Here is a 70,933-nt window from a genome sequence, read left to right as displayed (position 1 = left end):
CGATACGCGGGCCTCTCACTGTCGTGGCCTCTCCCATTGCGGAGCACAGGCTCCGGACGCGCGCGCAGGCTCAGCGGCCATGGCTCATGGGCCCAGCTGCTCCGTGGCATGTGGGATCTTACCGGACCTGGGCACAAACCCGTGTCCCCTGCATCAGCAGGCAGACTCTCAACCACTGCGCCACCAGGGAAGCCCCAGACGCCTTCTTTCATGTTTTAAAAGTCAGGTCAATGTTTGCATACTTAACATCATTCTCCTTCTCCATGATTTTTCATAGATTTCAGCAGTTTGGTCTTTTATTTCTTCTATTTCTCATGTATTGCAAAATGATGCTGTTTTTACCTCTTCGTCCATGTTGGGCCTCATTTTTTAAATATTAGTATTTATTCTGCCTAGTCCAGACCAACAATTATTCTCCTTAAATAGAAGATGAAGGGTAAATTTTACTGAATGTAAATTATACCTAACAAAGGTGACTTTTAAAAAAGGAGCAAGAAGACAAAAACATAATGGTCACTGAGCTGACAATATATATAAGGTGTTTGTTGCTCTGTGTGTGATACTGGTACTATATAATAATCTGATTTCGCTTATCAATTCCAATTAGCAGACCCATCTTCCTTATTCTGTGCATTTTTGTTAACATCTTTGCTTAATCTTTAGTGTTCTTGATACTTTTCTTCGTGTCTTTTCTATTCTTGAATGTTAGAATTACAGTATGTGGCTTTATTTGGTAGAAGAAATATGCAATTTGTTTCTTTAAAACAGAAGAAACAGATGGTTTGGAAGTGTTATTTATTATCTAATCACATTTAGCTAATTTGTTTATTTTTCTCAGACTCCGCTTGAAGTCTAATCCTTGGGGATTTCAAATGATATTCAGTTGAAATAGCTCTACAACATGTTTATAAAGTATTGTTGGACCAGAAAGTAATAGTGTGTTTTTATTCTCTCATTTATTCTTCAAAAATAATTGTTCAGACTTTGCAGAAGTAATTTCTGGGGCTAGACCAGCTTTGGCTTTAGCCTGTTTATTTGTTAAAGAGGTATACCAGCAACTGGCTATAACACATAAATCATCATGAAATCTTTTATGCATAGTTCTTGCCCCACCCTATCCTCAGCCTTAGCTGTCAGCAGTGCCACCACATGTTTCTGTCCTGTGGGAAAAGATCGGTAACAAAAGGTATCACGGCCCTCTGTGTTCAGCTCTGCCAGTGTCCCGCAGAGCCGGCCATCTGACTTGTTAACCACTCTTAATTCTGCTCTCAGGAAGCCGCCAGTTCCTCCCAGGTGATGTGCAAGGTTAGGTATTCAACAGAGAGAGAGCTGCTGGTTAGTCTGTGTCAGTTCTGAAATTCATAAACGTTAAACTGATCTCTAACTATCTTTGAAATTCTTAGCTTTCTAACACATAACGTTTAAAATGACATGTTTAATTTTTTCCTAGCCAGTCATTTTAAGGCTGACTCTTTCAGTAGAAAATACTATGCTATGCTATTAAAAGAAGCTGAGATAAGCATTAATTCTGTTCACAGGCATAAGGAGCATAAACTCTGGAAAATATTTGAAATACCTGCCTAGAAAATGGCTGCTTTTGTTTGTCTTTTCCTTTTGCTAGTCACCTGGTTTAGTATAGTGGGTTTTTTCTTTGAATTTTAATTAATTTTATTTTTATACAGCACGTTCTTGTTAGTTATCTGTTTTATACACATCAGTGCATATATATCAATCCCAATCTCCCAATTCATCCCACCCCCCGAACCCCCGCTTTCCCCCCTTGGTGTCCATACTAGTATAGTGTTTTATAGCAAAAAGATAAGATCTTAAGAGAAACTAAAAAATAAATTGGGGGCCCATTTACTCTATTTACCTTATCTCTAAATACATTTTTTTACCATCCTTAGAAAAGAGTAATAGTTTTCTCACCACCACCTGAAGGGTTTGTTTGAGGTAATGCTTGAAATTAACCTCCAAGTCACATGAAAATTAAGATGAGAAAGCAGTGTTAGTACATCTAGACATAGTTGCACACTGCTGAGCAAAGTAGGCTTTAAACTACTGCGTGGTTGTGGTGTAGTTGTTCTTTCAACTTTATGGATTTGGATAGATCCTCTTAGTATGCCTTATTTATTGAGAAGGGAAAATGCTTTTACATGGTTACGTTTCTGAATGTATATAGTACACAGCACTGTTTAACTGAATGAGCAAAGGATAGGGGATAGTAAGCTCTCTGAAAATGAAATACTGCTACTGAGAGCATTTTCGGGCAGAACTGGCAATAGCCCCAGTATTTTCTGGTGAATTAGAAGACTAATTTTTACAAGAAAGTTGAGCATGATCCCGTCTGCCCTTAGGGCCAGACAAAGCCAGGTTTAGGGGAAAATAATTTCTCTGGTGTGCAAGGGTACCTTTAACTATTCTATTTACTTTTGATTCCAGGCTAACCTAGATGAAAGCCAGATGAGTTCACCTACATTCCTTAGAGCTTTAATGACAGCTGTTTGTAAAGCAGCTATTATAGGTAAGTAATATTTCTGAAGGCAGCTCTTAACACCTGAAATCCCCCGTGTGTCAACTACTGAGGAGATGATATGGGTCAGAGTTTATATTGCCCTCCAAACTTGCCCTGTAAAGCTCAGTTTCTGTGCCAAATGGATACCATGTCTCTCTGTAATGCCTGGCTGTCTCGGGCAGGGGGATGAATAGCTGCTCTGCCTGCTGAGAGCCCAGATGTGAGCAGCTGCTGCGTGCTTGTGTCCCTCAGTTCAGCAGGAAGTTGGTGCATGGTCCTTGGGTTGTGTTATGCTCTCCTACATGTGACTTTTCCTTTACTTTTCACCTCCAACGTTCAAAGCCTCCTGTCTTGCATTGAAGAGTTCTAAAGAACAGTTTGAATATTCTTATTTAATATCAATGAAGGGCTAATCTCAACAGAAAAGCCATTATATGTAAATACATATATGAGGAAAGAAAATAGCAATTATTTCTCCTGCTTTATGTTGACTTTATATGATAAGACATAGGTGGATAGGATTCAGATTGGTAGAAAACCTAAATGTTCCAAGCTGCATATAGTTTTTAACAGTACTTGATGAGATCATCCACTTAGTCTCAGATAGAAATCCACATTTCTGTGACTGAAGTAGAAAAAAAAAAGAAATCTGTCAGCTCAAAAGTTGTTCAGAATTTCAGGTCTGTCTTTATCATTATAGAGATAGCTTCAGAGTTTAAGATTTTCTCTCAGATGAATGTTTTTTCAGATGAATGTTTTTTCAATGTTAGTTCTTTACCAAGGAAAATAACAAGCTAAGTGGGAAGTCTTCATTAAAATTTTTAAAATAATTTTCAGTGTCTCTAGAACCATAAGACTTTGGTGTTTTAATATCAGAGTTGTAAAGTATAGAAGCTGCTTTTAAAAACAAGATTGTGTCCCGGTGCTAACTTACAGAGGAAATAAAACTGCATGCTTAAGCTTGCACAAGCCTCTTAGATAGTCTCATCCACTAGAGGGCAGACAGCAGAAGCAAGAAGAACTACAGTTCTGCAGCCTGTGGAACGAAAACCACATTCACAGAAAGACAGACAAAATGAAAAGGCAGAGAACTATGTACCAGATGAAAGAACAAGATAAAACCCCAGAAAAACAACTAAATGAAGTGGAGATAGGCAACCTTCCAGGAAAAGAATTCAGAATAATGATAGTGAAGATGATCCAGAACCTCAGAAAAAGAATGGAGGCAAAGATCGAGAAGATGCAAGAAATGTTTAACAAAGGCCTAGAATAAGTAAAGAACAAAAGCCTAGAAGAATTAAAGACAAACAAACAGAGATGAACAATACAATAACTGAAATGAAAAATACACTAGAAGGAATCAATAGCACAATAACTGAGACAGAAGAACGGATAAGAGACCTGGAAGACAGAATGGTGGAATTCACTGCCACGGAACAGAATAAAGAAAAAAGAATGAAAAGAAATGAAGACAGCCTAAGAGACCTCTGGGATAGCATTAAACGCAGCAACATTCACATTATAGGGGTCCCAGAAGGAGAAGAGAGAAAGGACCCGAGAAAATATTTGAAGAGATTATAGTCGAAAACTTCCCTAACATGGGAAAGGAAATAGCCACCCAAGTCCAGGAAGCGCAGAGAGTCCCAGGCAGGCTAAACCCAAGGAGAAACACACCGAGACACATAGTAATCAAATTGACAAAAATTAAAGACAAACAAAAATTATTGAAAGCAACAAGGGAAAAATGACAAATAACATACAAGTGAACTCCCACAAGGTTAACAACTGATTTCTCAACAGAAACTCTACAAGCCAGAAGGGAGTGGCATGATATATTTAAAGTGATGAAAGGGAAGAACCTACAAACAAGATTACTCTACCCGGCAAGGATCTCATTCAGATTCGATGGAGAAATCAAAAACTTTACAGACAAGCAAAAGCTAAGAGAATTCAGCACCACCAAACCAGTTCTACAACAAATGCTAAAGGAACTTCTCTAAGTGGGAAACACAAGAGAAGAAAAGGGCCTACAAAAACAAACCCGAAACAATTGAGAAGATGGTAATAGGAACATACACATCGATAATTACCTTAAATGTGAATGGATTAAATGTTCCTACTAAATGACACAGGCTCATTGAATGGATATGAAAACAAGACACATATATATGCTGTCTACAAGAGACCCAATTCAGACCTAGGGACACATACAGACTGAAAGTGAGGGGCTGGAAAAAGATATTCCATGCAAATGGACATCAAAAGAAAGCTGGAGTAGCAATGCTCATATCAGATAAAATAGACTTTAAAATAAAGAATGTTACAAGAGACAAGGACACCACATAATGTTCAAGGGCTCAATACATAAGGCAACTGCTAACAGCTGTAAAAGAGGAAATCAACAGTAACACAATAATAGCGGGGGACTTTAACACCTCACCTAAACCAATGGACAGATCATCCAGACAGAAAATTAATAAGGAAACACAGGCTTTAAATGACACAATAGACCAGATAGATTTAATTGATATTTATAGGAGATTCCATCCGAAAACAGCAGATTACACTTTCTTCTCAAGTGCACACGGTACATTCTCCAGGATAGATCACATCTTGGGTCACAAATCAAGCCTCGGTAAATTTAAGAAAATTGAAATCTTATCGAGCAACTTTTCCAACCACAATGCTATGAGATTAGAAGTCAATTACAGGGAAAAAAACATAAAAAACACAAATACATAGAGGTTAAACAATACGTTACTAAATAACCAAAGATCATTGAAGAAATCAAAGAGGAAATCAAAAAAATGCCTAGAGACAAATGACAACGAAAACACGACGATCCCAAAACCTATGGGATGCAGCAAAAGCAGTTTTAAGAGGGAAGTTTATAGCAGTACAATCCTACCTCAGGAAACAAGAAAAATCTCAAATAAACCATCTAATCTTACACCGAAAGGAACTAGAGAAAGAAGAACAAACAAAACCCAAAGTTAGTAGAAGGAAAGAAATCATCAAGATCAGAGCAGAAATAAATGAAATAGAAACAAAGAAAACAATAGCAAAGATCAATAAAGCTAAAAAACAAAAACAAAAAGCCACTCATGCTTCTAGGCCCTGAACATGCTTTTCTTAGCCCTTTTTTTACTGTGCCTTTCCCTCAGAAGGCTCAGATTAATGTGTTGTTTGCCACTGTCACAGTTAGTCCTCATCCTGATAGGAATAACAAAATGGTTCTAATTCTTTTACCCTTGTGAAAAGATTTTATATGAGCTATCACTTTAATTTCCTTTCTGATTCCTTTTGTAGTTTGAAATGTTATGAAACCACCGTCCGTGTTTCATTACGATTAAAGATAAAGGACTGAGTATGCTGCTCTTGAGGGAACCCAGCACTCTAAATATATCCGCCCCCCCCCCCATATTTTTGTTTGTTTGTTTCAGGGGGAACATCCCATTAAGAATTTCAGAAAATTTTGGGTTTCAAAATCTTTGCCTTGGACCCCCTTGCTTCCTCTTTCCTTGCAGAGTCATGTGTGTCTTATCAACTCAGAAAATTGAAAATGGCTCTGTGTGTTAATGCTCGGTTCTTCTGTCACCTCCAGCCGACTGTTCTACCTTCCGAGTAGACACTGCTGTTATCAAGCAGAGAGTGCCGATCTTAATCAAGTACCTAGACTCAGATACGGAGAAGGAACTGCAAGCGCTTTATGCACTACAAGCATCAATAGTAAAACTTGACCAACCTGCCAGTAAGTTTACCTCTTGCTCCAATGAACCCAACCAGAGGGTGAGATTTATCCAGGCCAAGACATGAGAGATGGTTGGATGGGCTGGGCTTGAACAGTGGATAATAGAAGAATCACTAATTACAAAAACTCAGATAACCAATAACTTTAATAGACCTGAACGTGTTTAAGTGTTAGACTTTTAGGAGAAAATGATAACAAGAACGCTAGTTTATATTAGAGATTTAATCCTCATTCTAGGGCAGGTCTGTCTAATAGACTCTCTGCAATGATGGAAATGTGTCTCTGTCATGCAGTATGGTAACCATGAGCCACACATGTCCGTTGAGCACTTGAATGTGGCTGCTGTGACTGAGGAAATAAATTTCATGTAATTTAAATGTAAATAGCCACATGTGGTTAGTGGCTACCCTATTGGACAGCACAGGTCTAGGGCATCTTGGCATTAGCATATGTGCAGAACAGTTTTTCACCTTCTTTGACACAGGTCTTAATAATGAAAGAGGATGATACTCTTCAGAATCCTCAGATACCCAACAAAGACATTAAGGCAGTTTAGACTAATTTTCAGTTAAGAGTTATGATTAATACTGGCTAACCAGACAAATAAGGTAACCTGAACACCAGAGTCTTAGTGATGCTGGTAAATTAACTGAATTGTATTAAATCTTGAAAATTCAGTTGACACTTGTGAAAGTGGATAGTAAACACTTGGCTGTTTTAGAGATAGCACTGAAGTAGTTCTTTGGCACTTCCTTAGGTTGTAGCTTTTTCAGAGTTTTCCTTCTTGGCTAGTGCTGTTAAATCCCTCTGGGAAATAAAGGAAAAGATTGAAACGATCCTCAGGGTGTAACCGAAGAGACATTCTATCTATAAATCTCTCTTTTTTGAACAATAATATAAGCTAAGTTTCCACTGTGAGAGCAAAACAGAGGATTAAAATTGCCCAGATCATCTGGGCATTGAAAACAATAACCAACGACTATCGTTTCACTGGATAAAATCCAGATGAGATAGTTTTTACCCATTTTTTTCATATGAATTATTACTCTTTTCATTTTGAAAACAACATTAGAGGGGTGGGAAGTACATTCTGCCTTTTCCTCCCAAAATTTGTAAAAATAATATATTTTTATTGTAAAATTTCAAACAAAATGTATAAAGAAGAAAGTAAAAAAGAAAAGTATTCTTGTATTTAATTTTTAAGTGTTTAGGGTGAGAACTACATGATATCAAACAACTCAGCAATATCAGAAAATAGTTCAAATTGAACAAAATAATAGGAATAGGAGATAGGTTAGACTGCTTAAATTTTTCCCATTCTTTAGACAAATGGTTTTGCTCTTATGCTATCAAGAGGGAGTGTGATGAAGTGTCATGGATGCTCTTATCCTGGGGAGTTCATGTGCATCCATTCACTGCTTGGAAATACGGTGTTCTCGCAGCTACAGTGCCCCCAGAATTGATGGTTTATTTTCACCTCCTTGCAGATTTGCTACGGATGTTTTTTGATTGCCTGTATGACGAGGAGGTGATCTCTGAGGATGCCTTCTACAAATGGGAAAGCAGCAAGGACCCCGCAGAGCAGAATGGGAAGGGTGTGGCCCTGAAATCTGTCACAGCATTCTTCACATGGCTGCGGGAAGCAGAAGAGGAGTCTGAGGATAACTAAAACTTCAAATACACAAAATGAAACAAAAGAAACAATTTAAGTATTTTTATAAAAAGTGTCACGTCTTCGCCAATCACAGTGCAGCAAGGCCAATTCTCGCAGAAACCCCCACGTGTGCACGAGTGGGAGAGGGGAAAGAGAAAGAAAGGTGATCATGGAGGAAAAAGGTACTGGAAAAAAGTAAACTTCAAACCTGAGGGCGGGAGCACTAAAACCAAAATACATGTATTATTTATAGAAAGTATTTTCTGTTTTAATCTTTTCTTTTTAAACGAGGACTCATACTATAAAAAAAACATCTGTTTAGCAAAAAAAAAAAAAGTTGAGAACTTTTAATTTATTTTAAGGACTGCAAATGCCAGTGTAATTTTTTAATTTGCAGTTTCTGTAAACAACTTGTATAATAGAAAAGCAGAGAAATAAATTTCCCTCCCCTTCAGATGCACCTCACGTTTGTTTTAAAGCATAGTATTTAGTCCAGATTTAAGAAGGTTTGGGGTGAACAAGGTAAGAAAGATTTTTTTTTTTTTTTTTTGGCATCAAATCTTTCTGCCTGCCTCTCAGCTTGCTTCAGAAAATAAAAAAATCAAAATAGTAATCAAAACATACATAACCTTGGAACAGAAGGAAATGCTGTGGACCAGAGAACTCCAAGAATTGTTTAAAAAAGAAGTGCTACCCTGGGAAAAGTACTCTTAATACTTTTGAAATCTTTAGAGCAACTTTAAGGCTTGTAAATACATAGAACAAATATTTAAAAAAACAAAAAGAAATTGACTCAATACTATTTCTTTTCACTTTCAAAATATAAAGAACAAAATAAAGACAAACATTGCAAGTTTAAAAGAAAGTAAAGTGACTTCTCCTTTTGACAGCTGCTGCATGTGCGCCCATCTCTGGGAGGTGCTGTCTGGCTTCTCGCTGTCTAATCAAAATCACTTCTGAAGTAGGAGAGAGTGAGAGAGAGAGAGAGAGAGTGTGTGTGTGTGTGTGTGTGTCTGTCTGTCTGTCTGTCTGCCTGCCTGCCTGCCTGCCTGCCTGCCTACCTGCCTGTGTGTCTGCAGTTGGAAAAGGCAAGCTACTTTGTGGGTAAAGGAGGACACTTGTGCTTGGGTGGGAGAGCTTCTGTGAAGTCCAGGGGATGCTTCTTTCCAACACCAACTAGAAATGCATTCATGGTAGGAACAAACCTAACAGCAATATTTTAAATAACCACGTGTTCCACTCTATGTATTTGGATTAGGGGCGCTAATTCAATGTGATACCACCACTACCACTGATTTTTAAAATCATCATTGCTTCCAGTGCTTAAGAAACCCAAAGATGTCTTCTAAAAAATGAAAGAAACCAAAGCTAAATTACACTTTTTAAAAAGTGGGTGTAGGGTCTAAAACCAAACCAATGCCATGTGTGAAAATCACATTTTTCCCAACTTCAACTTCACTCAAGCCATTCTGGTGAGTATAAAACGAGCTGTGGTTTGGGCCTCTGTTTCTCCGACAGATACTGGAGTGCTGTACTGTGCTTTGTTTTTTTTCTTCTTTGATGAAATTGTAGTCTCTACAGGTGGCTTTCCATTTCAATTGTTTGTAGGCCAACACCCTACAAAATGTATTATGAAGAAAGCCATGCTGCTCCCAAATAAGCAGTCTTGTATTTTGTATCTGGCTAACCAAAGAGTTCTTCTAGCTTCCATCTCTGAAGAAGTATTCACATTAAGAGACTTGGCAAGACTTGTGATGCACAAGAACAAAATTGTCCATAGCAATAAAAAGCTCTTCTTCAGAATGTAGTTGAACACAATTCAGGATCCCACTACGTGAGCCCACTGCACAGGGGTGGAAAGCTGTTCTCGAAGAACAAAATCCTGAAAGTCTTGTGACAGGCGTATGACAGCAGCTGTCATCAGAGATGCAGCCTGAAAAGTGTCAGGGTCTGGCTGCAGGCTCTGCCTGGGAACCCTCAGTTGGAAGAAGCAGCTTGATTCTGTGTTATATTGAGTTTTTAACAGCTGCCAGAATCAAAAGTGCAGAGGATTCTGATCCGGGAATCTCCTGACTGATGCAGTTTTAGGTGTCTGATGTAGCACTCACTCACAGGGGTGAAGGGTGGTGGGTGGAGATGGAGAAGCAAGGTGGTGACTGCCTCTTGGAAATCCGTGGCGCTCCTTTGCAGGGGTCTAGCCAGGACGGAACTTCAGGTACTAGTGATGGCCTATTCATGGGTATTTTAGATGTGGACAAGTGTAAGGATTGGAGGAAAGAGAATAATATTGGGGGGGAAATAATTCAAGGGTTGAAAAAAGCTTCAGCTATAAACGTCTATAGTACAGTAACAGAAATAGTGTTTGAAATCTCACCTATAAGTGTGAAGTGTGATGAGGAGACTACAAAGTAATTTATGGGTAACTTGTTGCTTTGTGCACAGAATGTTAGATGGGATTAGCAAGATTACCTAATGGCAAAATAAGAGCAAAGTGGGAGAATTGATCCACACTTACACCCGCTGAAATGCAAAACACGGTCATGAATCTTACCCTGTTCACAGTTTTCTTTTTTGTTCTTGTGTTTTATTTTTTATTTTTTTAATTAATTTTGATTGGCGTATAGTTGCTTTACAATGTTGTGTTAGCTTCTACTTCACAGCAAAATGGATCAGCCATACATACACATCTATCCCCTCCCTTTTGGATTTCCCTCACAGTTTTCTTACTGGAAAGCAAGGTTTGGTTGTTTTTGGTTTAAAGCAATAGGTGACATGGCCAGCACTGACATGGCTGCAACTCCTTCAAGCTGTCACGAAAGCTCTTTCACCCATTTGAACTCTGGGAAGAGGTTCATTAATTAAGGTTTAGTTCACTGCTTAAGGCGCTTTATGCCTGTATTCAAACCAGCTAACTTATAGCTTCTCAGTAAGTTTAAATGAGAGTTTTTCCCTTTCTAGAAAAAGAACATGATGCCAATTTTCAAAATAAACCCATCTTAGATTCTTACAAAGACCAGCAAGCCTGTTCATGGCTGCATCGTGAACTTGGTTCATTCAACAAACATTTACTGAGCATTTACTGCGTTCTAAGTGCAGGGAATAAAACAGTGAACAGAACAATCTTTGCTCACATGGAGGTCACATTTTTCATGGACAAAAAAAGAAAGCTAGAAGTTTACACTGCTACGTCAGCGCACTGTCCCCCCGAGACCGGTCTGCCGCTTGTTACGGTGGCAGGTCTTTGATTTGGTTTTTGTCTTTTTTAATATATTTCAAAATACAATCTAGATTATTTACAACAATTAACCCAAAGACAGTTTTATCTGGTCTAGGACCACTCTTCAAACAAGTTATCATGCTGGGGTTTTTGACATCTTTTTGTTTCAAATGGCTCCATTCAAGAATTTCCTTTTATCACTCTGTGAACTTGATCCAGTCAAAAGGAAAATTGATCCAGTCAAAAGGATTCTAAGCTAGAAAAAGTAGTCTTGGGCTATTGGATGTAATTCTGTGTTATCATTACTTAAGTTTTACTTTTTTTTTTTTTTCTTTTTTTGGCCGTGCCATGCAGCTTGCAGGATCCCAGTTCCCAGACCGGGGATTGAACCCAAGCCACAGCAGCGAAAGTGCTGAATCCTAACCACTAGACTACCAAAACTCCCTTAAGTTTTATTACTTTAAAAAAAAAAAAAAAAATGTAGGGACCCAGTTTTTCAGTTTTGACCATTCCATTGGCCCTTATGCACTCCTACATTCCCCATTTTGGAGAGAAGAACATTTTGCATTCCTTTCTTTATTTTTGTGTTGCTTTTTTTCTTACTGAGATATATTTCACATACTATAAAATTCACCCAAAATTTACTATATTCACAGTTGTGCAACCATCACCACTATATAATGTCAGAGCATTTTCATCATGCCTAAAAGAAGCACATATCCTTTAGTAGTCCCTCCTCATTCTCTATACTCTCTTCAGCCTCTGAGAGCCACTGAATTCTCTTTTTTGTTTCTGTAGATTCATTTAGATGAAATCACACATTGCATTGCTCCAGTACAACATTTAGCAAATGATCAAACCTCACAGGTGTTTGCAACATCAGGGACCTGACAGCAAGGTTTAAGACCCTGATTTTCCCGTTTTTGACTTGTTGTTCTCTGTCACTTCTTTAAGTATAACTTGGAAATATGTTTACAACCATCAGCTAATTTTGAACAAGTTCCTGAGAATTTCCTTTTGTCACTCTATTAACTTGATATATATGACCTGGGATATCTGACATCCTAGCACTGGCAACTAGGGTCTGGTCATTTTTTATCTCATTTATTGCTACTTGAATAACTTTTCCATGGGGTTGAAATTCCTGCATGAATTAGAGGCTACTACAGTGTACCCTAGAAAAGTTAAGATGTAGCTTGACTTGGAGTCTGAGGTTTTATTTGTCCCCTCCCTTGAGGCACATTTGGACATAGTGACTATTGAGGCTGCTTATTTGTCATGAAAGTAAAATTACTCATTAAGGGATAAAAATGCCTTGAAACTCATTAAGGGATAAAAATGCCTTGAAATACTACTCGTTAGTCCCAGTTTATTAGTCTTATAGAAGGTTACTTTTCCTATTCAATAAACTTGAGCTCTAAGTCTCCACATCCTCCAGTAGTTTAGGGAGAGATACACTATATGCTTACTAGCTTCAAATATCACATGTATCCCTCAGAGGGAAAAATGGTTATATGTTAATGGGACTACCAACCATCCCCCTCACCCAAAACAAAAGGAAGACATCATTTTATATTACCAAATCATGAAATGACTTAGCATATCAAAGAAAAAAAGCTACAGAGACCCATGTGCCAAACTTTTAAAAAATGTTTTATTTTGAAATAATTTTACTCTATGGGGAAGTTTCAAATTTAGTAGAGAGAGTTCCATATACACTTCACTCAATTCCATATTAATGTCTTACACTACCAGAGGACATTTATCAAAACTAAGAAACCAGCATTGGTGCATTGCTGTTAACTCCAGACTTTATCACAACTGTTCCTTTTGTCCTTTTTGTAGTCCTGTATGCAATCCAGGATACCACATTGCGTTTAGTCATCATGTATTCTTAGTGTCCTCTGGCCTTTGACAGTTTAATTTTAATCTTTCCTTGTTTGTCATGACCTTGACAGCACTGGTCAGGTACTTTGTAGAATGTCCCTCAATTCGGGTGTTTTTCAGATGATTAGAGTTTGGGGTAAAAATACCTTTTTTTTTTTTTTTTTTTTTTGTGGTACGCGGGCCTCTCACTGTTGTGGCCTCTCCCGTTGGGGAGCGCAGGCTCAGCGGCCATGGCCCACGGGGCCAGCCGCTCCGCGGCATGTGGGATCTTCCCGGACCGGGGCACGAACCCGTGTCCCCTGCATCGACAGGCGGACTCTCAACCACTGCGCCACCAGGGAAGCCCGTAAAAATACCGTTTAAGTGAAGTGCCCTCCTTATATCAGAGGGTATGTGATGCCCCCATGACGTCATTGGTGATGTTTAACCTTGACTACATGGTTAAGGTGGTGTTTGTTAGGTCTCCACTCTAAAGTTGTTTTTCTTTTCCCCCTTTCTTACTCTGGTCTATTTGGAAGCTAGTCACTAAGTCTAGCCCACATTGGGGGAGGGAGGGTGGAATAGGAGAGAATTAAGCTCCACTTCCTTCCTGGAGTTGGAGATACCTGCTGCTTATTTCGAATTCTCCTGCAAGAAAGATTTGTCTCTTCTATTTGTTTCTTTATTAAGTCGTGTGTAAATACACACACACACACACACACACACATATATAACTATATTATATATATACATATATATCAGTACAGATTCATATATATTTATCTTACACTTTGAGTTATAATCCAATACCACATTATTTTGTCACCCAGATTGTTCCAGCTTTGGCCTTGGGAGCTCTTTTCAAGTTGATTTACGTGTCTCTTCGACGTTTCTTCATCTGTTTGTTTTTAGAGCACTTGCTTTGTGACAGTACAAGATGCCACTGGAGTATCTTGTATTTTTGTATTTTTCCTGCCCTAGTCATAGAGTCCGTCATTTCCTCAAGGAGCCTTGGCTTCTTTTAGGAGAATAGTATTTAGAAACCAAGATCTGGGCACTGGGTGAGCTCATTACTACTGGGGTTTCTCTGCTTCTAGTTCTGCCAGCACTGTAAACTCTTTTTTTTTTTTTTTTTTTTTTAATACTGAATGTGAGATCTTGCCAGGTTCACAGGAACACTGACTTTTTACAAACACTGCTTCATTTTTTATATAACTCTGGTACCCAAAAGACTTCACCCTATAGACATTACAGTTATGCTTTTGCTCACCCTACCTAACAAGAAAAAAGGATTAGAACTATTCCCTCTCTTTCCCTATTATGATAATTTGTTTTAACTTTCCCTTAGCTAGCAATATTCAGACAATCTACTGAAGTACCATACATTACAGTGTTAAAATCTTACCTGAGAGACTAACTCAATTAAATAATAATAATGAAAGTTGCTAAATAACCAGAAGTTAACTGACAATGGAAACCATTGTACTGCATATCAAAACTTGATGAGATGCAACTAAAGTAGTACTTCGAGGTAAATGTAGTGTCTTAGATTTATTCAGGAAACATGAAAGAGTTAAACAGATTAGGCCATCGGAGGAACCAGCTGAGTAAAAAACACGCTACCTGAGTGGATAGCAAGAGTTCATATAGGAAGAAGCTGTATGCAGTAGTGGAAGAGAGATCTTGACTAGCGTTAGGAGACTTGTGTTCTCGTGCTAATGCTGTTTACTGCTCACGTGGTCACTCTCACGTGTATGGGCCCCCACCGTCCTCTCTAAAAAGGGTTCACTCGTGCCAACCATATGCGCACATCCAGAATCACTTTAAATACTGTTTACCAAGCTTAACAGTGAATTAAGTTTTGGTGAAATAGGATATTAAACTTTTCAAAGAAGTAAGAATATAAAGATTTTCTGAAATTTTCAAAACAAATGACCATCTAGCAGTTGAACTTGTTCTACCGGTGATTTTCTTTCTGACTCTTCTGAAATATTTACCTCTTGTTAATCAAAATACGTCTTCTGACCTGAAGTCCTAGGAAACTATCTTTGCCAAAGCTCTAATGGTTGTCCTATCTTAATTGCTTCCTAGAACATAGAATAACGGGGCCCAGCATTGTTGTGTGTTAGAATCACCTGGGAGTTTTCAAAACCACAAATCCTGAGACTCCACCCCAGACCAGTTATTTCAGACTCTCTGAGGATGAAACCTTGGCATCATTTTTTTTAAAAAGTTGCCTAGGTGATACTAATATGAGCCAGGGTTGAGACCACTGTGGAATGGTGAAAATAACCTGATTTACCAAACAGTTTAGAGAACAATTTATATTTTCAGATTTTTTTTTTTTTTAAGTTTCAGTCACGTTACAACCCTTTTTCACATCTTCATTGTTTTTTTTGGCCACACCACATGGCATTCGGAACTTCCCTGAACAGGGATCAAACCCACGCCCCCTGCAGTGGAAATGCGAAGTCTTAACCACTGGACCACCAGGGAAGCCCTCTGATATTTTAAAAATATTTTTAAACTGCAAGGTGTTGGTTGGACACACAAATGTGGCATTACAAATGGCACATGCTTTGAAAATACAGTGCTATGAGAGCATATAATCGGTGCCCTGTGTAAACTGGGGGGTTAGGGGATGCTTCCCTCAGGAAGAGAATTTTAAACTGAGAAATCTAAAGAATTAAATAGTTAAGGGGGTGGGTTCAAGCAGAAGGGATCATGAGTGCAAAGGCTCTGTGGTAGGGGGGATGCAGGGTGTTTCTGAAAAATGAAGAAAGAGTGGCAGGTATGGTGAGAGTCCATTTCATATGCAAAAGTAGAATTTAAACATGTCCTGTGACAAATTAATTCGGACAACCTTCTCTGGGCAAATGGGTGAAAGAACTTTTTGAAAGTTGCCATATTCTCTCAATTTAGTAGAATTCGCTAGAGACCAACCTTAGTTGGTTTTTTTATGTTTTGGTTTTTTTTTTTAGTAAGTTGTCACTCAGTAAAAGGAATGGCGGTACTTTTAATCATTTCCAGTCCCAAAATTTAGACACACAGTTAGTGGATGGGAATAACTTCTGGCTCTTTAGAATGAGCAGTTAAGTTTATATCTAAGATTAAGGTTATCTATAAACACCATGCACCTCATAAGGTTGTTGTGAGGATTAATTAAAGGAGATCAGATAAAGCCCCCAGCATCCTGCCTGGAATACCTGGGGCATGTCCTCCCTGTGTCCAATGTTCTTTTTCTATCCCATTCTACAACCTTAGTCATATTCAGCTACATACAAAATTAAACTACACTACCTTCCAACCCATACCCCCTGCAGTGGAGCATGGAGTCTTAACCACTGGACCGCCAGGGAGGCCCTTCCATCACCATTCTTTTTGGAACTTTAGGTTTGTGTTTTTTAAAACAAATGGATCCAATTTCATAATTCTGACTATAAAAATCTGTCTTCTTTTCAGTCATAGATTTTGATTCATGTTTTCCTTTAAATTACTGGGTTTTATTGGGAAAAATATCTTCCCCTTTCAGCATAAAGAAACTTTCTCAAGCTTCCCCATAACCACGAAAGAAAGATGTGTTATGGTGACCAACTCATTTTGCTGGGATTTTCCTTTTTTAAAACCTGAACGTCCTGCCTCCCACTAACCCTCAACCTCCCCATCAGTAAACCCTGACAGTCACCACCCTAGGTGTCATTGATCTGACTCTCACTTATCTCTGGCCACCATCACAGGCTTGGTTCCCCTTCAGGCATCTTCCTGCAAATATGATTTGCCTTTTAAGACACAAAGTAGGAGTGGAGAGAGAAGAATAGTACTGTTGGCAAATTTACTTCCTATTACACTGTCAAAACTGGATATATTTTGATTTTTAGTAAATCTGATAAATGACTGTCTTTATTATGTCTAAAATGCGGTTGTCTTGCCTCTGGTGTTTAAAAGGGTAAAAGATGGTTCAACACATACAATTCCCAGAACCTGACATGAATCAGGCTTGAAAGCAAATCCTTTTGCTTTCCCTAGAGACGGCAGGACTAAGTACCTTAGGGACCTTAATTCTAGGTTCTAGTTCCCACTGAAAGACACCTATAATAACATTCCCAAATGTTTTTGTTCCTTTGAAGGCTGAATTGTAACTTCAATATGTCAGATGCTTCAAACTTAAAGGGTAGCTTTTAAAACCCTTATCCTCAAAATGACAGTAAACTCTTGGCACTAACACTTTTCAGACCCCCTCAAGGAGCTAGAAACGTTGACTCCAATTGAACACCAAAGGGCTAATGACATCTAGGACAGAGGTTCTCAAACTGTGAATGACAAAATTAATGGATTACAACTAGCATTATATATATATAGAGAGAGAGAGAGAGAGAGAGAAGGGAGGGACATATGACAGAAAATGTTATTTTGTAAAATGTATTTGGTTTTTATATTCTGATCTATGTATGATCCTTTATCCAAAACGATTGGGATCAGACATATTTTAGACTCAGAATTTCTCAGTTTAGAAAAAAGTTTTTCAGTTCGATGACTGCTATGCTGAATAGAGTTAAAATTATTGCCACCAGTGAGTAGAAGAAAGTGCAGATCGTCAGAGGAGGATCCAGGGGTGTTGCTTATCTCTAAACCAGGGTCTTGGCCTCAGATAATAACAAACAATAAAAGAGAAAACCATTAAGGGGGTGGCAGTAGTGAAGTAATATTAAATCTCTTCATCAGTCTCCACTTTCTGCCTAATCGTATAAATTAATTCTCTTACCATCCCTTTCCAAGCTGCAGCCAAATTGAGGGCCATTTCCAGTCTTTCTGGCTAGAAACCAGAAAAGTCAGGTGACCCCCAACCCTACCAGGACCATACCTTCTTAAGGGATCAAAGCTCCAGCCTGGCTTTTGGTTACTGCTGTGTGAAATTGCAAGCTTAGCCTTGATTTGTGGGGAAAATAAAGATCAGGCTTGCTAGGAACAGAAACTTCTCTCCCCACCAGGCAATCAAGAATTATTCTTCAAACATCTGTGTTAACACGAGGTGGAATGTGAGTAAAATAGGTTGATGTATCTTTCATGCTCAACTTTGTGAGGCAGTGTCATAGCTGTGGTCTGGAATATTCTTGGAATCTGCAATTGCTTCAACTTCCTCTATCCTTATGCCTAAATCTCCAAAGTCACACATTTTGCTTTTCTATACAAAACAAGACCTTTTAGCCTAACAGACTTAAGTATCACTTAGCTTTAAATTTGAGGAATAGCAAAAAACCTATTACACTGACAACAGGCCATGAAGTCTGCAAAGCTTGCTGTATGCTAAAGTTGCAACAGTGACTTGGCTTCTGAAGAAAATGGATGTTTTTGTTGAAAACTAGAAATGATGCAGTTGCATTTTGGGGACTTTTTTTTTTTTTTTTTTTTTTTTTTTGCGGTACGCGGACCTCTCACTGTTGTGGCCTCTCCCGTTGCGGAGCACAGGCTCCGGACGTGCAGGCTCAGCGACCATGGCTCACGGGCCTAACCGCTCTGCGGCATGTGGGATCTTCCCGGACCGGGGCACAAACCCGTGTCCCCTGCATCGGCAGGCAGACTCTCAACCACTGCGCCACCAGGGAAGCCCGAGTTATTTTTTTTTAATTTTTTTTTTTATACAGCAGGTTCTTATTAGTTATCCATTTTGGGGACTTCTTAACACTTGCTTTTCTAGTTCACAAAACCCTACGTTTCCTCATGTTTCTGGGACTCCAGAGTCACTCCTGTAAGCTGGTTGGCCCTGGGCAGAAGTGTGAAATCATCACAGACGACAGCACGTTTACTCCTTTCTCTCTCCTAGAAGCTCTTCCTCTAGTCAGACACCCGGAGTTCTTACTCTTCTGATCCCTGACTGTCCAATGGAAAGCTTTAGATTCTCAAGTTCAGAGGTTAAAACAATGAATTCTGAATTACCAGTTTGAGACCTGTATGTTAGCTCTCCTTGATAGCAGCACTTTAAAATTGCTATAGAAGATGGGCTTCCCTGGTGGCGCAGTGGTTGAAAGTCCGCCTGTCGATGCAAGGGACGCGGGTTCGTGCCCCCATCTGGGAGGATCCCACATGCCGCGGAGCGGCTGGGCCCGTGAGCCGTGGCCGCTGGGCCTGCGCGGCGGGAGAGGCCACAACAGTGAGGCCCGCATACCGCCAAATAAATAAATAAAATTGCTATAGAAGAGATTAAAAGGAGTGAATGGTGGAACTTCAGGGACTTTGATATCAGTCTCTGATCTCTGTGCAAGAGGTCTCTGTGCAAGAGGGTCTTACTGGTGCTCTGACCATAAACTCCACACATTCCATAAGAACTGAGCTGCTCTTAAACTTGCCAAGATGTGTGTTCCCTCGGTGCAGAACATCAAACAGCCTAACAGCTTAAGTAAAGGGTGCAAAATTCACCATGTAAATCTGTTTTTAACAAACACAACTGAATGATGTTTTTACTAGTATAGCTCAAAGAAAGCCAAGTGAGATAAACTATAAAACCATACTCCATGGAGTCTTAACTCGGATATGACTAAGTATAAAAGGCAAAACTGACCAGATGTTACATTGAGCAGAGGTAAAATGCCTCAAGCAATATACATGTCCAATAAAAACTTCAAATCCCTTTGGAAGTGAAAAACAGCTTCAGACTTCAGTGAGTGGTAGCTTTAGTGCATGACTGGGGGGCGGTTGTGTGCAAAGCGCCTCCATGCGCACACTCTGGAGAAAGAATTTTTTCAGGGTTTTCCCTCCTTGGGTGTACATGTTGTAAACAACAGATAAGTTGTGTGTGTTTTTTTGAAGCAAAAATCTGTGGAGTGGAGAAATCTAATTTGCCCTTATCTGTGTCAGCTTCTTGCATGAGATGGGGCTAAAGACATTTCCGGGAAAAAGAAGAAAGGTAGGACGTTTTAAGCATATGAACACATAAAAATGGAAGTGTCTTTTAAAAAGGAGACAAAAGATAGAAATGTTGATAAGAAAGGAAGTGAGCAGGATGAAGTTTGGGCACAAAATGACCAAAACACCTTGTGAACATGTTTAATGGGACCCCAGAGTGCCAGGGCTTTGGTAATACCATCGGGACATTAATAGTAACACTCACCTTGTAAGGAATTTTTGGTGGTGGTGGTTAAATTTTTATATACCTCCCTTTGGAACTGATGGAGTGTATGGCTATGCCTGGGAAAGCTGGTGAGACAGTTAAAGTGCTAATGGCAATGCCAGAGCCTGAGGACTGGACTAGCAAGTGCTTAAATGGTTTCATAATAAATCTTTGGGATGACAGGCACATGCATTTGAGTGCCAGTCACACTGCTCTGAGCCTCACGGCAATTGTAGTGTTTATTATTTCCCTATATCATTACCCGAACCCCCTCTATCCGCGACAAGACACCTACTACTTTAGGTACATCGAATTTTCCCAAACCGACTTTGAAAAGTTACATTTTTAAACAGTATGTACAAGCCGAAGTACGCTGATACCAACGTAAAATGGCAATCCAGAGGGAATTCCCTGTTTTCTAATCCCACGGTTTCCTTGTTGAGAACCGTCCCTGCATATGCAGATTAGGGAGCCAGGGAAAACCGTTTCATTGATTAGAAAATCAACTTTTACAGTTCTTTTCCTGAGTTATTACGCTACCCTGTACTGTATGGATACTTAATGGGAAAGAACGTGAGGTACTGAATTTTCCGCTCTCTGGGTTTCTAATTATTCCAACCACCTTCAAAGAAGTGTAGTTCTTGTGCTGTGGCTAAATTCAGAAGCGGGAAATGCCAACCCCTCTAAAGGCAGACGGATCGCCAAAACCAGGGACTGAACCAGAGTAGAGAAGGGTTAAGTGAAAAGAGTGCCTTTCCGAGAGACCGAAACCGCATCGCCCAAGCTAACGGGCGCCACCCGGGAAGCGCCGGGTGGAAGGTACGAGGATACACAGACCCCGCCCGGGCGTCCCCACATCCCGGAGCACCCTCTCGCGCCCCCGCGCGCCCGACCGGGGAGGCAAGCCTCGCGCGCTCCCTCCGCTCCCGCGGGCTGGGGGTGCGGCCGCCGGCGCGCGCGGGGGCGGGGCCGGCTTGGGGGGCGCGCGCGCGGGGCCGCGGGCAGGGGGGCGGGGCGGCAGAGCTCGGCGGCTGGGCCTGGAGGACAGCGGCGGCGGAGGCGACGAGCGGCAGCGGGAGCGGCGCCGAGAATCCTTGCGGGACGCGGGCGACAGGAAGCGGGGAGCGCAGAGGTAACTCAGGACGGAAAAGGCGGGTGGGGAGTGGGTGCAGGCCCGCTGGACCCCGAGGGCGAGTGGTGGAGGCCGCTCGCCCGGGGCGCCGACGCCGCTACCCGAGAGGAGGGGGCGGGGCGGTCGCGTCCCCGGAGGTGGTGCCTTTTGTCTGCCTTCCCCGACCGCTCCGCCCCCTTCCCCTCCCCCCACGGCGACCTAGCCCCCTGCCCCTCTCCTGGAAGCCTCCTCCGGGACCCTCTCGCGCGCGCGCTCCCGCCCTTGTTTTGTTTGGACTGGGGAGGTTGGGGAGCTCTTCCCTGATCTAGGGCCCTGCGTCCCAGAGCGCCTGCGCCAGCGTCCTCCCGCCCGCTCCGATTGGCTGAGGTCTTGCGCATGCTCCCGAGGCCCGCGGTGGGCCTCGCTGTCCGCTCCCGCCCTCCCCCTCACCCTACTCTCAGCGGTTTTCGGAGCCGGTTCGAAAGATGCCGGCGGCGGTGACTGGCTGTGGCGAACCCGCCCCCCGGGTTCTCCGCCCCCGCCGCCGCCATTACGGAGCTCCCAGCGGTGAGTTCGCCGAGCGCTGGGACTCGCGGTCCGCCGCCTCCTCCGTCGCGCGCCGCTCGGGTCGCGGCGTCGGCCTCCCCGCGCGCATCCCGGAGCGGGAGCCCGAGCTGTCAGCTGCAATGAGCGCGCACCTCGGTGTCCGCCGCCGCTGAGCTCGCCGCCCTTTGCCTCGCCGCCTTCATCCTGGCTCCGCTCTCCCCCCCGCCTTGTGCTCGGCGCCGCACCGGCCGCTCCCTGCCTTTGTCTCTGCTGGTCTTTCTAACCGGTTCTCTCGGCGGTCTGGGCTCGGTGTCAGCTGTTGGCGCCCCTGAAAAGCCTTTGCTGCTGCTGCCGCTGCCGCCGCGACGCGGGCCTAAGCTTTCGTTTTCCCGTATGGCTTTCCTAGAGCTTGTTAGTCACTGCTCCTTAGGTGATGTGATTTTAGCTAATAAAGTCAAACGTGTGAATAGGGGCGTTTGTAAAGAGTTGGAGGCAGGAGTGGTGAAGTGAGAGGCCCAGATTTGAGATTTTGATACCGAATTGACCAATGTCTGTGACCGAGGACGAGTCACTTAACCACTTTGAGGGAGTGTTCACCCCTGCACAAGAGGACGGCCAAGGTGAACTTTACCGCCCTTTCCGCGTATACATTTTCTTTCTGTTGTTTATCATGCTTCCCGACTTTATGTTACATTGAAAAGTGAGAATTTAGTTAAAAGTACAGCTAGGAATTCACCTGGGACTTTATGGACAAAGCTGGCCTGTCTTAGAGTGAAGTTACACGTGTCTAGTTTTATTTTGGAAGATGGTTTAGTTTTGTTTAATCTGGCATAGGCATAAAACTGTTAAGAGCTTTTAAAATTCTTATTGCTCTTTTTAAAAGTTTAGTGTAATGTGTTTCAAAGTAGAAGTAACATTTTAAGAGGTTATTTTTGGCCTTGTTTTTAAGCTTAATTGGAAGATTGAGGGCGAGAACTTGGAGAAAGTGTCCTGAACTCTTCGTGTATAGATGAAAATCCTAACTCTTCAGCCAGTTAGATTGTGCGTGCCTTAGGAATAGATCCCTGTAGTGTCCATAGCATCTGTGCCCAATATAGACACTGATATATTGAAATACAAAAGTGAAAAAGAAGTTGCTAGCTAATTATATGCATGCTTTTTGTGACATTACCTGTTAAGTCTGAATATAGTTAAAGATTTTAGATTGAGAGCAACTTGATGTAATCAGTGCATAGCTAATGATATTATAATGTATAATGTCTTGTGTACATTTTATGGTAAAATATGAAATAATACTTTCCCTAAAATGCATACTTTCAAGGATATCAGTAAGCTGAAATACATTGTTGAACTACTTATTTTTCTAGTGCTTTCTCAATGTAGAGAAAGTAAATTAAAACTCTGAAATTACGGACTTTCTACTTTTACAACCTTTTCTTTATTGCCTGCATTTAAACAACTTAGCACTTCCCTTGGCGAAAGCAACTCTTTGTTATGTTAATCTCCCATTAAATTTTAAAAACAGGTTGATGACCACAGAAAGACCACATAAACCACAGGTAAACTCAGATGGCACATATAAGAACCCAGATGAAAAACTTATTCAAGTTTCGTCTGTTCGTTCTTTCACTTAATAAATATTTATTAAGCACCTATTCTGTGCCTGGCATGTTTCTTAGGCACCAAGTATGCAGCAGTGAACCAGCCAGATAAGATTCCTGCGAGGAAACAAGTGTGGCGGCCTAAAAGTCTGATCATTCAGAAATGTAGCAACAAAAGTTAAATTAATGAGTACCTGTGATGTTAAGGTAGTATGAATTAACCATTCATATAGTTTTGTTAGCTTTGTGATGAACAGTGAACTTATGGAATAACTCATTAACCAACCTATTATAAAGAAAGTGTTATAGGGCTTCCCTGGTGGCGCAGTGGTTGAGAGTCCGCCTGCCGATGCAGGGGACATGGGTTCGTGCCCCGGTCCGGGAAGATCCCGCATGCCGCGGAGCGGCTGGGCCCATGAGCCATGGCCGCTGAGCCTGCGCGTGCAACGGGAGAGGCCAAAAGAAAAGAAAGTGCTATAGACTGAAGCCTTAATTTTCATGACCTTTATTAAGGAAATACAGAGCTGAGGCAAATGTTTCTTAATATTTATATTAAATTTTAAATTTTAGTTTTATTTTTTAAGTGTTCTTCACACTTGCTGAATATAGTAATAAGTACTGTCAGGTGTCATTGTTCATTCAACTTTTTTCCCCAGTATTTATCCAGCACCCAATATGTGCTGGGCATCCTTCTAGGTGCTGGGAATACAGTGATGAATTAGTCCTAGCCCTTGTAATGCTTACATTTCACTGGAAGAGACACATAATAAAAAAGTAAATAGACGTATGTTGAATTACAGGTGGTGTTAAATGCTATTACAAATGCCATATAAAGAAACCTGAAAAAGAATAAGAAGGATGGGAAGGCTTTCTGAGGGGGTGACACTGAGCACAAATCTAATTGAAGTGTCTAGGAAAAGAATGTTGCGGTGTAAAAGAAGAGCATGTGCAAAGCACACACTGAGGACCAAAAGAAGATCTGTGTGTTTGGAGTCAAGAGAGTAGAGTGATGGGTGGAGTAGTAAGGGGTGAGATGACTGAAATAAGGGGGTGTGGTGATGGGGAGGTTTTAAACAGGAAGGTGTCAGGCTCTGTTTTTTTTGGTGGATGCAGCCAGGAAGATTGGCAAACCAACTTATTTCTCAGTTATTCCACCCTAGGCATACTTCTTACCTGACCTAATTTAAACTAACATTCTTGTCCTCAGGTTAATGATGTCTAATGTCTTTATGGACCATGTACTTGTTGCCCTGACTTCAGGCAATTTTGTCATCTTGGTGTTGAGAGTAGTTTCCTTTGCACCCCCACTCCTTTTCTAAAACCTGTTTGTTTCAATTTTGAGCAATTAGTAAATATAGAGTTGACTGGAAGGGTTTTGACTTTTTTTTTTTAGTATTTTACTTACAGGGAAAATATTTTTTAAAGATCCTCTATGAACAGACTGCTGAAGGTTTTGCTGACTTCACAGTATCATTTTCAACCTAGCTCATATTATCAGGGGTCAAGGAAGATGAATTCATTAGCAGTGTCACTTCACCAAGAATAACCTGATCGTGAAGTTTTACTTCTATATGGTATTTACATGTAAAAGTATCATCAGATTTGCTTTTTTTTTAATCAAGGAAAATGTATTACTATGTAAGTTCTAGTTGGGTGAGGGAGCAAGTTTATGTATTGAAATTATTCCAAGATAGACTTTTAGCTTTCGCAAACCTAAGTAATGCCCTTAAACCCAACTTTTCACAAATGAGAAAACTTTTTATTTTTGTGTTTTATAGTTGTTGAAGTGAACTGCTATATGAGCATTTTAAGTAGTTTTTGTAACAGTTAATAATTTTTAAATATTCGTGGATATTCCTAATTTACTCTTGAATAATAAGTTTTTAGCATATTATATGATCTTGAATTCTTTCAGCTGCCTTTCATTGCAGTTGACGGATAGTTCACAAGTCTGGCGTTGCTCTTGGTGTTCCCATAAAATGGTTTTCCCTGTAAACGTGAAAGCATTCTGTATGTTTGGAGCTTCAAACTATTACCTGACAAATTGAAAGCTCTTAAATTCCTAGACAGGGTTAGAGCTTAAAGTAGAAGCTGAGTGACTAGTCTGCTCTTTCCCAAGTCTTCGTTAATGTTCAGTAGCACAAAGATCTAAACGCCTAACTGATTATTTTCTTAAATTTTGGAAGAGTTTTTATATAAAATGTTATCGAGTCCCAGATGAGGATGGGCAGGGCAGAGGGTATTAATGATCAGGTAAATTTGAGTGATTTACATGCATTTTATTTTTAAATCTTTAATTTTGTTCTTTTGTGCTGATTTTACTTAACATTAGAAATATGACAGATAAGGGCTTAGAGGCATACTTATTCTCCTAGGTGATGGTCTGAATTTGCTTTTCTGAGTCTGGAGGCTCTTAGACTGTCATGTTCTTCAGCAGTATTTTTGCACTTGTATTACTTCTCTGATGGAGATGGAGTTAAGGTTACAGTTAAGTTTCCTGACCCCTTTGAGAACAGTAACAACAATAGCCTCTCTCTTTAGTAAACTGATCTTTGAGTAAACATCGAGTAAACTATTTCTAGGTCTCCTTATTCTGTCCTTTCTGAGTTCCTGATACTAGCAGAGGGGATGGGGTTAGGTTCCTCATGAGCTTTCTTGTCCTTGTTGCCTTTGTTCATGTGGAAGGTGCAACAGCTGCTGTGGCTTGTGCATTTGTCTTAGTCGCTGCTTTTACATAGTCTATATTTTGATAGTGATTTTATCTTTCTGAATGATAACTGACCAAGTCATCTGTCGCTTAACTATAAGTTTTATAGTGAATTTTTTTTCCCTTTGGATGTATATTAAATTTAGACGTTTTAGTTTAGTTTTGTTTCTGTTAATCTTCACACCAGGTCTTTTCTGTGCTTTAGGTTGATTCTTCACCACACTGAAACCATTAGGAAAAATCCTTGTGGTTAACAGCAGAGGCTTCAGAGTGTAACCTGTACTCGGGCCTAGAAATTATTTTAAATGGCGACTGATACGTCTCAAGGTGAACTCGTCCATCCTAAGGCACTCCCACTTATAGTAGGAGCTCAGCTGATCCACGCGGACAAGTTAGGTGAGGTAGGGGCTGACACAGTCTTGAAGCTTCACTCTTGGATCAGTCCCTGACTTCAGGCCCTGCTGGGTCCTTCTTGGTACCTGTTCCTTCCTCTCCTTGGGGGAGTCTGGGTTGTGAATCTGAACAAATCAAGTAGATACAAAGTTCTTTTCATCTTCCCTTTCCCCTCAAACTCCTGAGAAAACCTAAATTTATTCCAAATCAAGTATAATTACTTATTTCCATTTGAAATTCTAGCTAAAATAAAATACATTGAAAAGTACTTCTTAAGAATCATATTTCATATCAAAAAACCTTGTTAAAAGTAATTTGCATCAGATCCTGGAGTCGACTTGAAGAATTCTCCTACATCTTCTGACACCCAGTTAGGCCCCTTGAAAAAGAGAGAGAAGAGAAATTTTGTTTGCATGTGTGATTATGGCCATTTCTTTTCTTAGAAGGTAGAAGATAACACCATGCCGATTCGTCGAGCTGTGAATTCTACCCGGGAAACTCCTCCCAAGAGCAAGCTCGCTGAAGGGGAGGAAGAAAAGCCAGGTAAAGTAAAGCGGTGGACAGCTTCAAAAGGCAAGAGTTTCTGCTCCAGTTTGGAGTGTCCCATAAATTCCCTTGAACTTACTTGTTCTTTTTTTATGCTTCAGTGTTTGGGGGGGAGCATTTAGAGAGAGAGGTGGTACCTGTTGGTATGTCATTTCTAGACCATGTGGGCAAAGAAAGAATTTCATCTTGTCTCTAAAGAGTTTTAGAAGGTGAAAATTTCATGTTCTTGGAATTAAAAAACAGAAAGATGGTTGGAGAGAACAGGAATGGTCGAAGAGTAGCTTCTGGGCATACAGTGTCATGGGGATGAAGACCCTGGAAGAATGGAAGACTTGGGCCTTCAAGATGGACAGCGGAAGGCTCAAGCAGAAATTATCAAGAGGCCTTAAGGGAGCAAATGGGCGATCAAATCATTGGTTTGTAACTTTGGTGTTGGTGGAGAGAAGATTGGCCAGGCAGAGGTGGGAACATAATAAATCAAGAGAAAGGTAGAACCGTCAATCTGGAGTATTCGTGTTCCTTTATGGCACCTCTAACCACTTCTTCAAGTGGAACTGCTTTTCTTGTTCTTGTGACCTTTTTCTTTTTCTTTTCTTTTCATTGCCAGGGATGAGCACATGGTGCTGTCCCCGTCGTGGCTGTTAGAACCAAATATTTGCTGACCAGCATATATTACCAATAAAATAATACATGCACCCTTGATGCCTTTATCCTTAGTGCACTAGGGATCTGCTCTTCTCCAGCTGAGCATGGATTTTGTCTCAGAATCCTCAGACGAATACTACAAGCATTTGGGGTACTCTGGCCTAAGGCAGTGAGGAGACATGGGAATCAGCATATTAAAAAAAATAATAGTTGCTGGTGAGTTGAGGATAGGTTATTTTTTCCAGCACTGAGATAAGCCACTTGATGGCCCATCTTGAGCCGCATTTAACAGCCAGCTGAAGTCACTAAGTCACTAATAACGTGAGTTTTCAGAATACACCAGAGTATTCAGGTGTAAGGTATTAGAAAAGTCAACCGAGAATTTATAAAGGACCAGTAAGACACTTCACAAGTTGTGTTTGTTTATCTTATCTCTGTCCCATTATAGTATTTTGTACATGAAAATAATTGGACTTCACTCATGTTGTAAATTTTATAAATCCAAAAAAGGCATACATAGTAGTTCTGTGAGTTGGAAACATTGTCTCATATGTAACAGTGTCTCATTATCTGTTGAGCAATTGAACCTTTATTAAACCGTAAGCTTTAAGAGAAAATAATGTGGAATTTCATTTGTAGCCCTGCTGTTATGGTAAAACTCAGTAAACGGTCTTGGCTTTTCAATTTGTTTAGAATAAAGCAATGTAAAAATAAGTAAACATGACTAACTAAAAGTAAGTTCTTACACAGTTAGGTCGGCCAGTTAGGTCAGATCGTTGGGGCAGATCTGTATCACCAGATACCATTGTTATACTGAAGTTCTAGCCTTAATATTTGCGTAACAGCTCTAGAAGCAGTAGAAGAGGCCAGAGGAGGATGGGAATCAGTACAAGTGCTAGCCTACAGGTTTCCCCTAAAGCATTTTGTATTGTGTTCATAATAACTCTGAAGTCAGGGTACTGAGATTTGGAGATGTCAAAGAACTTGCTCTAAGATATCAAGCTAGAATGTTAGAAAGTCTGAACTTGAATCCAGATATATCTGACTCTAGAGCCTTGATTTTTGCTGAGCATATATGGGAGGATTTTTCACTTACATGCAAGTCTGGTTGAAGAGCATAATCCAGGATGATTTACAAATTATAGTTGACTATCCTGAAACTTACGGTTTAGAATTTTAATTTGTAGAATTCCTTTAGCATTGTATGTATGTGGTTTGGCTATCAGAAGGAAGTGGCATTTTAAAAAATTCTCTTATTTATGTGAAGGCCCCAAAGAAGTCTTCATTATGCCAGTAATGAGTTCATATAATTTAAATGACTAAACTCTTTAAGCATATCCTCTTTTTTTTTTTTTTGCCTAGTTTTGGCCACTTTTCTTTTAAGTCTCTGCTTAACCATTTCCTGGGGTTCTGTGTTCTGTAGTGGCTGCTCAAGGAGACCCACTGAGAAAAGACACAGACCAGCAACTGCAGACCTCAGTATTCCCCCTCTCATATTTCTACACTTGCCAGAATCATTTCACTTGGAAAATAAATATTAATTTTCTATTATTTATTCCCTTACTAATATTAGCCTGTTAAATTATGAAATGGCTAATTTCTTAATTATGAGTCTCATCATAAATGTTATAGAGTAAAACACTCAAGAGTTTTGATTTGGGGTAAAATGAGTTTCCTTTCTGTGCAATTTGCTGATCCTTCTCTTTTTCTCACCTAATGGTCTGGATCAGCAACCCCTTATATAGGCAATTGGAGTGACATAAATCGGGGGAAAAAAGTGTACTCATAAATCATTTGTTCATTTTAGGATACAACTGTTAATTGCAACATTTGGCTTATCTGTTTAAAGAGATAAACTTTTACCCTTTTATTGACTCAGGCTCTAATGTATTTACTTGATGCAATTCTACTCACCTGATTTCTTTTTTTTTTTTTTAGAACCAGATGTAAGTTCAGAGGAATCTGTCTCCACCGTAGAAGAACAAGAGAATGAAACTCCACCTGCTACATCTAGTGAGACAGAGCAGCCAAAGGGGCAACCTGAGAATGAAGAGAAGGAAGAAAACAAGCCTTCTGAGGAAACCAAAAAGGAGTAAGGACTTATGCCTTCTTGCTATTTGTATGTGAAGACTATGTAAAAGGACTGTAGGTCACATTTTTTTAAAGTGATACAACTTAATTTATGCTAGATACATGCCATTTGGAGTTACTTTTTTTGGAATTATCTTTTGGAATAGGCTTACGATGTAGTCGTTTGGCCTATTAGAATTTGTAGTAGTTATCAGAACAGTGGTTTGACGGATACAAAATTCATTCTTTTCGGCTTTGGCATGTGTTTTTGTGCTTAGAATTCATTGTGGGAGTGTCTCCTATTGTAAACATTGACATAATTTCAGTCAGAAATGGAACGTGACTAAAAATCTGACCTGAGGGAGTCTTCTTCACTTTATTCCTCCCTCTTTGCAGGAAAGAGTTATTTCTACGTGCTTATGTTAGAAAGCATTAATCTATACCAAGACATTGCTAGAGTGACCTAAAACTCTGTATATATTTGATGAAGTATTCAACTGGAGGGTGACTTTGAAAATCTGAAGGCAAAATTTGCTATTGATGATCTGTACAATGTGATGGTGATTCTTTTTTAATTAAAATTTTTTTTTGCAGGACAGCTGGTAGCATTCATTCTATTCTTTTCATAGTTGGTGAAAACAGGAGTTACATTTTAAATAAAAGAATGACTTAGAAATAACTATACTTTCCAGGTATAATCCTCAGGGAATCCTTCATCCCAGTTTCATAGGTATATGTAAGGTCTGTGGAATTTTTAGCAGCTACCCTTTCTTTTAGGTACATGGAGTGTTATTATTACTTAGAATAAAATTTGTATAATGCTTTATGGTTCACAAAACTTTTTATAAATGTAATCTCATCATTTCTTGCAGCACCTTGTGAAGTATTTGGTATTACATTACTGTTTTACAGCTGAGGAGATTGAGACTCAGGTCACTGGCTAAGATCATATAGCTAGTAAATGTTGGAGCTGAGACTCAAACCCAAGTTTTCTGACTTCAGGGCTTGAGTTCTTTGCACTGTACTGAATCGCATCTGTTGCAGTTGTTACTAGAATTCATTTTAAAATTCTCATTTCTTTTATGTACTGGCCCTTCATACTAGTGCTGATTTATATGACTCCTCTCCTGTGTGCAGCTGGGAGAGCACACCTTTTTGGTTCATTTGTAGAACCCAGTTTTTAAAAAATGTTTTATTTTGTAAAATGTTGCTTATTTTACGTATCACCTCAGTGTGGAAATGAATTAAAACATTGATTTTTATCCCTCTCTGGTCTTTTCTTCTTTCTGACTTTATACTTCTTTCTGAAGAGTTTATCTTGCATAATAACAATTCTTTGTTTTAAAGTGAGAAAGATCAGTCTAAAGAAAAGGAGAAGAAAGTGAAAAAAACAATACCTTCCTGGGCTACCCTTTCTGCCAGCCAGCTAGCCAGGGCCCAGAAACAAACACCGATGGCTTCCTCCCCACGTCCCAAGATGGATGCAATCCTAACTGAGGCCATTAAGGCAAGTTTTTATTTCAAGCAGTTCATCTTAGATTTATTCTGTTTGTCTCTTGCGTATTTGAAAATGGCATACTCCTGTGCAGGCATCAGAAATCTTGCTCTGCTTCCTAAAAGAGATTTAAATAGAAGAAAGCCATTGCTAAGTTCATGTTTTTATAATATTATCACATTTGGTGAGCACTGTTAATTTTTTTAAAAACTCAGATTTACTATAGCAAGTATTTTTAACTTATCTTTAGATGTTTTTTTTAAAAACTCAGTTTATTTTCAGTATAGTTTTTATTTGAAGGCTGAACATGTTAATTCATTCAACAAACAATTAAGGACTACCTTCTTTGTAGCAGGCAGTCCTACTAGTGATATAGCATAGAATAAGACAAACAGAGTCCTTGCCCTTATGAAATTGAATTGTGACTCAGGGTAACTGAATAGCAATGAGAAAATTTTTATTTCAAAAAAGTATACTATCTTTAGGTTCATTTTCAAAGCTTACGTCTAATATTAGTAGTTGGTTATCTTTCACACCAGAACTCTTTTAGAAACGTCACTACTTTGCTTCGTCACCTAGTCATTCCAGAATACTTGCAAAATCTATCCTCCTTCCATAGCTTTATAACTTTGCTATAATTCATTGACTTTCATTAGCTTGTGTGATCATCAGATACTGTTTTCCTGTTTTAAGGGTATCTTCTAATCTGACCTTGCCTTTTTGTGTGTAAATTTTTCTGGTTCATTTTGCCATGTTTATTTCACATGATCAGATGACAAGAGGAGTTAAAGTAGAAGCCATAGACACTCTGATTTCAGGGACCGTGTTGCTAGGATCTGAGTCAGAATTGGGGAGAGAAGGCTTCAGATCAGTTTAACCAGCGGTGGTTTACATAGGAAAGACTTAGAATTTGAGAAGACGGCACTAACAAACTGGAAAAAAGGTTTGCCTTCAGACCTCTCCGTACACTCCTTCAAGACAACTCTCAACTCATTAAGAAAACTTTCTTGGTTTATATAGCTTGATTATAGTGAGATCTCTTTTCTTTGTGTAGCCTTTCTTCAAGGATTTCACTTTGTGACCTCTCAGTCTAGGTTTGGAGGAGCAGGGTTACAGTGAGGGTGGAGAAGGGACTAAAATTCTAAGATAATAAAACAAAAAATTTAAACAGTATAATTAGGCCTGAAAAATAGTTTGTATATGATTATGCATGTTTGTACAAATGAAATACATACATATACATATATATATATATATATATATATATATCTCGTGTATTCCATGCAGTGTAAACAAATCATGATTTCAGACCATTGACTCCATTTTCTGAATTGAACAGGAATCTTGATACCTATTTTCATCTTATTCAGTTTGGTGGAGCAGGGATTGTTTTAGCATTAGAATGTGCTTTTCTGCTTGATTTTCTTTGTGTTTTTTTATAAGATCAGGAGAAAACTTCAGTAGGTTGTAATAGGTCAGAGACATTTGCTTGAAGCAGGTGATTCATTTTAACACAATCCATATTAAATTGTGTTGTACAGTCTTTTCTGGTTCATCTGTCTGTGACTTATTTTTCTTTATTGTCAGTGTATAAAATAACATTCAACCAAGTCTCTATGCAACGACAGTGAGTAAATCCTATGGTCATTTTATAGACAATGGCTACACAAAACTGGTGGACTAGCTCATTAGATAATAGATGCTGCTTGTGTGCTTCAAAATGTAAAGCTTTTGAAACAGAATTGCTGCCTTTGTGACGCAGTGACCTACTTCAGTTTTCCACGGGCATTAGTCAAATGGAATATAGATAAATAGGATGGAAAAGGAAGAGGGAGGGCACTTTAAATTGCAATCGAATGCTCTCATTGTCCAAAACGCCCGTTAAGGCTTTGCATCTGTAAACCCAGTTTTGTGCCATTTACTCAGATTATCTTTGCTTATGGTATCTGCTGGCATTCACACAAAGCCTGCAGAGGAATACTGGTTCTGGTGTGCTGAAGTTCATTCCATAAAATGGGCCAGATCCGTGAACCTACAAGGGTTAGAAGTGCCCTGCTTTCCTCACTTTAATGCTAAAGACCTGTCTTCTAAATACAGAATAGAATTAGAATGGAAAGAGCTTCTTCATTAACACACAGAATGTTGTTCACATGTTGTATCTTCTCTTTGGCTGTTTTGAACAATTTAAAATTGTTGCAGAAATATTGTTAATTCTGTATTTCTCCACAGCCATGATGAACTGAAGTTACCTGCAATACTGTTCACTCTTTCCTGCCATTTTTATCATCCATTATCAAGTTCACTTCCAAAATAATTTATTTTGAAAACATAGGTGTCAGAAAACATGAAAAACAGCTAGTTTAAATTAATATGTATGGTTTGATAAATCTGTTTCCTAGGCATGCTTCCAGAAGAGTGGTGCATCCGTGGTTGCTATTCGAAAATATATCATCCATAAGTACCCTTCTCTGGAGCTGGAGAGAAGGGGCTACCTCCTTAAACAAGCACTGAAAAGAGAATTAAATAGAGGTGTTATCAAACAGGTATTAAATGGTTGTTTGTAATAAGATCATTTCAACATGTATTAGCTGTAAATCCATATGTAGTAACATTTAGGCTTTTTGTGCTTTGTGAATTTGTTAGTTAAAATAAGTGAACATGATGATGAAAAGCTTAAAGGTAACTATTCTAGAGAGCAGAAGCAGTATGGTAATGTAACTTTTTTCTAGCGGCCTGTACTTTTAATTGAACTTTTGGGGGGCTGCTTGTGCTTGAGATTATGTGGTGCTGCAGATTAGAAGTGGGGTTGAGGAGTCCAGTTACTGCAGCAGCAGAAAAGGTCATTGTTCTTGTCTTAGGGTTGTTAGTTTTAAGGCCTAGCTTCTGTGGCTAGACTGGTTATCATTATAAATTAGATTTGCACATAGGTTCACCTTAACTTATTAGTATCTGAAACTATTAAGGCTTTTGGGAGCATCAGATAAACCTGAATAAATTGAGAATAATACTAAAACCAGTATTGATTTCAGGCATAAATCCATGTTACTTTGCATAGTACATCAAAACTTTACTTAGAGCTATGAGGATATTTTGTACAACACAGCGAATATAGCCAGTATTTTATAATACTTTTAAATGGAGCATAATGTATAAAATTTTTGAATCACTATATTGTAACCTGAAACTAATATAATATTGTAAATCAACTGTACCTCAACTTAAAAAGAAAATTGTTTAGCTAGAATGAACTTTCTTGTCAATCTTCAGAGGTCCAGAGGGCGGATGTAACTACCAAGGTCCCATGGTAATAGCAAAGATGGTTCTGAAGATCTAGTTCACTGCATTCCCTGAGTCCTGTTGCCTTTTTTCTATATCTTTCTGCATGGTTTGATTAATAACAGAATTCTGTGCCACTCAGGCATTTAAATTCCTCTTAGGAACTTTCAACAAGTACTTAACTCCACAAATATATTATTGAGTGTGTCCTGTGTGCCAGGTGCTTGGGGGTCCATCTGTGAGTAAAACAGTCTTGTGATGGAGTTCACATTCTACCTTTCTCAAAATGTTGTAAAACTGATATTTAAATGGCCTTTAAAATAATCATTGCTTAAAATATATTATCTAACCATTATAATTAGTATCATAGTATATGTCAGCACGGTTTATTAGCTGGCTTCATGTTTTTCTTTTTGAAAATATAGTTTGTGACCTATTTTGCCTCGTAGGCTGACCCTCAGTTTGATGCGTCAACAAGTTTATAGGCTGAAAGCATTTCCGTTTGATTGCTGTATTCACAGCAGGGTAGGTGAAGCTAAGGTGTGGAGGACTCAGGTTAATGTGAAGTTCTATGACAGCACTTCGTAAACTGTGGAAGTACATTCTAAGACTTCCACATACCGTCATGTGCAATGTCTAAAATTGCTAGATAACCTTTCCCATATGCAGTAATAATCTGTAACGGGCAAACTGTAGGAAGCATTGTGGCCTGAGATTAACTAGGCCTGAACTTCTGCCAAGGAGCTGTCTTCCTTTCAAGATAGAGGTTTTCTCACTTATTTTTTTTCTTGAAAGCTTACAGTAGACTGTTTAACCTGGTATCACCATTTTTGTAGATGAGGAAACAAAAGCTCAGAGGGTTTATGAGGTTGTCCAGTATTGAATAGCTAAATGGTACCATAAATAGGATTTGATCCCAAGTCTTTTGACTCATCCATTCTTTTTTCTCTGAAGAGCTCAGGAGCACTTTACATTAGTTCTTGCATCACCATGCCCTGTGATTCGCTTAGTCTAGTATAAAGTTATCATTATGAGTGCCAGAGTAATTTAAAATAAAAATACCTGTTATTGCAACTAAAGTTAATTTACTTTAGGTAAAAGGAAAAGGTGCTTCCGGGAGTTTTATTGTGGTCCAGAAATCAAGAAAAACACCTCAGAAGTCCAGAAACAGAAAGGTAAGAAGTCTGTACCAGTTTGCTTGAGCACTGTAATACCGTCACTACTGCTCACAGTGCAGTGTCTACCGAGTGTCCACTGTGTGCCCTGTGCAGGATGCAGCCTTTCTCTGAAGGCCTGGAGAGGTTATAATTCATTTGCTCATTATGATTCAGCCAGAGAGTGGACGGGACAGTGTGCGACTCCAGGCACCCCAGCCCCAGAGCCCGTGGGCCTAACTGCCCTCTGTTGAACTATGGGCAGCTGTATGAGTTATACTGCTTTTTTGTGAAATACCTTTTAAACTAGAAGAGACATACAAGTACGTGTTTACCCAATATTAGACCCTAAAGCTATATCTTAAGCCAGTTTTTCTTTTTTGTAGATACTAACACTCCCCCTCCTCCAGACACATAATTTCATTTATGGAAAGTATTCGATAATAAAGTGAAATACGTAATATTTCCTCTGTGTCAGTAGTTGAAATCATGACTGTTCCTCTCCATCTCCAGTGTTACAGCACGGGGGCTTTTTGTACTTTCTTTATAAGGCTTCCAGACTTTCAAAATGAATTTTTTTGTACAGTGCTGTCTGGTGCTGCATGATCCTTTTCATTCTTTGTTATTGAAGAACGAATTAAGACTTTTAATACCTTTTAATTTTTATATATATTTTTAACTCTCCCAGTTCAATTTTTTTTTTTTTTTTTAATCTCTGGCCGCGTTGGGTCTTCATTGCTGCGCGTGGGCTTTCCTAGTTGCGGCGAGCGGGGGCTCCTCTTCACTGCGATGTGCGGGCTTCTCATTGCGGTGGCTTCTCTTTGTCACGGAGCACAGGCTCTAGGTGTGCTGGCTTCAGTAGTTGTGGCACGCGGGCTCAGTAGTTGTGGCACGCGGGCTCAGTAGTTGTGGCACGCGGGCTCAGTAGTTGTGGCTCATGGGCTCTAGAGCGCAGGCTCAGTAGCTGTGGTGCACGGGCTTAGTTGCTCCGCAACATGCATGGGGGATCTTCCCGGATCGGGATCGAACCCGTGTCCCCTGCATTGGCAGGCTGATTCTTAACCACTGCGCCACCCTGAAACTTTTATCTCAAAAGAAGTTGCCACTCAAGTGACATTACACCACTGTGGTATGAATTGTTTGAATGTGCTAAAAAGGAATAGTTTTCTTTTGCTTATTTGATTTGGCAGTCAGCTTGGGAAAGCCCTTGAGTTGAATATAGAAGCATTAGAAAAGAAAACTCTATATCCTGTAATGATGATAATTTTTGATATTACATTTCAGAACAGGAGCTCTGCAGTGGATCCAGAACCACAAGTAAAATTGGAGGATATCCTCCCACTGGCCTTTACTCGCCTTTGTGAACCTAAAGAAGCTTCCTACAGTCTCATCAGGAAATACGTGTCTCAGTATTACCCTAAACTTAGAGTGGACATCAGGTATGAGCCAGAGGCCTGGACTTTAAAACACAGATGTCTGTATTACTTCCTTAGCCCCTTTTTCATGAGAAAGGAGAAAGATTAAATATTCAGTAAGGATTACTTTCAGTTGAGCTAGGAATAAAACCTTTTTTTGTGGGTTTTATTTTTTGTCCCATTATATTTTCCTTTTCATATCTCCATATGTAGTTTCTTTTTGAAACTCAAACCGCATGTTGACTTTCACAAGACTCTGATAGAGTAACTTTTCATGATGTCAGCTGCTAGAATATTCAGCATTAAACGATGTCCTCTCAGCTGCTGATTATTTTTTTAATTTTTTTATTGTGATAAAATACACATAAATGTAAAATTTACTTTCTTAACCATTTGCAGTGGTAACAGTGTTTAGTTGTATTAAATACTTCCAGAGTGTGCTACCATCGCCACCACCCATCTCCAGAACTCTTTTCATCTTATAAAACTGTAACTCTGTACCCATTAAACAAGAACTCCCTGTTCCGCCTTGTCCCCCAGTCCCTAGCAGCCACCATTCTACTTGGTCTCTACAATGTTTGACTGCTCTAGGTGCATACCTCATATAAGTAGAATCATACAGTATATTTTGTGACTGGCTTATTTCACTTAGCATAATGTCCTTAAGGTTCATCCATGTTGTTGTGCATGTTAGAGAATTTCCCTTCTTTTTAAGGCTGAATAATATTCCATTGTATGTATATACTACATTTTGTCTGTCCTTTTGTTTGTCCTTTCATCTGTCATTGGACACTTGGGTTGCTTTCATGTTTTAGCTATTGTGAAATAATGCTGCTGTGAACATTTGTGTACTAATATCTCTTTGAGACCCTGTTTTCAAATACCCAGACGTAGAATTTCTGGATGATATGATAATTCTATTTTTAACTATGTAAAGAACCACCACACCGTTTTCCACAGTGACTGTACCATTTTACATTCCCACCATCAGTGCACAGGGGTTCTGATTTCTCCATATCTTCACCAACACTTATTTCTGGTGTTTTTTTGTTTGGTTTTTTTTTTGTTTTTTTTTTGTTATTTTTTTTTTGTTTGTTTGTTTTTTGATAGTAACCGTCCTAATAGGGGATGAGGTGGTTGGTAGCTCATTTTTTATTTAGATGTGTAACTGAGAACATAGGAGACTTCAGGCTTCTGTAGCACTTCTGCATAGAAATAGCATAATATTTTCATCATTTAAACATTTAATGTAAAATTCTGAGAGAATTTTGATCGTAATTCATTTGTAAAATAATTGCCACTTAAAAGCATCTAGACTGATTAGATTGTCACATGTGCTTGTGGATTCATGCAGACACATTGTTCAAATTTGTAATTCACAGTTTGTGTTTTGAATGTGTTTGTGTAACATCTTTGTTACATTGATTTCTGGGAAATTGTGTTTAATCCAGAGTCCTTTCTACAGACAGTTTCTGTATTGGATGCACATTGTCCTGATACAGTTCAGTACTGGTATTTACTTTGGATTACTGAGGCATACAGTTAGAATTGCAGGGCTTTCAGCCCAGAAGCCACATTCTCAGAAGAGCACTTAGTGGTCTTCAGAGTGGCCAGTTAGTGAAAGTGCCAAAGAAAGGGGAATCATAGAAGCAGAAAATTTGAAATTAATATCCGGGTTTTTTCATGCTTCTTATACCCTGATTATGAGCCACAGATATAACTTTGGGTCCAATACGCATTGTTTGGCGCATTTAAAGATGGACATACATTTCACTCTTATCTCTTTTTACTCTGTTTTTGGTGACTAGAGACTGTATCCTCCCCCAGCTTTTTTCTTTCCTTACGGTTCTACTTTACTTACATGAGACATGCTGGTGATTGCAGTGTAACTTTGCTCCATGTCTTTGGGAACATGTCCCGTTGTCATTTTATGTTGAAACAAAATTTGCCCGAAAATAGGTGGGTTGTCAGCCCATAGATGATGATGAACTTGAAGACCTTTTCTTATTACCTTATTAAATAGTAACTTCTTTCTTTGAAGCTCTTTTTTCCTTTACTTTGATTTTCTCTACCACTGACTGTAGTGGAATCCTGCCATACATATATTTAACGTGAAAGTTTAGCCGTACTTAACGCTTGACGGAACAAAAGAACAAGAAAAGTACAGTTTTAAAGTATGAGTTGTCTATCTATACTTGCTGCCTATAATTTTTCTCCTCCTACTTTGTCTTAAACCCACTTTTGTCATACATTACCCCCACCATTTTACCTGAAATACTTCTTCCTGTCAGTGTCACTGAGGGCTTCCACACTGCAGATTACAGTAGTCAGTTCATAGTCCTTGACTTACTTGCTGGTCTTTCAACAGTATTTGACACAGTTGATGGCTCCCACCCGCTTGAAACACTTTCTTCACTTGCCTTTCAGAACACCACACACACCTTTCTGATTTACCTCCAGCTTCACTACCCACCCATTCTTTCTCAGCCTCCTAAGGATTCCTGATTTCCCATCTCCTGCCTCCTTAATGTACAAGTGCCCCATGGTTAGACCTTAGGCCTCTTGTCTTTACTGTCCACATTCACTTTGAATGAATGGTAATTCTTGGCATTCTCAAAGCTTTAAATAGCACCTACACAATACTAATGTGCAGGTATATAAATCTGGCCCATACCTCCCTCCTAGCTCCACATTTGTATATACAGACACCTGTTTGACATCACCGCTTGTGTGGCTAATTTCACATGTCCAAAACTAAACTGTTGATCCCCACCCCACCCTCGCCCGTCCCTCCTGCCCCATCTCTCCCGCCCCACCAGAAAGGCCCTGCACTTCCCATACCTCCCTCATCTCAGTTAGTGGCAATAACATCTTTTCAGTTGCTGAAGCCAAAAACCTTGGGTTTGTCCTGGTCTCTTTATCTCACACCTAAATGTAATCTATAAAAAATTACTTTGTCTTTAAAATATATTCATAAACAGACCTCTTTTCATTACCTTCACTATTTTCACTCTTTTCGAAGCCACCATCATCTCTCACATGCATTAGAGCAATAATCTCCTGCTTCTCCCATGCTCCCTCCCTTTCAGCCTGTTCTTAACATAGCAGTGAGAGTGAGACTTTTAAAAAATGTAAGTTAGGGGCTTCCCTGGTGGCACAGTGGTTGAGAGTCTGCCTACCAATGCAGGGGACACGGGTTCGTGCCCCGGTCCAGGAAGATCCCACATGCCGTGGAGCAAGTGGGCCCGTGAGCCATGGCCGCTGAGCCTGCGCGTCCGGAGCCTGTGCTCCGCAACGGGAGAGGCCACAACAGTGAGAGGCCCGCATACCACACACAAACACACAAAAAATAATAATAGTAATAAAATTACATTAGACCATACCACGTTGCTGCTCAGACCTCCCAGTGGCTTCTCAGCCACCTCACAGTTAAAAAGTTTAAAGCTAGAGTCTTTAAAATGGCCTACAAGACACTATGCTTCCATTGCATCTCCAACCTAATCTCCTACTACTCTTCTGTCCCTTACTGGCCTCAGAGACTTCACGCTTGCTGTTCCCTTTGCCTGGGTGGTTTTCCCTCACAACCCACCTTACTCACTCTTTCACTTCCTTTCAGTTTTTACTCTCGTATCATCACCACATGCCTGCCTTGATTACCGTACCATTTTTTAACATTTTATTTTGGAAATTTTCAGACATACACATAAATGTAGAGAGAACATAACCATCATACTAACCTAATTCCTAACTAAACTGGTAATTCCTTAACATTATCCAGTACCCAGACCATGTTCAGATGTCCTCAGTTGTCTCCAAAATGACTTTTTTTTTTTTTTTTTTTTTTTTTTTGCGGTACGCGGGCCTCTAACTGTTGTGGCCTCTCCAGTTCTGGAGCACAGGCTCTGGACGCGCAGGCTCAGCGGCCATGGCTCACGGGCCCAGCCGCTCCGCAGCATGTGGGATCTTCCTGGACCGGGGCACGAACCCATGTCCCCTGTATCGGCAGGCGGACTCTCAACCACTGCGCCACCAGGGAAGCCCCCAAAATGACTTTTTACAGTTGGTTTTTTCAAGTCAATATCCAAACATGGTCCACTCATTGCATTTGGTTGATAGGACCATTTAACTTACATTTGCAACCTTTCCCTCCTCCTCCAGCATGCAGAATTCTATTTCTCTGCCTTATTTTTCTCCATAGCACTCATCATATTCTAACATACTGTGTATTTTATTTGCCTTTTTTAAAATTACCTGTTTATCCCATTAAAATGGCAGTTTTTTTTTTTTTTTTTTTTTTTTTTTTTGTGGTACACAGGCCTCTCACTGTTGTGGCCTCTCCCGTTGCAGAGCGCAGGCTCCGGACGCGCAGGCTCAGCGGCCATGGCTTACAGGCCCAGCTGCTCTGCGGCATGTAGGATCTTCCTGGACCGGGGCACGAACCCATGTTCCCTGCACCGGCAGGCGGACTCTCAACCACTGCACCACCAGGGAAGCCCAAAATGGCAGATTTTTATATTGTTCACTTCTGTTTTTCCCAAGCCTAGCATACAGTACATGCTCAATAAATATTAGTTGAATGAGTGAACTAATATGGGCACTTCACCTGGCCATTTCACTCAAGGAACTTTTGCCCTGGAGCATATGAGATGAGACATGAATTTCTCCTAGCGTACACTGGAGGCTGTAGAGCATTGTGGTAAAGAGCACAGACCTTGGAACCTGACCCTTATGTTTAAATCCTGAGTCTGTCATTTCTAGCTTTATATCTCTGAATAAGTTATCCCTTTGTGTCTTGGTTTCCGCATTGATAAACAGTGTTTAAGTCATAGAGTTGTTAGGAACCTTAGTATGTGTTAAGCACTTAGAACAGTGCCTGAGACTTCCCTGGTGGTCCAGTAGTGAAGACTGCGCTTCCAGTGCAGGGGGCCGGAACTCGATCCCTGGTCTGGGAACTAGATCCCGAATGCTGCTGCAGCTAAGAGTCCACATGCCACAACTTAAAAAAAAAAAAGATCCTGCATGCCACAACAAAAATCCCACATGCCACAACTAAGACCCGGCACGGCCAAATAAATAAATAACAGTGCCTGGCATGTAATAATATCTCATCTAATGTTAGTATTATTAGTGAGTCTCAATTCCAACGTGGTTCTCATGGTATGAGCATCACACCATACTAAATACGATTCTAATGTTTAAAGACAGTGTTTTTATATAACACGCAAGTCACCTCCTTTATTAACAATGTTTTTTGCAACCCTAGAGAAAAATGGGGTATGTTGGCTTTACATAGGCTTTGGGTTGGCCTCTAAGAAGGTGCTCTCAAAGGTAATGCTGTCATATGACATTAGAAATCAAATTTTAATGTCTGATCCTTGTGTATGGTGTAACTTCATCGTATTCTCTTGATTTTTCTCTTTCTGTGCATACCAAAATATGAGCGTAGCCCAAGATGCAATTTTACCCCCATACTTTTCTCTAAACATATTAATTTCTCTGGAGATCCCTCAATTTCTTAACAGTTTAAACTCTAAGTACTTTCAAGAGTCTTGATCTTCTTAATTCTGTCCATGCGTTTCTAACAGATTGATGTAACTCTTAAGATTCCTGCCACTCCCTCCCTTACCTTCCATTCGCTTTGTGCATTGCTTTCGTTTTTATCTCTCTCAGTGTAGACTTTCTCCACAGTTGAAAAACATAGCCACCGACAATCACTCACTATTCCCTGCTTTCTAATTAAGCTGTTCTATTCATCTTATTTTTAAAAAGAAAAACTTGTTACAATAAATATAAAAATTTGTTATAAATGTGTTATAATAAACAAATTGTATAAAATAACTTTGTATAGGGCTTTTAAAAACATTTATTTTGCATTGTTTTCTGTAATTCTCAAAATAGACTTAAAAATAGGTATTCCTACCTCAATTTTGCTGATAAAGATCTTACCCTGGGTTACTCGGCTATTCACTGGTGAAAGCAGAACTTTATTCCATTTTTCCATTATAACCTCTTGCTTTTTCCACTGTCCAGGGCTGTCTTATATTGGAAAGTGCAGGCCTACCTAGCATAGTAAGTAAAAATGCAAAATCTGGAATCAGACTGCTCAAGTTTATAACCTGGTTCTTCCACGGCCTGGCTGTGTGATCTGGGAGGAATGACTTAATTTTTCTGTCACTTAACTTTTCCCATTCAGTAAAGTATGGGCAATAGTACTACCTGTTTCTTGGGGTTGTTGTATTCTCTTGTTTATTCCATACGTGTAAAACATTTACAGCAGCACTTAGTTAGCACCATCATAGGTACAGAATGGTGTGATACAGACTAGAATTTTTCAGAAAAAGGAATTGTGCTTGGGAGTTAGCAGTGAGTTAAACAGATGGGGATTGATTGGGCGCCCCATCCAATCAAGGTGAGGATCCAGTCGGGTCCCATCCCATTGAGATGGGTCTAGAGAATGTGTAGAATTTAGATGTAGTGATAGAGTGGAGAAGGCATCTTAAAGGAGCTTCATGAAAAAATTTCAGAGGCAGGAGTTGGCATTCTTTTTGCGGAACGGAAAGAAGCCTGCCTGGATCTAGATTAACAAGGGCTGGCACCAGGCCATGGAAAGCTTTGAAGCTGGGTGGACGCATTAAGACCTGACACCTGATCAACTGAGTCACATAGTAAAGGAAGCCCTTATAGGCTTATTGACTTAGTAGTGGTGTGCACCGTGAAAACAGCAGCACGGTGCCTGGAAGGGAGACCATGGTGGCTTGTACGAAGGTTATAACAGTGAAGGAGGCCCTTATAGGCTTATTGACTTAGTAGTGGTGTGCACTATGAAAACAGCAGCACGGTGCCCGGAAGGGAGACCATGGTGGCTTGTACGAAGGTTATAACAGTGATGAGAGAGAAAGGGCCAATCTGAGAAGCTTTGAAGCACTTGGTAAGTGTGGTTTTACCTGAAGGTAGGAGTGAGTGATAGAACTGTGAGATTTCTAAAGGCCCAGGATAAGGTGTATGCTAAGGTAATGACTGGTATTGCTGAGAAAACAAAAATGTTAAGGAAACCTATTTAACTGAAAACTCATTCCTGAAGCATTTGAACCTTCGTTAAGAAGACTCTTCTCAGGGAATTCCCTGGCAGTCCAGTGGTTAAGACTCCAAGCTTTCACTGCCAAGGGCCTGGGTTCGATCCCTGATCGAGGAACTAGGATCCCGCAAGCATCGTGGCATGGCCAAAAAAAAAAAGAAGATACTTCTCAGATTGGTTGTTTAATGTGATACAAGAGACTAGGGTTTCAGTGTTTAACTTGAGCTGTATGATCCTCCATTGGAATCTAACTTACAGAGCAACTAATTGTAAAATTGTTTGACAGTTAAATCATTCCTTCAATTGTGTTCCCAAAGCTCTATGCACATACTTCAACCCTGAACCTTATTATTCTCTACCATAGTTATTATGTATTCATCATCTCTTAAATTCCTTGAGTTTAGTGACTAGATCTAAGTGTTTATTCCTGCATAACCATAATAAATACTCAGTAAATACTTGTGGGGTGAATGACTTTGAGTGTGTTTTGGGTTATGGCATAAATCATATTTGTCCTGAATGGAATAGCACTGGCTTAGAAATACTTGGATTGTGATTTGGTGGAGAGGGAGTTTCTTCATTTGGAGTGTCAGGATGTACAAGATTTGATAGCATGGTTTCTGCTCTTTAGCATCCTGTTAGAACAGGGGATCCCCTCCACCCTTCTACCCCAAACATGTGGATAATGTAATTAATAACTCTAGTGTCAGCTCGGGCTGTAATGTTTAGTGGTTGGAGAAAAGATTCAAAATTTCTTCTCCAAACAAAAGTATCAAAGCTCGATAAATCACCTCAAGTGGTAATAGTTTGGCCCTCATCATTCTGCCCCTCAGTGGGCTGCCAAGTTGTTAATCTTTTCAACTTATCAAGTAATCAGTTTCAGAGAAGTCTCATGATTTTCTGCTCCTTGGGTGCTATTCTAGTAATTCTGGGGAGGTGTGGCAAAACACATCTCTTAACTTTTGGGTTACGATTAACCCTTTCTTCAGATGTCCTGTTGTTGGCCTGGGTGTATAGCTTTCCATTTTGTCTTGTTCCGTACCACAGACCCCTTTAAGCCCTAAGTCAACTTGATTGATTTCTCCCTGCACCTGACATTCTTCACCCACCGTTCAGACCATTGCTCCTTGACAGAGCAGCTCTTGCCTCAACACTTTGTTCTTATGTGTTTCTGTGCTGTTTTTGTTTTAATATTTTATTTTATTTACTTATATTTTTTTTGGCTGTGTCGGGCCTTGGTTGCAGCACACGGGCTTCTCTCTAGTAGTGATGTGCAGGTTTTCTCTCTCTAGCATGGCACGCAGGCTCCAGAGCCTGTGGACTCTGAAGTTTGCGGCACACGGGCTCTCTCATTGAGGCGCACAAGCTCAGTAGTTGTGGCACCTGGGCTTAGTTGTGGCATGTGGGATCTTAGTTCCTGGACCAGGAATCAAACCTGCATCCCCTGCATTGGAAGGCGAATTCTTTACCACTGGACCACCAGGGAATTCCTGTTCTTATGTTTTTAATGATATTTGATTTCTTCTTGCCTGCCATTTGGTTTTGATGACCTAGTTTTTTGTTTTTGTTTTTGCTTTTTTTAATACAACCCTCTTAAGGCAGAGGTACTATGTTAAAAACAACCTATTTTCTTTCTCATGGAATGTGTTTTATTAGGCTGACCTTAGATACTGGTTTGTAAGAAACAACTCCATTTTTTGTTAATGCGTATGTACTTTTAAAAAATCAGGAATTTTGCCGCAGAGAATATCAGAATTAGATGGGACTTTAAAGATATCCATTCTTTGCTTGAGTACAAAGTTTGGTTGCTTTTGTAGTCTGATGGTAAAAAAGAGGCTTTTGGAGTACCCTGGCAAGTTGGAAATTGGTTCTGTATGGTTCATGGTTCTGTATGTACAGGTAATGACTTAGCTTCTTTGCTTGAAGAAAAAAGAAATACCACTTACTAAGGGTGCCAACAATTTATTACTTTACTGTTTTAACAAAGTACTACACATATAATAGCAATCAGAACTTTAGTTCTTTAGAATAACCCTGGTTCTGTTTTCTTCAAATCTTACCTTCATTAATATATTTATTGTTATTTTATGTTTTCTCTGCAGGCCTCAGCTGTTGAAGAATGCTCTGCAGAGAGCAGTAGAGAGAGGCCAGTTAGAACAAATAACTGGCAAAGGTGCTTCTGGGACATTCCAGGTTAGAGGCTAAAAAGGCTTGGTTGTAGAGAAGTAGTTCTCAAAAGTTGTGGTTTCAGGACCTCCTTATACTCCAAAAATGTATTGAGGGCCCCAAGAGGTTTTGTTTATGTGGGTTATGCATATCAACATTTACCATATTAGAAATCACAACTGAGGAAAATTTTAAATATTAATTCATTTAAAAAATAATAAACCCATTGCATGTAACATAAATAACACTTTTTATGAAAACTGTATTTCCCATGGGACTTCCCTGGAGGTCCAGTGGTTAAGCCTCTGTGCTCCCAATGCAGGGGATACGGGTTTGATCCCTGGTCAGGGAACTAAGATTCTGCATATGCCACGTGGCACGACCAAAAAAAACCCCTGTATTTCCCAAAATAAAAAAAATTTTAATGAGAAGAGGGTTACTATCTATTACGTTTTTACAAAAGTCTTCACTGTCTAGCTTAATAGAAGACAGCTGGTATCTGTTTTAATATATTTTGGGTTACATCTATGAAGAAAATCCAGCTCACACAGGAGTACAGTTAGATAAATGTGGAGTATTTTAAGATAATTTTCAGGTAGAGGTTGATACTATTCTTTGATAGTAAACCAAAACTCAACAAATGATAGTATTTTGTAATAGCTTTATTGAAGTATGATTTATACACCATAAGATACAACCATTTTGTTACAATGTATAATTCAGTGATTCTTAGTCAATTTACAGTGTTGTATAACCATCACCACCGTCCAATTTTAGAGCATTTCCATCACCCAAAAAAGATCTCTTGGGCCCGTTTGCATCACTCCCTGTTCCCATCCCCATCCAACCTGTTGATCTATTTTTTCTCTGTATAGATTTGCCTTTTTACATATTTCATGTAGGTAAAATCATACATTATGTGGTCTTTTGTGTCTGACGTCTTTCACTTAGCATAATGTTTTTTTAGGTTTATCCATGTTGCAGCATGAATCAGTACTTCATTCCTTTTATTGCCAAATAGTATTCCACTGTATGGATCTGCCACGCTTTGTTTATCCATTCACAAGTTGGGTTATTTCCACTTTTTAACTATTATGGTTAATGTTGCCTGTGAACATTTAATGTCCAAATCTTTGTGTGGATATACATTTTTATTTCCCTTGGGTATATAAGTAGGCGTGTGGACTGCCTGGACTATATGGTAAATTTGTTTTAAGAAACTGCCCAAGTGGCTGCATCATTTTGCATTCCCACCAGCAATGTATGTATAAGGGTTCCAGTTTCTCCTTATCTTTGCCAACACGTTTATTGTCTTTTTTAAATTATAGCCACACTAGTGAGTACAAAGTGGTGTCTCATGGTTTTGTTTGGCATTCCCCTAAGACTACTGATGTTGACCATTTTTTCATGTGCTTAATGGACATTTATTTATCTTCTTCGGTAAATGTCTATTTAGATCCTTGGTCTATTTTCAAAATTGAGCTATTTGTTTTATTATTGAGTTATGAGTTATATAACTAGATACAAGTTCCTTATCAGATATACGATTTGCAAATATTTTCTCCTGAACCCATGCTTTCACTTTCTTAATGGTGCCTTTTGAAGCACAAGTGTTTAATTTGGATGAAGTCCAGTTTATCATTTTTTTTAATTGCTTGTATTATTGGTGACATATCTAATAAATTATTGCCTAGCTTAAGATCAGGAAGATTTACTCCTATATTTCTTTTAAGAGTTTTATGGCTTTAGCTCTTACATTTAGGTCTGTGATCCGTTTTGAGTTGTTTTGTTTATGGTGTGAGGTAGGAGTTATAAATTCATGTTTTTGCATGTGGACATCCAATTGTCCCAAAACCATTTATTGAAAAGACTGTCCCTTTCTCACTGAATTGCCTTCGTACCTTTATCAAAACTTAATTGACCATGAGTGTAAGGGTTTATTTCTGGATTCAGTTCTGTTCCATTGATCTGTATGTGAATCCTCATGCCACGATCACACTGTCTTGATGACTGTAGCTTTGTAGTAAGTTTTGAAGTTGGGAAATATAAGTCCTCGACTTTTTCTTTTTCAAAAGTATTTTGACTATTCTGGATCTTGTGCATTTCCGTGTGAATTTTAGGGTTCACTTACCAATTTTCACAAAAAATCCAGCTAGGATTTTGGTAGAGATTGCATTGAGCCTATAGATCAATTCGGGAAGAATCACTGTCTTTACAATGTTGAGTTTTCCTATCCATGGACATTCACTGTCTCTTCATTTATTTAGATCTTTAACTTCTCTCAGCAGTGTTTTTTAGTTTTCAGTGTACAGTTCTTATATTTCTTTTGTTAAATTTATTCCTAAATATTTTACTCTTTTTCCATGCTATTGTGAATGGAATTTTCTTATTTTCATTTTAAGATTGCTCATTGCTAGCCTATAGAAATACAGTTGGTTTGTCTTTTGATCTTGTATCCTGTGACTTGCTGAACTCATTTACTAGTTCTAGAGTGTTTTTTTCTATAATTTTTTTTTTTAACTTTTATTTTATTTTTGACTGCTTTGCGGCTTCATTGCTGCATGTGGGCTTTCTCTAGTTATGGTGAGCGGGGGCTACTCCTCTTTGTGGTGCACAGGCTTCTCATTGGGGTGGCTTCTCTTGTTGTGGAGCACGGGCTCTAGGCGGCACGGGCTTCAGTAGTTGTGGTGCACGGGCTTAGTTGCTCCGCGGCATGTGGGATTCTCCTGGACCAGGGCTCGAACCCGTGTCCCCTGCATTAGCAGGCAGATTCTTAACCACTGTGCCACCAGGGAAGCCCAATTCTAGAGTTTTTTTGTGGGTTCCTTGGGATTTTGGGGTGGATTCCCTAGGATTTTCTACATACAGGATAATGTCATCTGCAAATAGACCATTTTACTTCTTCCTTTCCAATCTGGATGTCTTTTTTTTTTTTTTTTTTTTTCCTCCATGCCTGATTGCACTGGATAGAACCTCCAGTGCAGTGATGAGAGTAGATGTCTTCGTCTTTTTACCCATCTTAAAGGGAAAACATTCATTCTTTCACCGTTAAAACTGTGGGTTTTTCATAGATGCCTATTATCAGATTGAGAAAGTTCTCTTCCGTTACTGGTTTGTTGGAAGTTTATTATGAATGGCTGTTGGATTTGTCAAATGCCTTTTCTAAAACTCTTGAGATGATCATATGGCTTTTGTCCTTTATTCTGTTAATACGATATTACATTCATTGATTTTGTGGTATTAAAGTATGTTAAAGGTGCCATGTGGAACCTGAAACCTTATCAGTGAACTTGTTGTACTCTGTTACCTTAAAATCCTTTGGTCTGTCTTGAACTTTGAGTGTATCTTTTAACCATAATTTTATCACTTGGTCATTTGAAGAATAGTAGTTCATTGAATTATGCAGTTTTTAAAATATTGGCACATTTCATCAAACAGTAACAAAAATCATATTCATTAATATCGCCCACTGATCTCATCAGAACAACGTTTAAGTATTGGGAAATTATTGTGCTCGTGATGGTAGATACAAGTTTTCCACAATTTAAATTTTCTCTTGAAAAGTTGAACTTATCATTGGCAACAAATACTCTTAGTTGTTTTCCTTGATATGACGGGCTCACTTAATTCATTTTCAAGAAAATGACTACCAGATACCCAAGTCTGATTAACCATAGTTTATCTATTAATTGTTCCTTCAAATAAAAAGGATATTCCATGAAAAATGCAGCTAATTCAGCTCACAGCTCAATCACTAGGTGCTTTTCCTTGAGACTGCCACCATCCCTCCAGATGCAACTGACATGCTTTATAAATTCTTCTCACTTTGCCCCATCAAAGTATCAAAAAGACATGATTGGAGTTGAGATTTAATAAAATCATTTTTATATCAAGGACATTCCTAAGTGAAACTGGGTTTTTTTTGTTTTTTTTTTTTTCTTTTAACCATGAGCGTATAGCAGTAAAGAATGCAGTAACTACTGGTACATTTTTGTGCCTCCACAGGTAGCAGCGGTTTTACCCATCATTGTTTTTCCACCATTAGTGCAAATGTCATCACAGTGAAAAAGGCAAATCATATCTTAGTATTATTATGAAAATAGTTTTAACCTTGCAGATCCTCTGAAGGGATCTCAGGAACCCCAGGGGGCTTGTGGACCTTTCTTTTGAGACTCACTATTGTAGACCATACCTCAGTTTGTCCTTTAACCTTTTTGCTTATTGGTGCTAACCTTTGTTCCCCAGCCTTTTGTCCTTGAAGTATGTTATAGAATTTTCTTTTGTATGATACCCTAAATATTTATCAAACTTTTCCGTTGCCATTTTCCTTAACAGGGTTAAAAAGGCTATTTATTATTTTTATAAATACTCCATTTTTCAGATTCAGAAAAAAGGAAGTATTCTCAAAAGTGTTAATTTATTGGGGTCATAACAAGTTAACCTCCTTATTGGAGTAGAGCTGTCACTCTCTTTGGGTTAGGTTGGCTTTTGCTATTTTCAGTTGGATGGAGGGGTGGATAGAAGGAGGAAATATCCCTAGGAGGGTTGGGACTCCTCAGTTAGGTTGAATACCTGAAGAGTGGGAAGAGAAAGTCCCTAACCTGACAATTTATTGTAAAACATATCTGTGCTGATGCAGGAACTCCGACCCACCTGGTGCAGAGGAGTCTTGTCTTGACCTGCTTTGGGAGAGTGTTGTCTTGATGCTTTTCTCTTCCTCCTTGGAAAACAGCTGAAGAAATCAGGGGAGAAACCCCTGCTTGGTGGAAGCCTGATGGAATATGCCATCTTGTCTGCAATTGCTGCCATGAATGAGCCGAAGACCTGCTCCACCACTGCTCTGAAGAAGTATGTCCTGGAGAACCACCCAGGGACCAATTCCAACTATCAAAGTAAGACTCAGGCTTGAGCACATTTAACGGGGATCCAGGGGATTGTCTTGTGAAAGGATCCCTAGAGATCATGCTGTTAATGAAAAAGCACTAACTACTGACTGAAAACCAAGAGGGAACAACTTTACAAACTTTATTATTTACAAAAAAAGAATCAAGACTTATCCTTGATGTACAGTGTCTGCTGAGGATCAGAATTTGATTTTACTTTGCTATATTTTTCTGATATTTATTTTTATTATAATAGAGACAGATTTCTAGGTTCGAAACACCTCTCAAGTATAGTATCTTTTCACCTACTTCTGAATGTTTACCAGAACATCTAATATCACCCTGAAACCAAGCCATTGTTTTAAAATACTTACCACTTAGGTTATTTCTTATTGACTTAAGCCCTAAACAGAAAATACTTCTTTTCAGTAAAGTATATTTACCCTGTCAGGTGGTGGTTTGAGATTAGAAACCTTGCCTTAGCAGCATTATCTCATACAGATTAGTGAGAGTGTATATTTTCTCGGTGAACTATGAGAGTAGGCACAATGATGTAGGGTGAGGAATATGAAAATTAAGTAACAGAAGATACAAACTAGAATATACTGTTTTAGATGAAAAGCTAATTTTGAAGTCTTTTTTTTTTAAATAAATTTATTTATTTTTGGCTGCATTGGGTCTTTGTTGCTGCACGCAGGCTTTCTCTAGTTGCAGCGAGCAGGGGCTGCTCTTGGTTGCGGTGCGTGGGCTTCTCGTTGCGGGGCACGGGCTCTAAGCGTGCGGGCTTCAGTAGTTGTGGCTCGCGGGCTCTAGAGCACAGGCTTAGTAGTTGTGGTGGTGTGGTGCACGGGCTTAGTTGCTCCACGGCATGTGGGATCTTCCTGGACCAGGACTCAAACCTGTGTCCCCTGCATTGGCAGGTGGATTCTTAACCACTGCGGCACCAGGGAAGCCCTTGTATGGCTGTTTTTTCTCTTTCTTTACTTAAGGTATATACTGTGTTTAATCGTGCATATTGACCCTGTAGATTATTCTGTGGTTTTCTCTTTTGACCAAGTGTTGTAAGAGAAGATGAATTTGGTTATTAACCTTTCCAGTGTCACTAATAATTGTGGCAGCTATTTATTTGGACACTGACTCACTATAAAATGTATTTTCATGTGTTTTTATATGAAAGATGAGAACTGGTGAGGCCTTTGGGAGCCATGATAGTGTTTTGTTACTGTTTGCTGATTCTTGAGAAATTGGTTTTCTCTTTATAGATATCCTTCTAAATGCTTATCAGTACTTACAGGCACTCAGTAGATGTTCGAATGAATAGAAATGAGAGATTGAGTTTTAAGTTGGCTATTAACCATTTATGTACGACTGTAGGGCAAGTCATTAGCCACCCTTGGCTACTATTCCACTTTCTGTGCAATGAGGAATTTGACACAATGGTCTGTAAAGTCTCTTCCCATTATAATTTAACTCTTTACAAATTTATGGACACTTAATAATAATTTAGTGAATTAGTTAAAAATCCCTGTGACCACAAGGGATTCACTTAGCACATGTCAGGACAATAAATTGATGTATAACTGATTGTGGTTGAGGGAATTATCAAATCTGAATAAATAAGTACTTTCTTCATTTCTGAATTTATTGTTCAGTGCATTTGCTGAAGAAAACCCTACAGAGATGCGAAAAGAATGGGTGGATGGAACAGATCTCTGGTAAAGGATTCAGTGGCACCTTCCAGCTCTGTTTTCCCTATTACCCCAGGTAAGCACCTAGCCCATAATGTGAAGTATTGGTCATTGCAAATTTAAAATCTGACTCCAGATTACAGGTTTGGCTTAACTTATTTTGCCCTTATTATTGTTATACTGAACTGAATATACTTGAAAATAAAGACTACTTAAGGCAGTATTGTTTTAGAGCTGAAGGTTTTCATATAAGAACAGGGGGATTGGGGCTGTCCTGCTGGAACTTACTGTTAGGCGCGTATTCCTGAAATCAAGCGTTGAATTTTCTTTGAGATTCTTGGCCAGTCATTTAGATGTTCATTCCTTCTAATAAAGAATAAAGTACGTGGTAATGACAGGAAGATTATTAGAGGATTATATATGTTTTAATGGTCCAGCACCACGTAGGGAGAGCACTGGCTACTTCTAAGATTCCTAATCTGCCTCTTCATACTATAGAGACAAGGCTATTTATTTGAAAACTTGTCTCTTTTTTTTTTTTTTGAAAACTTGTCTCTTATACATATTTATTCATCTAACCAAAAAAAATGTATTGAGCACCTCCTATGGACCAAGCATTTTTCTGTGTACCCATGCTTTCACCTTCTTACACTTTCGTTTCTAATAAAGTGCCATGACATGTACCACTAAAACCTATTTCAGCAGTATAGTGTAGCTTTCTTACATTGTTCTTTGTGCATAAACATAAGTGTTACTTGATTGAATGTATATTATTTGAGTTTCCCAAATGTTTAAATATTCTCAAAATCATGCACATACAGTGTTATAATTTAAGGACTTATTAATCAGTGGGATCAAGTTTTCTACCATTAAGGACAAAGAAAATTTAGAATATCCTTGCTGAGTTTCTCAAAAACTTTGAAGAGATTCAGGCTTTATGACACTTTTGAGGTCTTTTGCCAGTATCGTAAAGGCAGAAAATATATACTGCTGTGTAGGCTGTTCACCGCTGTATAGACCATTCACTGCTATATATTCAGTGGCTGATAACAGTGCCAAACACATGTCAGGAGCTTAAATAATTGTTTACTAAATAAATGATGGAAGTATCAGTTTTATTAAATGGAGGGAGGAAGGGAATGGGGTATGGTCTGGGACTTTTATAGATTTGTCATAACTTCATATGTTTGTTCAAAATAGGTTAAATTGTACCTGATATTTGTAACCGAACTTGACATAATTGGGGAGGGTGGGAGGAAGTGGGTTATGTCCAGGGAAGAGCATATCTAGGTTCACATTCTTTTCCTTGTCCTGATGGGACTTCTCTTTACCTTTTTTTTTCTTACTAGCCCAGGAGTTCTGTTTCCAAAGAAAGAGCCAGATGATTCTAAAGATGAGGATGAACATGAAGATGAGTCATCAGAGGAGGACTCTGAGGATGAAGAGCCACCACCTAAGAGAAGGTGGGGACGTGTGGAAAACCCTTCTTAGAGCTGAAAATGATAGCACTAGGAGAGGCTGTGAAAAGTGTGTTAACAGTTCAGGATCCTTCTCAGATTCTTTGTGTAACATTTGAATTTGTCTTGTTCTTGAGCATTTAGAGGCTCTAAACTTGTGAAACACTGTGAATATGTAATAACTCTTTGGTCAAACCTGTGTGTGTGTGTCCATAGTTTGGTTATTTGAAGAAAAAGAATTCCATATTTTTCTAGGAAAAACATGGAATTATGTGTAGACTTCAGGAATTGGTTGAGTTTTTATACAATTTTAGTAAAGCCTTTAGGTAAAAAGTAATAACCCACATTCCTCTTCTTAACCTAGGTGACTTCTACCTTTGCTATTTCTTTTTTGGCAAAGTATCTGGTCATCCTGGTGAAGTGAATCTCTCAAGTACTAAGTAATTGCCTTTGCTCTTTGGTTCTCACAGGTTGCAGAAGAAAACCCCAGCCAAGTCGCCAGGGAAGGCTGCATCCATGAAGCAGAGAGGGTCCAAGCCTGCACCTAAAGTCCCAGCTGCCCAGCGAGGGAAAGCTAGGCCCCTGCCCAAGAAAGCCCCTCCTAAGGCCAAAACTCCTGCCAAGAAAGCCAGACCCTCGCCCCCAGTCATCAAAAAACCTAGTGGTAGCTCTTCAAAGAAGCCTGCAGCCAGTGTGAGAAAGGAAGTGAAATTGCCTGGCAAGGGCAAGTCCACCATGAAGAAATCTTTCAAAGCAAAAAAGTAAATTTTATAGGAAGAAAGGGTATCATGGTGAAATTCAAAATCTTATTTTCTAAGGTCAGTGTGCATTTGTTTTAGTTCGATGCTTTTAAAATTACATTTTTTTCCTCCCCTATGAACATTATGGGGAGGGAATATAAATAAACCAGTTTAGCCATTTGTTAGCTTTAGGTGCTCTTCTTGGTGCCTGCCCCTCCCCCCGCACCCTCCCTCCCAGTCATTTTAATTTCTGCGATAATTCTGGACTTCCCTGAACTGTATAATCTATACTTGTCCTTTTTTCTCCCCCCACCCCAAGCCTCTTTCTTTTTTTATGGTCAGCTTTGGCTTTTTTTTTTTTTTTTTTCTTCCAGTTTTATCTAAACAGTTGCGAAGATTTTTATATTTGTTAGAAAGCATCAAAAATGGGATGCTAGTCAGGTGCTGGAAGTAAAAAGGAGGCAGTATAGCACTGACTGAATCATAACGCCTCCTGCCTGGAGACTTCAGTTATAGCTATAATAACTAATCTTATTTATAAAACCACTCCACTAGCCCCTTCTCTCCAACTATAAACACAGAGATGTCTTAGCTTTGGAAATAGGCCAAAAACATTATGATCTCATTCAATTCTGAAGATGCACGACTCCTTTGGGCCCCTTTTCACATTGATCAATTTCTAGGTATTTTTCATTGACCCCTGGGCATTGCATTCCCTCAAAAGCAAGCACAAGATCTCTCTACCACTTGTTTTTTGACGGAAGGGGAAATATAGGAACATACTGAATTTGTGATTTCTGGCGTCACCTGTGTTACCAAAAATCAAAACATATAAAATCTTCTTGATCAAATGTTTAAATATATTTTTTAATATTTGGAGCATAAGTTGTCACTTCCTCTTTGCCTTTTTTATAAGGAAATATTGGAGAGTTATACCATTACTAATGTAGAATTATTAAGTGGAAAAACATACAATTTGCTAAAATAAACTGTGGGTTTTTCCCCCCCTTTCTTTCCATAGCACTTTTGATAACAAGCAAGTGGCTTCCTTTTTGAGTTACTTAAAAAGAGAAAAGAAAAAACAAATGAAGCCCGACTACCTAACCCTTTCTTATTTGTATTTGTTTTAGTATTGTGAAGTTGTGTTAAATAGCACTAGCTTTCTGAGAAATATTGATTTCTGGTTATCATTTATCTTCCCTGTGGCACTTGACATTTTAATTGTCTTAAACTTTTTGGTGTACATCTTCTGGCCCCTTGAGTGCTGCCAGAGGCGAAAGATGTTTGTTTAATTCATTCCATTTGCATTGTCTCCTGGGATCCCATCTGCAGCCTGAAGTGTGGCTGGGAATTGGACTTGAGAAGATTGGCTTGAATTAGATCCATAATCAATGTGTGATCCCATCATGAGTTTATTGGAATTTGTGTTGCATGTAAGGCAATCTTTCCTGTTGTAAATCTTCCTTTTTTTATGTACATATATTTTGAAAAATATGAATAAACATGAAATTTTAAAAGCTGCTGAACTGTAGCTTATATTTAAAAGTTTCCAGTATCCTGGAAGTAGCCTTTCCTTATCCTCTGAAGTAGCCATAAGTGTTACACTTACTTTGAGTCTTTTCCACTCCACTCCTTGCATTAGCCACCATCCATTTTCTGTTTAAATACAAGCTCCAGTTTATTTGCTTTTTGAATTTTTATATGGATGGTAAATGTTTCTAACTACATTGAACCTGATTATTTAATGCATAAGAGATTTTTAAAAATCATTTTGTATTTTATTAAGGTCCTTGTCTTCAAGATCATAAATTCCAGTTTTTCATGATTAATGTCTACACATGTCCTTGGACTAGAAAAATACAGCACTGCAAAAGAATTGATAAACCCTAGAGACCTAATTCTAAAAGTAATTCTAATTCTCTGTTATGCTGTTTAGCAGGTAATAATTCTTAAGAGTACAGTTGTTAGGAACCTGTGCTAAGAATACTCTTCTGGAATCAAAAGTGGCAGGATTTTGGGTTGGTTTCTGTGTTTTATGATATTGTTTTATTTTAAAAAGAAGGCCTGAACAGTCACCTGGTGGCTATGTTGTATATCAGGTACTCCACCATAGAGTGAGACACTTAGATCATTTAAGGTCCCTTCCTACCCTGACACTGTTAAATTCACAGAATTCAGGTAAGGACAAAACTGTCCTTGCTTTCAGCATGGGAAAAGACAAGAGGGCCATTGCACTCTTCCAGGGAAAATCCCCAGCTTGTCAAAGACATGCACCTTCCTGACATTGAGACAAAAAGATGTTTGGGTTATTTCCCTTCCAGCCATTCTCAAGGAGCAGAACACAATTTTTACTTCCATGTTACAGAAAGGAAAACAGCAAACGCAAAAGATAACTCAGCAATTATTCGTGTGGATCAGTGGCTTCAGTACTCTGTTAGTGGCTTTTAGTGAGCTCAGCTACAGTGTTTCATATGTCCTTAAACCACCTACAAACTGCCTTTGATAAATGAATCTCACAAAGTGCTGGGAGAGAGATTGTTGGCTTCTTAAAGCTCAAATGAGAACGAAGAGATATACCATTGCAGGAAGGGTGGAGTCCATTCCTTAGTAATGTGACAAAAGCATTCAACACCGAAATCTATCCCAACCATCCACGCAGATTTAACTAAAGGAGACCTGGTCCAGTCATGTCTATTGTCTATAACTAACAGGAAAATTACTTGGAAACAAGAGCTAGGTAATATACTAATACCTTTGATGTTTTTTCCATTGTTGCTCTTTTATAAAATTTTGTCAGCCCCAGGATAGGCTTGCTAACCTATCCTTACACCTACTTTATTTTTTAATTTTTTTTTAAAATTTATTTATTTTTCGCTGCTTTGCGTCTTCGTTGCTGTGCACGGGCTTTCTCTAGTTGTGAGCAGGGGCTACTCTTCATTGTGTTGTGCGGGCTTCTCATTGCAGTGGCTTCTCGTTGCGGAGCATGGGCTCTAGGCGCACGGGCTTCAGTAGTTGTGGCATGTGGGCTCAGTAGTTATGGCTCGCGGGCTCTAGAGTGCAGGCTCAGTAGTTGTGGTGTACAGGCTTAGTTGCTCCGCGGCATGTGGGATCTTCCCGGACCAGGGATCGAACCCTTGTCCCCTGCATTGGCAGGCAGATTCTTAACCACTGTGCCACCAGGGAAGTCCCCTTATACCTACTTTAAAGAACCTAAGAAGTTATTCTTGCTCGGGCCGAGATTCCCTTGCCATCCTGATCTGTCAGGAGAATGAGGTTAAGCCAGCCTTAACACGTGAACTGCTGTACTTAGCCAACTAAAACCTTAATCCAAAAATTTAGGATTATAGTTGAAGTTTCTCATCTTTGGAACCTGATAAATCACAGTTCTTTGGGTTAAGCAAAAGTTCTAATCTTATCCATGAAGAGAAAGTCTATTCTTAATTGGATAAAGACCATTATTAAACTGTTTCCCCCAGTCAGAGGTTCTGACTGACATTACTTTCCAACGTGTAGAGTTGCTTTGCATTTTTGTGGTAAAACAGATGGTCACTCAGTTCTGCAGAGCTGAAGCTGAAGAGCTAGAACTGTTGAAGCTCTTGGCTTAGAAACTCCTTGATGAACACGTGCTTGGAAGCCAGGAGATGCTAAACGGCATCCCTCAGCTGTGCTGAGTTTTCCTTTTTTAAGAAACTAATCTCTACCATCTTTTTTTTTATTTTTATTTATTTATGGCTGTGTTGGGTCTTTGTTTCTGTGCGAGGGCTTTCTCTAGTTGCGGCAAGCGGAGGCCACTCCTCATCACGGTGCGCGGGCCTCTCACTATCGCGGCCTCTCTTGTTGTGGAGCACAGGCTCCAGATGCGCAGGCTCAGTAATTGTGGCTCACGGGGCTAGTTGCTCCGCGGCATGTGGGATCTTCCCAGACCAGGGCTCGAACCCGTGTCCCCTGCATTGGCAGGCAGATTCTGAACCACTGCGCCACTAGGTAAGCCCCTCTACCATCTTTATTACTGTATTCTTTCTATAATTTCCACAAGATTCTTAACTTTGAAGGCTTCTTTTTTTCTGTTGGAGTAATTTTCTACCTTTATTTAAATTCATTAGCTTAGTTTTAACTGCTTCTAATTTGTTTTGTCAGCAACAGGTATGTCAAAGGAGGTTTCTAAAGGTATGTTCCCAAGCTGTTTTCCTCAAAAATTGCAACTCGTGGGACTTACATGGCGGTCCAGTCGTTAAGACTCCGCGCTTCCACTACAAGGGTGCAGGTTCGATCCCTGGTCTGGGAACTAAGATTGACCCCTGCTCATCTTTTAACAAGTAAGCTCCTAGTGGTTTAAAAATCTGCTAACTGGAAGAAAAAAATTCTGTTAGGGCTTCCCTGGTGGCGCAGTGGTTGAGAGTCCGCCTGCCGATGCAGGGGACACGGGTTCGTGCCCCAGTCCGGGAGGATCCCACACGCCGCGGAGCGGCTGGGCCCGTGAGCCATGGCCGCTGAGCCTGCGCGTCCGGAGCCTATGCTCTGCAACGGGAGAGGCCGCAGCAGTGAGAGGCCCACGTACCGCCAAAAATAAAAAAATAAAAAAAGATGAGCAAGAAAAAAACACAGGTTTGGGTTACAGATGCCAGGGAGCAGGAGAGAAGAGCAGCCAGGTGGACGAGAAAAGTGAGTTCCTTCTGGGCTGGGGTTACCAGAGGCCTTGGTAGCCATCGGCTGCCACCTGGGCCAAACGTGGGGCCTTAGCTGGCTGTGGATGAAGAGCGGGGCTCCAGAGAAACTGCAGCTACTCGATGTGCAATCTTTTTAAAATCTCCATTAAATATTATTACCAGCTTATGTTTTCAACATAGATGTTATTTTGGATAATATTTGATATTACCTGCCTTTCTTCACTTTCTGAAATGCACCCCTAGACTCCTATCTGACAACAAAGCCTCTAACGAGTGTTTCTGGGGAGGGGTCCTCTTTAAACCTGTACTTTTCAGTTGGAAAAGTACTAGGAACTATTCCTTGTTCCCCTGCTTCTCAAATGGGATACAGGTAGCAACAAGATTAAATACCTATTTCTGGGGCATTCATTTTATTCCAGAGTATTGGGGGCAGTGCTTTAATCAAAAGAAGTAGAAGGAAGTACAAAGTCCACAATAGTCACTAAGATAAAACGAGATTTCCTAGAAATAAAGCAGCGGCGGCACTGAGGCTCTACAGGTGACCCCAGGGAGTGCCCGGTCCCTCTTCTCCAAAAGCACTGCCCTAACCGTGACTGAGAGGGTGGGTGGAGGTGCCTGCATTCTGTGCCCCTTTGGAACTAAGACTGAAACTTCAGGCAAGCCACAGAACCTTCTGGTTCTCAACTGGAAACGAGAGAGAGTCGAACTAGATTAGGTAACACTTCTCTGATCCTGTAACCTCCACACTTCCTGCCACCTGGAAAACACCGGAAAGAGAGAGGATCTGGCTGTAGAATGTTGTGGTCTGGTCTGCTTTGTGAATGAATGAAAAGGAATCTTATTTTAATCACTGTATTTGTCTCCTTGGCCCATAACAAAATACCACAGACCAGGGCGCTTGAATAACAGCCATTTATTTTCTCAGTTCTGGAGTCTAGAAGTCCAAGATAAAGGTGTCAGTAGGGTTAGCGCCTTCCGAGGGCGGAGGGAAGGATCTGCTCCCGGCCTCTCTCCTTGGCTTGTGGTTGGCTGTCTTCTCCCTGCAGGCACCTTATCTTCCTTCTGTGTGTCTGTGTCCAAATTTCCTCTTCTTATAAGCATACCAGTCATATAGGATCAGTGCCCACCCTAATAACCTCATTTTAATGTAATTACCTCTTTACAGACCCTATCTCTAAATACAGTCATGCTCTGAGGTACTAGGTGTTAGGACTCCAACATATTAATTTGGGGAGAAAGGACACAATTCAACCCATAACATATCTTAGAATTAAAAAAAAAAAAAATTCTGTTCTAGGTCACTTACTTGAGGGGGTGTGCAAGACGTTGGGGGGAGGGGGGTAAGTTGCAGGGATGGCCATTAGGACACACCCGAGGGAAGGAAACCATGGTGCTCAAGGTTGAAAGTAGCTACCAACATGGGAAGGTATTGCTGAGGAAACATGGAAACGTGTGCTGTAAAAGCCAGATGTGTATGGGATGCTGTGCTGAGGCCTGTTCCAAGCTCACCATCTTGGCTCCAGTTTCAGTCCTCTTGTTGGAGACGGGCTTGGAAAGGATGTGATGTTACTTCCCACTCAACATTCATCAGCTGGCAAGTCCAGTACCAGATTCTGGGGTTTCTAGTGAAAAGGGAAGATTGTGATAGCAAGATCACACATGTATGGTTTAGTCACTGTCACTGACTCATCAGGAAATGCCATGACAGGGCCATGCGCCCTCACTTGTTCAGGGATCACGACTGTACCACCGTAGCTTGCCTTGTCATTCCTTCCCCTGCTTAATAGAGATGATTTCTCTGGTCTTCCAGCAAAAGTGAGTCATTAATCCAGTGGTTGAGGTTCTATACCTGATGGCTCCCAAGAGCTGTCAGGAATGGAGGATGAGATATGTGGGGGCAGATAATGATACGGTGGTGGCCGTTTCATGCTGCAGCCCTGAGCCGAACTAGCTTGGCTCACCCAGGAGATGGCTGACTCCCACTGAAGTTTGTTTCCCTTGGTGCAAACCTCTGAGCTTGTACATCTATTGTACATTTACTAAGGCTACATGCATGGTAGAAGCTCAGGGTTTCTGTGCTTTTGGTGGAATTAGGTCCACTGAGTTTGGTAACCTGAGCTCAGACAGGTGGTTACATTACTCTGGTACACAAATAAAAATGAAGAAATGAACTTCAAATGTATAAATCCATTTGGTTTTGAAACATATTCCTGAGTGAGTATATTGGTGAAGACCAATAAGAAGAGGATCCTTGGTGGTCACAAAGTCAGGAGTCAATGTCACGTACATTTTCCACACATGTATCTTCCCAGGTCTGGTTTTTGTGGTGTTCTGTTGTAAATTTCTGTAACCCGGGGATCTAGAACAGTGCCTGCCACTCAGATCTTCACCCTCTGTCCCTTTCTCCTGAGAAAGATTTAGAAGGCAAAATTCTCCCTCTGGTTTTAATGGTTTCACCATCTGAATTTAATTCCTTGGTCCTTTTTCATTTTGACCTGAAACAAATTCCTGTTGCTATTTTTAAAATTATAGGCATCAGGATGAATCGTGTGCTTCAGGAACTCATTAGAGCCAGTAGTTAATTCTGTTGTGGCTTGTGTTGTTTTCTCCAAAGAGTCTCAAAATGGGGACTGTGGTCTAGTAATTGGCAAGTCCTGTATTTAAAATTTACATGCTTTTTAGGAAAGCTAGTAAGAATTAACCCTTCATCCTTTGTGTACCCTGAGTTTCATAAATTGGGATTTTCGGAAAGTAGGACCAAGTTGTAAATCAATCGATCCTTCTCATCAGTGGACTCAGGGTTGTCCCGTGGCCTCGGTGAAGGGTTTTCCAGAGCACCTGGCGTGCGAACTCAACAAACACTTGCCATTCAATAATGCATAAAAGAAACTCAAGAAAAACAGCAAAGTCTAACAGCAGCGAATATCCACTGAGCACTTCACTTACCGTGGGTCAGGCACTGTGCCAAGCACTTTGCCCACACTAACTCGTGGGAACCCTCACGTCCCTATGATTCAGGTGTTAGTAACGCTTCCAGATGAGGCGCTGGAGGATTAAGGTGCTTGCCCAACGTCCCACACCTAGTCAGAGGAAGTGCCCAGATTTGGGACCAAGCCTCGAGGCATTACACCTCACTGCGGCCTCTTGGAAGGGCATCCAGGTGCTCTGGGGAGACAAAGCGATGCCCCGCAGGCCAGCATGGCTCACACGTGCCTCCTTCCCAACTCCCCTGAGGCCCTCAGACCTCTGCTGTGCCCGCCTACCTCTGTCAGGGTGCCCACCTGTGGGGGTGCACCTACAAGGTTCTGGGCCCTTTGGGAGCAAAAGCGCTCTCCATCTCCAATCTGTGGCTGACACCCTGGGCTGGATTTGCTCACCAGTTTTCCCCCATCTCAGTGGATTTCCGTGTAACCCGAAGGACATGGTCACGGCCCCGTGCAGTGATAAGTGATAACGTTTGTGCGGAGATTTCTCGAGCGGGCTGGGCAGGCTCAGTTAACTCTCTTACAAGAAAGGCCCAGAACGGCCGGCGGGAAGAGGGCGAGGAAAGGGATGCGCCACATCCCCACCCCTCTGGGGCTGAAGGAAGGAAGGGAGAGACTGGCCGAGTTCCCCAGAGGCCGGGCCCTGCGCGCATTCATTCACTCATCAAGACAATCCCTGAAGGCCTCCTGCGGGCCAGGCTGTCCTGCGCACTGGGGATGGAGGCCCTTCAAGGGCCGAGGCTGCTCGCACTCTAGTAAGAGGAGTAGGATGACGGGCAGGAGTGGCGAGGGCTCTTCAGGAGGTGGAGGAGTCACTGGTTGTCAGGGAAGCTTGTCGGAGGAGTAGCTACCGCAGCCGCCGCCGACAGGACGAAGAGGAGCTAGCTAGGGGGCGGGAGAGGAAAAACTCTCCGGCAGGAGGGAACCTTCGGCTAGGCCCGAGGCACTCAGGCACCTCACCCGGGAAAAGACGCCCTCGGCGGGAGGGAGCTGCCCCTCCCTCCCTTTAAGGCGGAGCGCCCGGGTGCGAGACGGCGGGGGCAGTGCCAGGGCCCCCCGCGGCCGCTGATTGGACGGCGTGGCCGAGCGGAGCCGCCCCGCGGGCGCCGATTGGGTGGGCGAGGGCCGAGGTGACCTGGGCGCTGGTTCCCGCGGCCACGTGGGGGGCGCGCGGGGAGGGGGGCGCTGGGAGGGAGGCGGCAGGGGCGGGGCGGGCTCCCGGGTGGGCGGTGGAGACGCTCGGGGCTGCGCGGGGGTCGCAGCGCCGAGCTGCAGGACGGGACTTGAGACGCGGCTGCCGCGGTGAGTGAGCGCCGGGGAGCCGGGCGGGGGCGGGGACTGGCTGACCGGCGGGAGTGGGACTCGGTCCCCCGGCGCGGAGATGGGGGAGGTTCTCGGATGGGGAGAAGCACCTCTGTCCCTTCCCCATCACCGTCATCATCCATCACCTCCACCATCCCCATCCCCATCCATCACTTCCACCGCCCCTCCGCCAGCGTCCTGCCTCGCTCGCCCCTCCGTCGGTCCGAGGACTTTCTCCGTCCCGGGCCGGCCGGGGACTGTCAGCTGAAAGCCCTGGCAGCGCTCCCCAGGAATAAATACCCACAATGTGGAGCGCTCCGTATCGCCTGGGCGATTAACCCGTATGTGGTTTGGCCCCACTTAATCCTGAAAACAGCACTTTCCGCTTAATGTCGTCTGTACGGAGAGACCGCCCTGTACTGATAGCACCGCCTTACCCACCCCACACGCACACACATCTCGTATCTTCTTCACCCTGCTGTATTTTCCTCCAAGTAACTTAAGCCCCCTGAAATGTTTGGGCTTTTTAAATTTTATTTTATTTATTTATTTTTTTGGCTGCGTCAGGTCTTTGTTTCTGTGCGCGGGCTTTCTTCTCTCGTTGCGGTGAACAGGGGCTACTCTTCCTTGCGGTGCGCAGACTTCTCATTGCGGTGACTTCTCTTGTGGAGCACGGGCTCTAGGCGCGCGGGCTTCAGTAGTTGTGGCACTTGGGCCCAGCAGTTGTGGCTCGCGGGCTCTAGAGCGCAGGCTCACTAGCTGTGATGCACTGGCTGTTGCTCTGTGGCATGTGAAATCTTCCCGGACCAGTGCTCGAACCCGTGTCCCCTGCATTGGCAGGCGGATTCTTAACCACTGTGCCACCAGGGAAGCCCCTCCTGAAATGTTGATTTCTAGTACCGTCCTCCCAACCCAGCTTGGGTGCTCCGTGAGGGCTGGGACTTTGTTTTGTTCACCTGGCACATAGCGCTTGGAAATATTCTCAGCAGGAACAGATAGATGAACAACTCCAGGAGGCAGCTGCTATTACTACCCCACTTTATGGTTGAGGAAACGGAGTCTGAGAGGTTGTGACTTGTTGATTACATCAGCCAACCTCGTGGGACCCCACAGTCCACGATCCTGACCCTAGGCTGCATGGTTCAATCTGTCCCATCCTGTGGTCCAGGCAGGTAGGGGTGGCACCAGGGGTTGTACTGGGGGCAGGGGCTCTTCTGTGCTGCTGAGCCAAAGCCAGTGGAGGTGAGGCAGGAGGCAGTCGGAGAGAGAAAGCAGCTGTTTCGCTGATCAGATCCACCCCCAGCACCGGAGGTGTTCCGGGCCACTGCCGCTGCTTCCTTGCCTCACCTGCCCCTGGATAGGCTGGGACGCACCAAACTCCAAAGGTGGACACCCTGCTCACTTGGAGGAGGGCGCTGCCATGGCCTTGGGAAAGAGCCCCAGAGACCCAGGCTTGCTTCCGAGCTCCCCCGAATGCTGTGTGACCTTGGGCAAGTGACTTCACCTCCTGAGCCACCATGTACTAAGCACAGAGTCTGCAGGCTGAGTGGTCTCCCACGGTGCTGGAAGGTGGGCCCTCCTTATGACAGCCGTTCAGCTACAGAGCAGTGCAGCAGACGGCCTCTGTCCGTGACCCTCGATGTGGTCAACTCATCCAGTTCCCTGTCTCTAAGCAGGGCCACCTGCGAAACCTCAGAGGAGCAAGAGAAGGGCCCCAGTCTCATTTCAAATGTGTCCGCGTAGGAAGGTTCTGGCCCAGAGCCAGGCTCCTGTGCAAAACCTCAGAAAAACAGGTCTGATCCAAAGGGATAAGTGGGTGTCTGTGCCTGGAACAGGAAAGCGGGTCTGTTTCCAGGGTTAGGGTGAGCCTGCACCCTCCCTGGTCCCCTGGGCAGCCCCCAACTTGAGGCCTGGAGCTGAAATGCACTGCACCTCTCAGGCTTGGGGGGAAGAAACTTCCAGTTTTCTGGGGTGGGGGAAGGATCAGGTGATGGGGGTAAGGGGGGACCTGTAAGAGGGCCAGTGGTCTCCCCACCCGCACCCCACAGCCTGCACCCTGGGGTGTCCCCAAGGAAGCTGCGGCTCTGGACCTGGAGGGAGGAGGCTGTTCACAGCCTTAGACACAGCTGTCCTGGCCTGTGTGTGTGCCATAGCCCTCGTGGTTCCTTTCCATCTTAACACTCTTGGCATCTGAGGGGCTGTGCCAGCAGCAGCGCAGGCAGCATGTGAAATGTGCTCCCCATCTCGCCCTCCTCCCATCTCTCCTTTGTCTCTTTTTCTACTGTCTTTCTCCCCACTCCTCTGTTCCCACTTCTGCTGGCTGCCTTTTCATCCTGGGTTCCTTCGCTCTCTCCCTTTTGCCCCGTTTGGTTTTGGGTCTTTGCCTCCTCTGTCCCGCCCGCACCCACCCTCTCCCCACCACCGCCCCGCCCACGGGTTCCGGGCATCCCAGCCCAGGAGGTGATTATGAAGTTGAAAGGCGAGTTCCCTGGAAGCCCCGTCTCCATACCTGGAACCGAGGCCACGTAGCTCTTGTGCCAGTTACACACCTAACTTGCTGTATTTAAATGTAAAATGACAGTAGGTAATGGACGTGATGTGAAAAATAATTAGGATCAAAAAGTAGAGAGGTGCCAGGAGGGCAGAACCAGGAAGTCTTCAAAGGGGCCATGCAGCCTTTATTTGCTGGCTCTTCCCTTACTGGCTGCTCACTGGATATGGTCGATTGCTGCTGGTGCCCCCACCTGGCCTGAGCCTGGGGTTGAAGTTCAGGGACAGGCTGAGGTAGGGGCCGTTCCTGTGCCCTCGGCGCTGAATCAGCTCCAAAGCACCCAAACCCTCCTTCTCCAGGACTCCTGCGGGTGCGAGAGCACACCTGGGATGCACGCATTTCCTGCCCAGCGCCCTGTCTGACCCCTGCTTTCTCCTGGCAGGAATCATGGCCCCCAGGCAGGCCCCCGCTCCTGGCCCGGGTGGTCTCTTCTCAGGTGTGGCCTGGTGCAAGGAGGGCACTGAAAGTGGTCAGACCTCGCCGTCCTCCCAAGCTCCTGACTGACCATCAGGTTTGGGGGTTCCCCATCCCTCGTGAGACTGTACTTGTTGATCACAGCTCCGAGCCTGGCAGGCATGGTGCTGGGTTCTGTGCCTCCATTCAATTCTCATTGACTCCTCATGTTATCCCAGGTTTGGGGACAAGGAAATGGAGGCTCAGAGAGGTGAGGCAGCTTGCCCAAGGTCGCACAGGATTTGGACCCAGGTCTCTCTGATCCCAAGTGCAGTGATTATAAGTAGCCTGGTGAGACGGAGCCCGCCAGGATGGGGGATGGAGGTGGGGGTCTAAGTTGGCCCCAGGGAAGCCTGAGGGAGCTGATCCCTGGGACCTAGGCAGAGGCATTCAGCCATTCGGTCTGTGACACGTTTATTCCACATTCACTGAGCACCAGCTGTGGTCTGAACTCTGACGGGGAGTAAGTGCTCTCCCTGCCCTTGAGGACAGTCTAGAAGGCAGCTTTCCTCCTCTTCCCCCTCTGGTGGATCTGGGAGAGGGGCCCCAGGAAAGACCAGAGCCTGGGGTGGGCTGGGGCAGGGCTCCTCAGCACCCCCGGGGCAGTTGTCCACTCTCCCTACCCCCTGCCTCAGCATCAGTGTCCAGTCTGGTTGGGGTGGGGTCTTCTGGCAGGGGCTGGAGTCAGGCTGGGCGGAAGGAGCCAGGGCCCCGTTGACGCAGCCTTGGCCATCCAGTGCCCCCTGCCCCTGTGGACTCCAGAGCTCCTGCCCTGGAACCTGCTGTGGCTCCCCACTGCCCACAGGGCAGAGCGCCAGTGTGACATTTAAGGCCGATGGACCCCAACCCAGCTACTGCTCTGCTAAGTTCTGCCTCAGGGCCCCAGCTGCCTTCACTCCTCCGTGCCTGTGCAGACTCTGTCCTCGCCGCTGTCACATCCCTCCTCTTGGGTGCTGCCTTCCCGGGCTGTCCCCCTCCCCTGGCGCTTTGCACAAGCTGGTTACATGTCTGCACCCCCTTCCTCCAGCTCCTTCCTGAAGCTCACTCCTCAGCGAGGCCTTCTCGGCTGTAGTCGACCCCAGGCTGCCCTTCATTTCCTCCTCTCTGCTTTACCACCATCTAGCATATTCCATATCTTACTTATTATTTAGCTTACTGTCAGCTCCATGAGGGCAGGCAGGGAGTTTGTCACTTGGGTCAGGGCCGTGTGTCCCCTGGGTCCCAGCGCCCGGGGTGCTGCCTGGTACACAGCCAGTGCTCAGGCAGGGTTTGTTGGATGCAAGAGCTTGGTGGCCTCTGACGGGGCGCTCTGAGGCTCGACCGCCTGGGCACCAGCTCTCCTCCCCCGCCCTTTGCAGCCTTCTCTCCTGCGGACCCTGAAGCCGGGCACCCTGGGGGCCATGCAGAAGGCCGGGGCGGGGGGCCGGAGAGCCTCCGACTGCGGCCCTGCCCCTCACCGGCCCAGGTGCATCACCAAGTTGGCCCAGGTGGGTGGGGCCGCCCCACGAGGTGGGCTCCGATGGGCGTGACTGGGTGGCAGGCCCTGGGGGTGGACAGGAGCCGTGGGTCACGGGCCTATTTCGGTGGCCCCAGCTCTGGAGTGTGTGTGCACGGATGAGGCGATGGTGCCGCAGAGGGGCCAAGTGGCTTCACCAGGGAGAGTAGCAGAGCCTGGACTCCGAGTCCGCGCTCTGTCACCATCCACAGCCTACCCGACAGAGCAGAGTGCGTGCGTGGAGGGCGATTTGGAGGACGGGGGTCAGGAGCCATGGGCCTGACTCCCCGTGCTGCCCTCCCACCCCCCACCCCACCCCCAAGCAGTACGTGGGCTCCTTCCCCGTGGACGACCTGGACACCCAGGAGAGCGCGTGGCTGGTGCAGCAACAGCTGTGGGCACTGAAGGTAGGGGGCTGGGGACTGGGGGCTGGGGAGCGCACTTCCCTGCGGGGGATCACAGCCTTGGGGTGTCGCCTGGGAATGGCCCGAGACCCTGTGATCCGTTCCAACCTCCATTCAGAGAGAGGGAGCAAGTGAGGCCCAGGGAGGGGCAGGACCAACACCGTTCTGAGAGATGGGCCCAGTCAGGACCACACCCGGGCTCCTGGAGCCACGCCCCTGAAGCCCCGGGGGCCCCCTCCCTTGGGCGGTCATGACCTGTGCCCCACAGGTGGAAGCCACAGGTGGGAGAGATGGGGGAGGGTGGTCATAACATGGCCTAGGGGTTGGTCTGCCAGGAGCCATCCACACTTCCCCGGCTCCTGGGGGGGGGTCCCTGTCCAGGGCTCAGTCCCCTGGCCACTGGGGTGAAGTTGGCTGACCAGCCCAGGGGGACTAGTGCAGAGGCTGGGCTGGGCAGGGCAGGGCCTTGGAGGTAATGTCTGCCCCCCACCAACTGTCTCCCCACCAGGACTGTCCCCGCCGCCGGGCTGTCATCCTGAAATTCAGCCTTCAGGGCCTCAAGATCTACAGCGGGGAGGGTGAGGTAGGAACCCGTGTGGGTGCAGGTGAGGACCGGACAGGTGTCCTACTCCCTGGGAATGCACTCGCCTCCACCCAGCCCTGCACTGCCCCTCCAGCCTCCCCGGCTGCCCAGCCTGCTCTGGGCCTTTGGACGTCCTCTCTCCAAGGCCCTCCCGCCCTGGCAAGCATGGACGACAGTTTCTCCTCCCTCTCACCTGCCGGCCGCCAGCCCACCAGAATCTCCGGGGGCCACCTCCTGGCCTGAGCATCAGGACCAACCAGCCCCATGAGGTTTCTGTGGGTCCCCGGGCTTGGCCAGTGGGCTGTGGCTAGCCTCTCATGACTGTGGAACAGGGCCAGGCAGGCTGGAGACCAGTTGGGAGCCCCTGCTTGGTCTGCCATCCTCCTCTTGGTGCAAACCAGTGTTTGATGAACACTAAACCGTGTGCCAGACTGTGAGACCCACGACTCCGGCACCACTCAGCTAGGACTGGTGCAAATATGTGCAGAGCTGTGCATTGCGGGGCCCTGGGTTCAGGGACTGTGCCACCTGCACGAGGTCTCGCTCAGCCCCCAGCCCCACTTGTCACAACAAGGACTCAGAGAGCTGCCCTCACCGGCCCAAGTCACCCGGAGAGTGAGTGGCAGAGCCAGGATTTGAACCCCTGTCACCTGACTCCAGAGACCAGGTGTGCAAGCCCAGGGCTGGCCACAACCGCCTGTCCCCGTGACCTGCAGGCCGTGAACCCTCTGCCCCTCAGCTCCGTAGCTTGGCATGACCACCCCAGCCAGCAGGTTGGCAGCAGGGAGCAAGAGACCCGAGCTCAGGTCCCCTGTGAAGGATGAGGGTTCCCATGTGAAGCGTGGTTTGGGCAGGCCTGGAAGGAGGGCAGAGTTCTTCACCCCAGGAGCAGGGTGGGCGTGAAGCTGGGCGTGCAGGCTGGAGAGCAGACCCGGGAGGCCTGCCAGCGGGTGTGCGGGGCCCTCGGGGCTGGCACACGCTGGGCTGGTAGCTGCAGACCACGCGGTGGGTCTGATGGAGGCCGGTGTGCCTGCTGCATCCCCAGGTGCTCCTGATGGCTCACGCCCTGAGGCGCATACTCTACTCCACCTGGTGCCCAGCCGACTGCCAGTTTGCCTTCATGGCCCGAAATCCCCGGAGCCCGGCCAGCAAGCTCTTCTGCCACCTCTTTGTGGGCAGCCAGCCTGGAGAGGTACCTGGGGCCCAGGGCAGGGGGCGCAGCACTCGGGGGGGGGGGTGCTGTGCATCAGTGTGGGTTCCAGGGACCGAGGCCCTGGACGGCTCAGCCAAGCTGGCCTGCGCCCCCTCCAGGCGTGCACCCCTTGCCACCCTGGCTCCTGCTGTGGCCCTGCCCTCTGAGGACTCCCTTAAAGCCAGTCAGTGGCCTCAGCATTCCCCGAGCTTGGAGGTGGGGACCA

At 42.4% G+C, this 70,933-nt stretch overlaps 3 protein-coding genes across 12 annotated transcripts in view; all 3 read left to right on the top strand.

The window, feature by feature from the left end:
• The window catches only part of EIF4G3 (eukaryotic translation initiation factor 4 gamma 3), a 370,135-nt gene extending 361,983 nt beyond the window's left edge, over positions 1–8,152 (top strand). For 6 of the 8 annotated variants that reach the window (XM_065893987.1, XM_065893977.1, XM_065893968.1 and 3 more), the window contains 3 exons: positions 2,443–2,524; positions 6,120–6,266; positions 7,754–8,152. In XM_065893987.1, coding sequence (XP_065750059.1) covers positions 2,443–2,524; positions 6,120–6,266; positions 7,754–7,935 — 411 coding nt within the window. In that variant the 3' untranslated portion in view covers positions 7,936–8,152. The remainder of the gene's footprint in view (positions 1–2,442; positions 2,525–6,119; positions 6,267–7,753) is intronic. The other 2 variants (XM_065894016.1, XM_065894006.1) reach the window with 1 other exon arrangement.
• Positions 8,153–21,127: 12,975 nt separating this feature from the next.
• On the top strand, positions 21,128–56,593 carry HP1BP3 (heterochromatin protein 1 binding protein 3). Of its 3 annotated transcripts, XM_065879402.1 has the most exons (13): positions 21,773–21,786; positions 26,279–26,474; positions 26,910–27,009; positions 29,596–29,749; positions 31,075–31,234; positions 33,622–33,765; positions 35,593–35,673; positions 36,937–37,091; positions 46,245–46,335; positions 51,041–51,200; positions 52,844–52,955; positions 54,229–54,342; positions 54,807–56,593. In XM_065879402.1, the coding sequence occupies exons 2-13, from the start codon at positions 26,379–26,381 to the stop codon at positions 55,099–55,101; spliced, it is 1,662 nt and encodes a 553-aa protein (XP_065735474.1). In that variant the 5' UTR covers positions 21,773–21,786; positions 26,279–26,378; the 3' UTR covers positions 55,102–56,593. The 3 variants fall into 3 exon arrangements, with proteins under 3 accessions (XP_065735488.1, XP_065735474.1, XP_065735482.1); XM_065879410.1 differs by lacking the exon at positions 21,773–21,786 and having other exon boundaries at positions 26,379–26,474; positions 26,913–27,009; positions 54,807–55,101; XM_065879416.1 differs by lacking the exons at positions 21,773–21,786; positions 51,041–51,200; positions 52,844–52,955; positions 54,229–54,342; positions 54,807–56,593 and adding an exon at positions 21,128–21,240 and having other exon boundaries at positions 46,245–46,501.
• Positions 56,594–68,433: 11,840 nt separating this feature from the next.
• The window catches only part of SH2D5 (SH2 domain containing 5), a 6,140-nt gene continuing 3,640 nt past the window's right edge, over positions 68,434–70,933 (top strand). The window contains exons 1-4 of the mRNA XM_065893549.1: positions 68,434–68,520; positions 68,855–68,935; positions 69,441–69,515; positions 70,561–70,707. Coding sequence (XP_065749621.1) covers positions 68,434–68,520; positions 68,855–68,935; positions 69,441–69,515; positions 70,561–70,707 — 390 coding nt within the window. The remainder of the gene's footprint in view (positions 68,521–68,854; positions 68,936–69,440; positions 69,516–70,560; positions 70,708–70,933) is intronic.

The sequence above is a fragment of the Phocoena phocoena genome, chromosome 1 (genome assembly GCF_963924675.1).
Source record: "Phocoena phocoena chromosome 1, mPhoPho1.1, whole genome shotgun sequence".
NCBI classification, from domain to species: domain Eukaryota; kingdom Metazoa; phylum Chordata; class Mammalia; order Artiodactyla; family Phocoenidae; genus Phocoena; species Phocoena phocoena.
The sequence above is the reverse complement of the archived record's forward strand: the minus strand, read 5'-3'. Positions and strand labels throughout refer to the sequence as shown.

Coding starts and splice junctions, on each gene's coding strand:
- HP1BP3 (XM_065879402.1), top strand. CDS start 26,379: ATGGCGACTGATACGTCTCAAGGTGAACTCGTCCATCCTAAGGCACTC. Junction 37,092..46,244: donor AAACTTAGAGTGGACATCAG/GTATGAGCCAGA, acceptor TTTTCTCTGCAG/GCCTCAGCTGTTGAAGAATG. Junction 52,956..54,228: donor TGTTTTCCCTATTACCCCAG/GTAAGCACCTAG, acceptor TTTTCTTACTAG/CCCAGGAGTTCTGTTTCCAA.